Below are 72,089 nucleotides of genomic sequence, written 5' to 3'. Positions count from 1 at the left end.
CAATATTGTCTCAACTCTTATAGGCAAGCATGACTTAAGTTTCTCTGGTATTTGTGAACCCCATTATTGTATTGTTGTATGCTTTACTATAACTATTGTCCTAATGTTGTTCTACAGTTCCATGTTCTCTAATATCAAATTTGCCTAAATCCAGAGCTTTAGGATAGGCTTCAACATATATAGTTTATTCTCACTATGTGCATTTGACTTGAATAATTACTGACTTTCTTAGGTTTTCCTAATTCGTTATGCCTATATTGGACCTGAATTTTGTGTTTTCTGTCTGTTATGAGTTGATTTTCATGCCCTGCTTTAGATTTTTGTACTGAGACCTTTTTATGAAAATTGATATATGCCCTGAATTTGTATGAATATAATTTACTTTAAGAGTTTCATGCTAAGTTCTTCATGTATGCATAGCTACCTGTTAGTTTCTCAAAACTAGACTATATCTGTTTAGGTTTTCATGCTGAACCTTTTATTTGTGGGAATTGCTACTTGTTACTAGAATTGGATCATTGATTTGTCTACCCTGAGTTTCATACTAGTCTTTCCTGTAAGGATTCTTATTTGAGTGTAGGATCAGCTTGACCATGTTTTCCTTTAAATCTTTATGTTGAGGTTTCTATGTATGAATTGCTATTGAGCTAGTTTCTAGCCATATTTTGCTTTAGGCTTTCAGGTTAAGTGCCTCTCTTGTGAGATTTTACTTGAAATAGCTCTTGACCATATTTTATCTTAGATGTTTCACGCTAAGTCTCCCATGTATGAACTACTACTCATTTGCCTCATCCGGATCAATTCTGGACCATGCTTGCCCTGAGCTATTATTGTTATGACCCTTATGATCAGTTCCTGATTATTCTAAGGTGTCTAGTGTCGCTTTGAGCTAACTTCATGAATCTGCAACCCATTTCGTATGTGTATTTCCTCTATGTTTATTGCTTTTTAATAATAACGGTTACACAAGGCAGTTGCTCCTATTGTTTGGGCCTGACTGTTGGGTCAGTTTTGGTATTGGGATCTAAAGAACACTGATAGTAGCCACCTAGAGTCTACGGTATGTCGTCCGTGTAAAGTTCCAAGCCTACTTGATTAGCCCAGAGGTGTTACTGGGTTATTTTTATTTTTAATTGAACCTGTAATTTTCTATTTAGGTCTGCAATAACTTGTAAGAACGAATGATGGAAAAATTAGTTAAAAGGGGGTTAGGTATTATTATTGCATGAACGGGTAGAAAACATGACTATAGGATCCAATTGACCTGGCTTGCTATCTGTTCGTCTTGGTCTTTTTCCTTGCATTACTTTCTAATAGACATCATGCCTATAGGACCCTCAACTTTGCATATTCGCTTAGAAATCATGATCTAGGACCCTAAGTAACAGTTACTTTTAATACTTCTGATATGATTTATATCTTGTATAGAAGACATACCTATAGTGTCAGTGTTAACTTGTTTGAATATTTACCCCTCCCCCCCCCCCAGGAATTATGTGTTAACGCTTAGCTATCATGCCTATAGGAATCTATGTTAAGTAATTGAAACTACTTGTGCCAATGCATCCTTCAACTATGTTCTCCACACTTATCCGCCTAGAGATCATGACTGTAGGGTCTGTAAATAAGAATTCACATCACTCAACTGTTGTTTTATCTAAAAACAGCCTAAACATGTTCATTTAGAAATCTTGCCTATAGGGCTTAATGAAGCCTGCTTGTTTGATTATCCACGTATGAATCCTAAGCCCGATTAATTGTAACTGGTCGTCCATGCATTCACATAGAAACCAATGCTTTAGGTTTGATTAATTCAAAACGTAGTAATCCATAATTGTCCGTCTTAATTGCACAACTAGAAGAGCATGTTCATAGGGCATTTCAACTATCCATTCTTCCACTGCTTATCACTGTTAGTCTTTAATTGTCTGAAGTTCATATGAGTCTATGTATGGAGGTAAATATGAGCCCCTTTGTGCTAATTGCATCTTTATATGAAGTCCTATTTGTTCAAACTACTTGGCACTTAGTATTTTAATTTTGAGTAGCCTAGGATGAGTCTAGAACCACCTATATAGTGGTTCAATACCTCCTGGACCATAGGCAAGGGATAGGTAGGCATAGGTAGGGTACGACCTAGATTTGAATTAGTACGCTTTAGGTAAACAACATAAAGATAGTAATCTTTTAGCTGGAGATGATAGTCTGTGCTCGCTGGATAATATGAGCAACCCTTGTACTTATAAGGGTTGCAAAGTATTATTTATGTTGCACGGGATGATCCTTTAGGCTAAAAATATTTTAGGACCCCCACCCCCCATTATGTCCAATTATACGTTGTATATTTAGTTTATGGAAAAATCTGGATTTAACTAAGTTGTATACCTTGTAGCCAAAAGAGTTGTATCAATTAGTTTATTAATGAATGAAATATGTCTTACCAAATTATTTCATTTGCATGATTTATGTATTATTTTCTTTCGGTTAATTACTTCATTCTATTCCACCTAGAATAACTAATGTCTTACCTAGACCTTTTGTCCCCTAGTTCAATAATGGATCAACTTGCATGCTCACTTAGAACAATTGTTTGTAACTTGATAAATCCCACATAGTCTATAATTCAATTGGGAACCACAGTTATGGACCTTAGAGAGTGCCTAACACCTTCTCTCCGAGGTAATTTGATCACTTACCCAATCTCTGGTAACATAGACTAGGTAAAACAGAGTTATTTTCTGCCCTAACGCATCTTAAAAAACCTTTAGGTGGCGACTCTTCTCCTTTAATGTCTATTTAAGAGATTTGTCACATGTCGAAATCCTCTTTCGCGAGAAACCAGCACGCAACACCTAGCGCGAAACACTGGATGAACTCCCAAAAACTGGGTGGCAAAGCAAGTCTATAGGCCACCTCACCCACTCTCTCAAGAATATCAAATGGATCAATATAGCTAGGGCTCAACCTGCCCTTCTTCCCAAATCTCATCATGCCATGTATAGGCAAAACTCGAAGAAGAACCTTCTCACCCTCCACGAAAGCCATATCACGAACCTTCATCAACATAACTCTTTTGCCTGGACTACGTTGTACAAAATTTCTCCTCAATCAATTTCACCTTCTCTAAAGCATAATGAACCAAATCTGTGCCCAACAACCTAGCCTCACTTGGCTCAAACCAACCAGTCGCCGAACAACATCGCCGCCCATATACTGCCTCATAAGGAGCCATCTGGATGCTCGACTAATAGTTGTTATTGTATGTAATCTTCGCTAATTAAAGAAACTAATCCTATTAACTTCTGAAATCTATGACACAAGCTCTCAACATATCCTCCAAAATATGAATGGTCAGCTCGGACTGCCCATCCATTTAAGGGTGAAATACGGGGCTCAGCTCAACTTTTGTGACCAACTCACACTAAACCGCTCCCCAGAAATGTGAAGTAAACTGAGTACCGCGATCCAAGATGATAGAAATAGACACCATTCAAGCAGACGATCTCCCTGATGTATATCTTAGCCAACTGCTCCGAAGTATAGGAAGTCATGACTTGAATGAAATGCACAGACTTGGTCAGTCTGTCTACAATCAGCCAAATAGCATCAAATTTCCTCAATGTTCGTGGCAAACCTACCACAAAGTCCATAGTGATGCGCTCCCACTTCCACTCCGGTATCTAAATATTCTGAAGCAAATCACCAGGTCTCTGATGCTCATACTTGACCTGTTGATAATTCAAACACCGAGCAACATATCCAACGATGTCTTTCTTCATCCTCCGCCACCAATAATGTTGCTTCAAATCATGGTACATCTTCGTAGTATTCGGATGAATAGATTATAGCAAACTATGAGCCTCCTCAAGAATCAACTCTCTCAACACATCCCTATTAGGAACGCAAATCTAGTCCAAAAGCCGCAATACACCATCATCACCAATATTCACTTCCGTAGCACCACCTTGCTGCACAATGTCCTTAAGGACAAGCAAATGAGGATCGTCATACTGGCAAGCCTTAATGCTGTCAAACAAGGATAACTGAGATACAACACAAGCAAAGACTCTACTAAGCTCCGAAATATCCAATCTCACAAATATGTTGGCCAAAACCTGAACATCCATAGCCAAAAGCCTCTCCTTAGCTAGAATAAATGCTAGACTCCCCATACTCTTTGCCTTTCTACTCAAGGCATCTGCTACCACATTGGCCTTCCCCGGATGATAAAGAATAGTGATATCATAATTTCAATAGCTCCAACAATCTCTACTGCCTCCAATTCAAATCCTTCTATTAAAAAGATGTTTGAGACTCCGATAATCCGTATACACCTCACAAGACACGCCATATAAGTAATGCCTCCAAATCTTGAGCGCGTGTACAATAGCTGCTTACTTCGAATCATGCACTGGATAGTTCTTCTTATGGGACTTTAACTAGCGCAATGCATAGACAATCACCCTACCGTCCGACATCAACACACACACACACACACACACAATTCCAACCCGAAAAGCATCACAATATATCTTATATGACCCTCATCCCGAAGGTAAAACCAACATTAAAGTTGTAGTCAAAGCAGTCTTGAGCTTCTGAAAGCTCTCCTCACACTCATCCGACCACCTGAATGGGGCACCCTTCTGAGTCAACTTAGTCATTGAGGCTGAAATAGATGAAAATCCCCCTACGAAGCAACAGTAATAACCAGCCAAACCCAAAAACTCCTGATCTCTATAGCGGTAGAAGGTATGGGCCAACTCTGACCTGCCTCAATCTTCTTCGATTCCACCTTGATCCCATCACTAGATACCATATGACCCAAGAATGTTGCTGAGTCCAACCAAAATTTACACTTGGAGAACTTAGCATATAGCTTCTTCTACTTCACAGTCTGAAGCACAGTTCTCAAATGCTGCTCGTTTTCCTCCGTACTACAGGAATACACCAGTATATCATCATAGAACACAATGACAAAATAATCCAAAAACTCAAAATGCCCATAATGAGTCCGGAAAGTAGTCTTAGGGATTTCTGAAGCCCTAATTTTCAACTGGTGATACCCCGACCTCAAGTTAATCTATGAGAACACCCTGGTACCCTAAAGCTAATCAAACAAATCATTAATGCCCGGCAGTGGATACTTTTTCTTGATGGTCATCTTGTTGAACTGTCGATAGTCAATACATATTCTAATAGACCCATCCTTTTTCTTAACAAACAACATTGGTGCACCCCAAGGTGACATACTAGGCCGGATGAACCCTTTATGCAGCAACTCTTGCAATTGTTCCTTCAATTCCTTCAACTCCGTTGGAGCCATATGATATGGAGGAATAGAGATAGGTTGTGTGCTCGATGCAAAATCACTGCCGAAATCAATATCCTTATCAGGTGGCATGCCTGGTAGGTATGCAGGAAACAAATCCAGAAACTCCCTCACAACTGGAACTGCCTCACAGTAGGATTGTGAGCACTAACATCCCTGACAAAAGATATATACGCCAAACATCCCTCCATTGAGCCTTCAAGAATGAAATCACTCTGCTAGGAGTGCAACCAAGAGAGCCCTTCCACTCTAACCTCGGCATCGCCAACGTCATGGTCTTAGCATGACAATCAAGAATAATATGTTACGGAGATAACCAATCCATACCCAAGATCACATCAAAATCCATCATGTCTAACAATAGGAAGTCCATCCTTATCTCAAAACTAAAAAATAGTGACCACACATGACCGATAAACTGGATCCACTATAATATAATTACCAACAGGTGTAAACACATGCACAAGAGCATCAAGAGAATTATGAGGCATATCCATATAAGAATGCGAAGTATGATGACATATATGAACAAGTAGACAGGATCAAACAATATTGAAGCATCCTTGTGGCACAGAAACAATATCTGTCATAACAGCATCAGAAGCAACGGCCTTTGTCCTCCCTAAGAACACATAGCATCTGACATGACTTCCACTAGACTGAGCCCTCCCTCTAGGAAGACCACGTCCTATATGGCCTCCACCCCAAGCTGCCTGAGTGGGTGGTTTCGCAATCGGTGTGGGAATCATAGTCTGACCTCCTTGCTGCACTAGACCTCTACAAAGATGGGGCAGTATTTTTTGACATGCCCCAACTCTCCACACTCATAACAACCTCTAATTTAAAATAATTGTGGGGCCTGAGTCTGACCTCGTGAACCAGAATAGCCACTAGAAAAAGCTGATGACGATGAACCCTAAGTAGATCGAGAGCGATAAGAACTCTGCGCTGTAAGTGCAATAAATGAAGACTGCACAGAAGTTCCTCGACTTGGTGGTGGTGAATGATAAACTGGCCTACTAGAATGGCCTCTCCCAAACCATCCTCGGCCCCCAGATGAAGTATCACTAAAGCTACCTGAATGTCAGGAACTTTTATCCCTACCCTGCATCATCTCTCTAGTCTCGATGCGGAAGCGCACTACACGACGTGTTACCTCAACAACCTGATGAAAAGAAGTTTCGGTCTCAGTCTCTCTAGCCATAGAAAGACGAATACTAGGGTGAAGACCCTCAATGAACCTACTAACTCTCTCATCCTCAGTGGGAATCAAAATATTATCATGATGGGACAACTCAGTAAACCTCATCTCATAATCAGTAACTGATATCTTGCCCTATAGAACGTACTCAAATTGCCTCCTCAACTCCCCTCTCCTAGTGCATGGCATAAACTGCTCCAATAAGACCCTGGAGAACTGGGCCCAGGTAAGAGGAGGTGATCCTGCCGGTCGGCCAACTCATAAACCTGCCATCACCTCTTGTCCAGACCCTGAATCTAGAAGGCGGTGAAAATAACTCCATTGGACTCGACTTAGTCCCAAATTGCATAAAATCTCATGACAACGATCCAAGAATCCCCAAGCATCCTTTGATGGTGTACCACTGAAGTGAGGAGGATGCAACTTTGTGAACTTATCCAGTCTCTTCAGCTCACCAGCCGACATTGCGGGCCTATCCTCAGGCTAGGCAGCAATAGTAGGTTGAACTCCCATGACCAGTAATACGGAGTTTGATAACTATGGGCCACTTTCTTTGGGGTACGAATAGCTGGAGTCTGTGCTCCGCCCCTACCTAGGAGTAGCAGGTACAGTAAGAAATACCATGCTGAGCCAAACTCTTGAACAGACCAACCATGCAGATCAAAGCATCCTAAACAACAGGCGAAACAAATAAAGCCTGGGAAACCTGAGTTGGTGTCTCCGGCTCGACATAATCATGAACTTGCTACCTCAACGGGAGCTAATGGTGGCTCCAAAGTCGCAGCACGAGCAGGGGATCTAGCTGCGGCACGTGCTCCATCCCTACCTCTACCTCGACTCCAACCTCTCACGGCCATGGCCTAGGTTACCGGCGCCGGCTCAGATGCACCAGACGATCGTGTCCTCACATCTGTGAGAGAATAGAAAAGCAACAATTCAGACCTAGGGATAAGCAAATCTGCATGACAGAGAATGAAAGAAAGAGATATTTTTCCTAACAGCCTTGTAGCCTCTTGAAGATAAGTACAGATGTCTCTGTACCGATCCACAAGACTCTACTAGGCTTGCTCATGACTCGTGAGACATAAGCAATCTAGTGCTCTGATACCCAGTTGTCATGACCCAAAAATTACACCGGTGTCGTGATGGCGCCTAACAGCACTTTCTCGGCAATCCAACAATCAATAAGAGAAAACAAACATAAATAACAATATAAATAGTCTCAACAACGATTTAACATAAATAGCGAAATCAAAAGCAATAGTAAAACTAAAATACATCCCACGACCTGGTGTCATCGAGTACATGAGAGCTACATAATTTAAATACAGAGTTTGATCTCAAAATACAGTGTTGTGTGAAAGATAGAACAACAATAACATAAAATAAGAGAAAAGGGACTTCAAGGCCTGCGAACAGAAACAACAGCTACCTCAAAATCTCCAAGAATCGGTACTGGTGCCACTCTCTAGCAATCGCCTCTCACGGTGGCACCTGGATATGCACATAAAGTGCAAAGTGTAGTATGAGTACAACCGACCCTATATACTCAACAAGTAACAAGCCTAACCTCGGGTTGAAAGCAGTGATGAGCTCGACAAGCTCCAATATTCAGTTCCAATAGCCAATAACAACAATAACAGTATAATAATGGCAAAATGAAAGATTGCTCAAATAATATCAAGTTCAACCTTTTCACAATAAGAGAAGAAATAAGCATGCTTAAAGAATATTAGTTAAGGCATAAAATCTTCCACATATATCATCTAAACATGGTTTTATCAATTTAACTATGATTCTAAGTTCTACAAACATCAATAGAAACATCAAGTACCAATTAGCATGAGGAAAGGAACACAACTATGTACATGCATGACAAATATACATGCCAGAATCATCAATATCGCAGTTAAGTCATCAAGTATGCCCAATCTCAGCATGTATAGTGCCTCGCACAAATGCTCTTCAACCATCACACATAATAACACTCAGCAGTGTACAGGTGCCTGACACAAGTACCTCACTAAGCACATATATGACTCGTGTCCCTGGACCAACAGGTTAATACTTGACTTCGAAGGGGCGGGTCCTAGCCCAAGCGCTAATCAAATCTTAGCCAATGATCTATATCACTTAGCCCAATATGCGGCCAAGCACATACGTCACCATATAATCAATACCACTTGGCCCAATGTGGGGCTTGGCGTATGCGTCACCTCACTATTAGAATCAAATCGGCTCTATGGCCTAAGATCACTCATCAACCGCTCAAGTCTCAAATGCCCACATCTCACAGTACTCAACTCGGCCCGTGTCACACATATAAGGACATCATTAGCATATATGAAACATATAAAGAATGCACAGAGACAAAGATATAATATGCGGATGTAACATCATGACTGAAAATATGACAACAATTTAGGCAAACAACTCAATATAGCAAGAATATCCCTATCATGTCTCAAACCAATAAGCACATAACTTAGAAATGAATTCTAACATGGATAATAATTCATGTAGTCATACACATGGAGAAAATACGGAAATAATGGGGCACAATAGCAAAACAAAGCACATAATAGCCAAAGGTCTACCCGGATCATGAATAACCCCTGTGTACGCATATACGCTTGTCACCTAGCACGTGTCACCCCCAACATGTATCAAATAACATTGCCAATGAAAACTTACCCTCAAACCAAGTTTAAACAAGTTACTTACCTCCAAGCGCGTGAATCAATACTCCAAAAATGCCTTCCCACGTGAATCGACCTCCAAACAACCCGAATCTAGTAAAAACAACTCAATAACATCAAACACGGCTAAAGAAATTGATTCCAAACAATAAATCTCCAAACTTTATTAAATTCTACAAAGTCAATCGAAAAGTCAACCCGGGCTCGCTTCTCGAAACCTGGTGAAAGTCATAAATCCCGACTATCCATTGAAATACGAATTCAAATATACAAGTTTCATCCGAATTTGACTCTGAATCGGGGTTCAAATCTCCATTTTTCACTCTCCAAAACCATAGTCAAAATCTCCAAATTTCTCACTCAAATCCCATAATCTATATGTAATTTTCCATAGGGAAACAATATATAATGTTAAAATCTAATAGAATCACTTATCCTCTTCCAAAATCGCCCATCTTCAAGTATAGGGCTCAAAATATGAAATAATGGGTCTAAGTCCTGAAATTACATCACTTATAAGTCTACCGAGTGATACCTTTTGCGAACGCAACCACTGCCTCGCGTTTGTGAAGCACAAAAATCACATTGCCCAGATAACTTTGCGCGAATGCGGCACCAAGCGCACGAATGCGATGCACAAGTTCCACAGGCCTACGCGAACACGGTTAATCCCACGCGAACGCGAAGTCTTAGTTCTAGCCTCCCCCTAGCCTGCCATCTTCCTACGCGAACGCAAAGCCCAGGTCGCGAACGCGAAGGACAAGCTGCCTCATCCATCGCGAACCGATCCCAGTGTCAAGAACTCAAAGAAGAAAATCCTTCCCAGCTCAAATGCACTCCGCAACCGCGACCCAACCTCTATGATTGCGAAGAAGAACCTCACACTAACAAAAACCTACAACTTTAAAAATGCTTCGGGTGGTCTGAATCTCACCTGAATCACCCGGGACCCCGTCCAGTCACACAAACAAGTATATAAACCATATAAGAACTCGCTCATAAGCTCAAAATATTAAAATAACACCCATAACCAAGAATCGAATGCCAAAACATATAATGCATTCTTTTAACTTCAAAAACTTCAATTGTTCACAACGAAACGTCTGATTCAAGTCTAATCAATCCGGAATGAACCCAAACTTTACACAAAAGTTCCAAATGACTAAAAAGACCTATTCCAAATTTCGAAACTATAATCAGAATCGGATAGCCTCAAATTCAATCCGCGGTAAAAATTATGAATGTTTCAAACCTTTAAATCGGCAAATTGAGACAAATTAACTTAGGAACCTCCAAATCCAAATCCAGAATATGTCTAAGTCCAAAATCACCATACAAGCCTATTGGAACCATCAAAATACAAATTCAAGGATGTTTACATAGAAGTCAAACCTTGGTCAACTCTTTTAACTTAAGCTTCTAACCAAGGAACTAAGCATTCCAATTCGCTCCAAAACCGTCCCGAAATCAAACCAACCATCCCCGCAAGTCGTAAAATAACAAACAAGCATACGAGAGGCATCAAATAGGGGAACGGGGCTCAAATACACAAAACGACCAGTCGGGTCGTTACAAACTCTAATACCAACTTGTCACGATTCAAATCCCACCAAGTACTAATGGCACCAAACCGAACCCGTTAGGTAAGTCAACCAACATATAACACAGCTTGAGCTAAAAATCATCAAATAGATAATATAATAAGAATGCAAAAATTAATATAACTATTCCCAAAAACTAGTAGTACAAGTCATGAGCCTCTAAGATTTAGAAGTACAATGTTGGTATGAAAAAAATGCATCATCTATTTGGAATTTACATAAACAGGGATATACGTCTTAAACTACCTTGAACAAAATGGTATCTTGCAACTGAAACACTAGTACATCTTCAATGCTATCCACGAACTCTACAACAACATCAACATCCAATATCTGCATGCAAGGTGCAGAAGTGTAGTATGAGTACAACCGACCTCATATACTCAGTAAGTATCAAGACTAATCTCAACGAAGTAATGGCAAAGTTTAGTCAAAAGATACCAACGAGGAATAACCAAGAAATAGCCAAGGAATATCGGATATTAATAATAAGGTGCTCAATCAAAAAGAAGGTAATAAGCATGCTTTTCTAAATAACCAGGTCAAAAACATATACGAATGCATCAAATCCGCATACAAAGGAGATATGCACCAAGAAACATTTATTCGAATACTTTTACATAAGTATAGAGTGTCTACACATGATAAAGTCACAACTTATATCAATTCTCAAATAGCATTTTTATGAATGCTCTTACATGAGTCTAAAATGTCTATGCATGATGAAGACTCAATATTTATATGAATCTGACACTCTCTAAGTGTCCATTAATCCACTAACAAGTGTCATGCATATGTAAAATGAACGAATGTGCATATGTCAATGATATGCATGTATGTTTTTACATAATGTAAGAACATGTTGTTTCTACATCATGTACATTGGTTGTCTTGTTGGCTTTAGTTGTCTTATTATTATGTTGTTGTCACTAGGTCTTGTTACTGCTTCTTTTTACATGACTTTTTCATTAATGCATTTCTTTTCAATTATATTATGACTTCTTTTTCTGAGTCGAGGCTCTCTCGGAAATACCCTCTCTACCTTCACAAAGTAGGAGTAAGGTCTGTGTACACATTACCCTCCTCAAACCCCTCTTGTGGGATTACACTGGGGTTGTTGTTATTGTTTCTACATAAATCTAGAATGTCAATGCATGCTCAAGACTCAACCATAACTAATGTTCAGCACATCCCATGTGCTCTAACATGATATGTGTATCACTTGTGCTCACAAGACCCAATGTAACATGGGTGATCACTTGATTTCGGAGAGACTGATCTATATTCAAGTGCCAACATGGAAATCTATAATGCTATAATATATTAACACCACAGTAACAGTATGGCATAGACCATCGTGCTAATACAATATCAATGTCAAAATACCGTATGGCAGAAACCTCATGCTATAATAATATCAATATCACAATAATCGCATGGCAGAAACCTTGTGCCATAATTATCTCAACTGCAAGAAAAACTTATGTACCATAATCTTCGTCCATATAAGAGAACCATATGCAGGGATATATACATATGAATAAGAGATAATCATATATGATGCACATGGACAGAAAAATAATTATGCAAGAATGTATGCATGTATACAAGAGGTGATCTCTATGCATGATGTATGCATAAGTATAGCATATAACTACAACTCTAACATGTAATTCATCATAGAAATAGTCTCCATGTCCAAGTAAAGCATCAAAAGCCTAAACATGATCTCTATCAATAAGAAAGCTCAAGTAGTCATTCAAACAACTACCACATATCACAAGTAGAACATGTATCAAATAAGGTATAACGAAATCCAAAAATTGTGAGCATGATATAACCTTGGCGCCTGCATATACACTCATCACCTAGCATATATGTCACCTCCAAACACATAACATGTAGCATATAATTCTATTTTATAAAATATTCCCTCAAGTCGAGGCTAAGCAAGATATTTACTTTCTTCAAGCTAGTCTTCAACACCAAATTATGTCTTTTCCTTTGTTCTTGACCTCCAATTACCCAAACCCTAGCCAAATATCATTCACAAAAGTCAAACAATGCTAAAGGAAGCAATCTCAATCAATAAAAATTTGATCTTTGAAGAAATCCCAGAAAGTCAACAAAAGTCAACCGCACCTACATGGTCAAAATTCGCTGCTAAGACCAACTTTGACCTAAAACCTATTACGCGATGCCTTCCTTAGATGTCTTGGAAGGGCAACGTAAGGCTAAACAATCGACGTCTGTGTGGTTACTATCCGCTAACTGGGGTCCCCTATGTACGCTAGACAAGACTGTCAGTGTCATGCGGGAAAACCGATATCAAGAGCAATTGAGAGAAGAGAAAAGAGAATGAGAATGAAAGAAAATTTGATTGCATTAATGAAAGCTATTACATAAAGGCAACACGGTGCCGAGGGGGAAAGACACCAATACAGAGAATTATTTGCTTGCTTGAAAGTTTGACTACTTGATCCCCCCGAATAATGCTTAAAAAAATAAACCAAAGTTACAGGACAAGACATAAATAAGCTAGAAAATCATAATGGAAATACATAAAGTAAAACTACTCTACATTTACATCAAAATGAACCTAAATTCCTAAGGTAAAAGCATGTCCATTAGCGGCACTTGGAAGGGCCACAATCTTGTATTTAGCATTAGGGACTGCGCGCACCGTGTTGGACGCATGGAATGGGAAAATTGTGCTGACAATGGGCACGCGCTGGGGCACGGCTTGCCGAGAGCACTGTTGGCATCTTCTTGCGGCTGGGCATTGGCGAGGGCTATTGGTGGGGCAACATAGGCACAGGCATACTTGTCACATGGCGCGGCCAAGAACACGGGACCGTCCATGGAGCTAGGCATTGGGATGCTTGCCAGGACGTCATGGGGCGCATCCAAGGGGTTATGGGGCATGGCTAGAAAGTCACACCTAAAATTTTCCCCCACCTGATTTGGCGACATCCTCGGTGCCTTACTTGCAAGATAATCATCGATTAGACTCTTGTAGGCTTTGAGGTTTGTTCCCCTCTCCTAAATATTCTCCTCTGTATCACAACTGTGCCATTTCACCAAGAACTCTTGGTGATCTTTCCTTGAAACATGAATAACTCGATCATCGAGAATAGCTTATTCATACCTTTTCTCGGTTGAATAACTCGATCATCGAGAGGGGTCTTTTTGGAAGACCTGTAAGCCTTGTCCTTCTTGAAAGAATGAGTAGAAGGAGCAACAATATTTGTGTAACCGAAGTCTTGACAGAAACTTCCTAATTCCTTTCTAGAAGAGTGCTGCTCTTTTTTGAGCTGATTTTTGAGCTTAATGTCTGTGTAGAGTTCAAGCCCTACAACGTTGATAATGCTAACAATGTCACCATAGGTCATCTGATGGTAAGGAATTTTACCTTCACAACGATCTTGGATTTTAGTCCGGACTTTGCTAGCGAATAAAGAAGGAAGACCACTGATGAAACGTTCTTTCCAAAAATCTAGATGACAGTCAGGTCTTATCATAACCTTGCTGATAAATTGGTTTTTATACCAGATAAAGTCATCTAAAGATGGACAGGATAGATTATTCAGAATTTGTAAACTCCTGTCTTGGAAGAGTTTTGGCTCTCCGATGAAGTGTTTCGCTATGTGGTAGAGAAGGGTAGCACAGGCATCTTCTCTAGTTATTTGTGAGGTGGTTTCCATGGGGGTAACAGTTCCACCTATAACCATAGCAGAGGAGGTAGTTCCTTCAGTTTTGACTATGGTTTCAACAGCCATAGCAGAATAGATAGCTTGTCTAACATCATCAGTAAAATAATTATCCCACCAATGTTTCAACATGCCAGTGAATCCAGCTACAATCATAGAGGCGGCTTCTTTATCAGAAGATCCTCTTATCTTGTAAGCTATAATGCAAACTCCCATTTCATAGAGTTTATGGTATATTTGGTGCTCTGCTAGAGCATCAATGTTCCATTCGATAATGCTTCTTCCTTCGTGAGAAGTAGAGGCTAGAAAGTGATTTTCCTCGTATTGGATATCTGGAAACGAGGGACGCTTATGATAATTTTTGTAATTATGAAAGCATTCATTTGTAAGTTTTTGGAGGAGATCTTCCTTTTCCTGGATGGTGGATATTTTACCATCTTTGGGTATCTCCTTAGAAATATTAAGATCGGCCAACTGTTTGTTGATCTTGTCAAGAACATTACCACTGACTTCAAAGGTATCTTTGAGTTTTGGATATTTGTCCTTAGAAAACTCAGTGATTTTGAAGCCTGGGTTTGATTCAATGTTCTGACTAGAACTAGGTTATGAAAAGGTTGGCTTTCCACTGAATAAAGACTTTTCTTTGGAGTCTTCTATTTGTCTAGAGATGACATGAAGGAGTTGATTCGAGTAATTGTTTTGTTCAATAACTCGATCAAGATCAGAACAAGCAACTATATTAGTTGGTTTCTCGCTTTTGATTTTGAAAGGGGAAGCAGAGATAACCACGTTGGAAACTGGGATTTTTATTCCTTCTAGAGGAGGAGTGACAGATTCAACAACCTTGTTGTTGGCTGTATACCATTTGTTAATAAGGACTTGCAGGCAGTCCTTCTGATGTTCGTATTTGCCAGATATTTCAAACTACTTAAAGAAATCGATTTCGCATCTCATTCTTTTCATGTCTGATATCCAGCAATTTCTGAAGTCTTTTCTCTGTTCAAGAGAATAAGTGGCAACATACCATTTTCTTTTAGGTATGTTATCAGGATGAGACCATTGTTGGTCGATTTTTCTCTGATCTAGGATATATGGATCACCAGATCTAATTGTCTTGATATATTCAGGGACTTCTTCCTGAGGAGGATACATATCGCTAGGGGTTGGACTAGCGGGACGATTTTGGTAATAAACTTTCGGGACTGTATGGGAGAAGTCTACTCCCGTAACTTTCCCTTTGTTATTACCAGTAATTGGAATGGAAGTTGCGACGTTTTCAGTTACGTCTTCTTCCGGGGGTTTAAAAGAAGAAGGTACGGAAGGAACAGTAGTCCTTCTTCTAAAGGAACTAGTTCTGCTCGAGAGATTAGAACTTATTCCTGAGAATTTGAGATCAATTGATCCATCAGGAAATTGAATTACCTGTTCAATTTTAGATCTTTCAAGATTCGAAGTAGAAGGTTGGGTTATGGCATCAAAGTGCCATTCATCACTTGTGAGTATATCATTCCAATTAAGGAGTCTGGGAACAAATACCGTGTTATGATCAGTATTTGCTTCCATCAACATACTGACTCCTTTGACACTTTCTACTCGAGCTCTGGGTGCAAGATTAGTGTCCATGAGTCTGTAATAGACTCTGTGAATGATAGCTACTTCACGAGTGTTTATCTTGCTATTCATATTCTTGGTTTTGACGTTTAAGGTCAAAGTATCCATGACATTAGGGTCATTGATATCTACCGAGAAGTTAGGATAGCAGTTAAAGTATACCGGGCCATTGGCTAGGTTACTTTGGAGGACTCCTAAGAGAGAGTCGTCGAAGTTTAAGAGACGAGCATCTCTTAGTATAACACAGATTGGTACATCTAAACCTTTTCTAAAGAGAGGTTTAACAGCAATCTGAACTAGACCAATATGCAAGTAATTGAATTGACGTTTATATCTATTCAGATCTTGCTCAGAAAGTAGTTTAATAACTTCTAAAGAATTATTAATAGCAATGGTGGACTCACAGGTCTTAATATTATGCTTCTTAATGAAACTGAAATTTTCTAATTCATAAATCTTTTTAAAAGGTTCATTGGGGATATTCCAATTTTGTAAATCAGTTTCTAATTTAGCAAACTTAGTTGCTGCAGAAGATAAATTAACACTATTCAAAACATGCTGGTTTGAATTCATATGAAAATACTGTCTTAGGGGCTTACAGGGCTAAAATAACTATTCAATACGTATAAGTAAACAGTAAATATGCATATCAGAATACAGTACCTTAATCTCTTAAATCTAATGGCTTCTCAGTAAGGTCTTCTTGGTTTTACCTCCTTTTCTCTAAAGTCATCTTAGCGACGGGATCACCTAGCAAGGTCTAAACTCCTACCTCGGCAACAGCGACCTATCTCTTTCAGGCTAGCCAACGTCTGAACCGGATATTAATCGGCTACTTCATACTTATAGAGAAAATAATTACCTCATACAAGACTTTGAAGCAATTTAGAACCAGAGATAAAAGAACTGTATGTAAGATATTCATAGATATAGTTTAAAAATATCATAATGAAAATAATTTTGCCATGTCCTAGACAGTATATGTACTTAGTTGCTCATACTAAGTACGCATACTGCCAACATGGCACTGATACCAAGTGGAGACGGAACGAAGTGCAGTAAAAATTCTAAAATACAGTATAAGAAAAGCCCTTTAAAACTTACAAGTTTTATTGATTGAACATTAAAACATTGCAGCGGAAAATATAGAATAGTACAGAGGGGAGAGGCATCAGAAAATGAAAACATGGAACATCGGATTCACTCCCGACAAGCTATGTGGCAAAGCAAGTTTGTAGGCCACCTCACCAACTCTCTCCAACACCTCGAAAGGACCAATATACCGAGGAATCAACTTGCCCTTCTACCCAAATCTCATCACGCCCTTCATAGGCAAAACTTGAAGAAGAACCTTCTCACCCTCCATGAATGCTACATCCCGAACCTTTCTATCAGCATAACTCTTCTGCCTGGACTGCATTGTACGAAGCCGCTCCTGAATTAATTTCACCTTCTCCAAAGAATCAGCAACCAAATATGTGCCCAACAACCTAGCCTTACCCATCTCAGACTAACCAAATGGAAAACGACATTGCCTCCCATATAAGGCCTCATACGGAACCATCTGGATGGTCGATTGATAGTTGTTGTTGTATGCAAACTCCGCTAAGGGGAGAAACTAATCCCACTGGCCTCCGAAATCTATGACACAGGCTCTCAACATATCCTACAAAATCTGAATGGTCCGCTCGGACTGCCTGTCCGTCTAAGGGTGACATACAATACTCAACTCGACTTGAGTGCCCAACTCACGTTGAATCGCTCTCCAAGAATACAAAGTAAACTAAGTGCCTCGATCAAAGATAATAGACACAGGCACACCATACAAGCAAACAATCTCCATGATATAGATCTTAGCTAACTGCTTCGAAGTGTAGGAAGTCATGATTGTAACAAAATGCGCAGATTTGGTCAGTCTGACCACAATGACCCAAACAGGGTCAACTCTCCTCAATGTCCGTGGAAAACCTACTACAAAGTCCATAGTGATGCGCTCCCATTTTCACTCTGATATCAATCTTCTGAAGCAAACCACCAGGTCTTTGGTGCTCATACTTGACCTGTTGACAATTCAAATACCGATCAACATACCCAACAATATCCTTCTTCATACTCCACCACTAATAATGCTTCTTCAAATTACGGTATATCTTCGTAGAACCCGGATGAATAGAATATCGTCAGCTATAAGCCTCCTCGAGAATCAACTCTCTCAACCCATCTATATTAGGAACACAAATTCGGCCCTGAAGTCGCAATACACCGTCATCACCAATAGTCACTTCCTTGCTGCCATCTTACTGCACCATGTCCATAAGGAAGGACAAATGGTGATCATCATACAAATGAACGATCCTTGATGCACTCAAATAAGGACGACTGAGATACAACGCCAGCAAGGACTCTGCTAGGCTTCAAAATATAAAATCGTTCGAAATATAAAATCGTATGAATCTGTTGGCCAAAGCCTGAACATCCGTAGCCAAAGGCCTCTCCCCATCTGGAATAAATGATAAACTCCCCATACCCTCTGTGTTTCTACTCAAGGCGTCAGCCACCACATTAGCCTTCCCCGGATGATAGAGAATAGTGATATCATAGTCCTTCAGTAACTCCAACCACCTCCACTGCCTCAAGTTCAAATCCTTTTACTTGAATAGATGTTGAAGACTCTGATGATCCGTATACATCTCACAAGACACACTATATAAGTAATGCCTCCAAATCTTGAGCATGTGTACAATTGCTATTAACTCCAAGTCATGTACTGGACAGTTCTTCTCGTGGGGCTTCAAATGGAGTGACGCATAGGCAATAACCCTACCGTCCTACATCAACACACACCTAATGCCAACCCACGAAACATCACAATAAACCGTATATGATCCCGATCCTAAAGGCAAAACCAACACTGGAGTTGTAGTCAAAACAGTCTTGAGCTTCTGAAAGCTCTTGTCACAATCATCCGACCATATGAAAGTGCCTTTCTAAGTCAACTTCGTCAATAGGGCTGCAATAGATGAAAATCCCTCTACAAAGCAATGGTAAAAACCATCCAAACCCAAGAAGCTCCTAATCTTTGTAGCGGTAGAAGGTCTGGGCCAACTTTGAACTGCCTCAATCTTCTTCGAGTCCACCTTGATCCTATCACTAGATACCACATGACCCAAGAATGCCATCGAGTCCAAACAAATCTTGCACTTGGAGAACTTAGCATACAACTTCTTCTCCCTCAAAGTCTGAAGCACAATCCTCAAATGTTGCTCGTGCTCCTCAGTGCTACAGGAATACACAAAAATATCATCAATGAACGCAATAAAAAAAGAATCCAAATAAGGCTAAAACACATTGTTCATCAAATGCATGAAGGTTGTGGCGGCATTAGTCAACCAAATGACATCACCAAAAACTCATAATGCCCATAACGAATCTGGAAAGCAATCTTAGGGATGTCCAAAGTCCTAATCTTCAATTGGTGATACCTCAATCACAAGTCAATTTTGAGAACACCCTGGCACCATAAAGCTAATCAATTAAATCATCAATGCGCGACAGTGGATTGTTATTCTTGATGGTGACCTAGTTTAGCTGCCTATAGTCAATGTATATTCTCACATAATCATCCTTCTTCTTAACAAACAACACCGGCGGACCCCAAAGTGAAACACTATCCCTAATAAACCCCTTTATCCAACAACTCTTGCAATTGTTCCTTCAATTCTTTCAACTCCGATGGAGCCATATGATACGGAGGAATAGAGATAGGTTATTTGCTCGGTGCCAAATTAATGCTGAAATAATATCCCTATCGGCATGCTCGGTAGGCTGGAAACATATTCGAAAACTCCCTCACTACTGGAACTGGCTCACCAGTAGGTGTATCAGCACTAACATCTCTCACAAAGGCTAAATATGCCAAACATCCCTTCTCAACTATCCGTTAAGCCTTTAAAAATGAGATCACTCTACTATGAGTACAACCAAGAGAACTCGTCCACTCCAACCTCAACAACCCTAACATCGCCAACGTCACGGTCTTAGCGTGACAATCCAAAATAATATAGTATAGAGTTAACGAATCCATACCCAAGATCATGTCAAAATCCATCACGTCTAACAATAGAAAGTCCACCCTCATCTCAAAACCACAAATAGTGACTACACATGACCAGTAAACTCGATCCACCATAATAGAATCACCAACATGTGTAGACACATGCACGGGAACATCAAGAGAACCACGGGGAATATCCACACACGAAGCAAAGTATGATGACACATATGAATAAGTAGAACCAGGATCAAACAATACCGAAGCATCCTTGTGGCACACAAAATAATACATGTAATCACTGCATCAAAATCAACAGCCTCGGTCCTCCTTAGGAAAGCATAGCAACTGGCTCGACCTCCACTAGACTGAGCTCCCCCACTAGGACGACCACGTCCTGGATGACCTCCACCCCGAGCTGGTTGAGGGGGTGGTATAGCAATCGGCACAGGAATCATTGTCTAGCCTCCCTACTATATTGTACCTCTACAAAGACGGGGGTAGTATTTCCTAACATGCCCCAACTCTCAACACTCATAGCAACCTCTGACCGAAAATGATTGGGGGGCCTGAGTCAGAGCCCGTGAATCAGAATACCTACTAGAAGAACCTGGTACGATGAACCCTGAATAGATGGAGCGTGGTGAGAACTCTGCGTTGGAAGTGCACTGAATGAAGACTCTACATATGCTCCGCTACTAGGTGGCTGTGAATGATAAGTTGTCCTACTAGAATGGCCTCTCCCAAATCGACCTCGATCTCCAGATGAGGCACCGCTGAAACTCCCTGAGCGTCGATACCTCTTGTCCCTACCATGCATCATCTCTCTAGTCTCAATGAGAATGCACTCAATACGATGCGCTATCTCCACAACCTTGTGAAATAAAATCCCGGTCTCTACCTTTCTAGCCATAGCAATGTGAATACCATGATGAAGTCCATTAACGAATCTCATCCTCCTTGTAAGAGGATGAAATGCTCCAAAAAGACCCTGGACAACTAAGACTAGGTAAGAGGAGGTGATCCTGCTGGCCGATCCAACTCATAAACCTGCCACCACCTTTTGGTCGAACCCTACACCTGGAATGCGGTGAAATCAACTCAATTGGACTCAACTAGTCCAAATTGCAGAGAATCTTATGCCAACAGCTTTGTAGCCTCTCAAATATAAGTACAGATGTCTCTGTACCGATCCGTAAGAATCTACTAGCTTGCTCATGACTCTTGAGACCTAACCATCTGATACCAACTTGTCACAACTCCAAATTCCAACGAACCCATGACATCACCTAACACTGCTTGCTAGGCAAGCCAACATTCAATGTATATAAGTAAACTTAATAACAGTAAGAAATAGTATCAAAAGTGGAATAAGATATATAACTCTATCCAAATAGCGATACCACTGAAATACCATCTAAGAACATGGTGTCAACTAATACAAGAGCTCTATAGAATAAGTAAGTACAATGGTCTGAATAATGATACAATACTGTCTGAGGTAAATAAACAGTAATAACAAAACTAAGGAAAAAGGACTCGAAGGCCTGCAAGCGAAACAACATGGCTACCTTTGAAATCTCCAACAGGTACTGATACGGCTCCCTAGAAATCAACTCTATCAGCATCACCTAGATCTGCACATAAAATGCAAAGTGTATTATGAGTACAACTGACCCCATATACTCTCTAAGTAGCAAGCCTAAACTCGAATTAAAGATAGCGATGAGATTGATAAAGTCCACTACTCACTTTCAATCAGCCAACAATAACAATAACAGCATAATGATAATAGCAAAAGGAAAAGCAGCTTAAGAATAGCAATTTCAACTTGATCACATTAACAGGAAAATAGCCATTCTTTCCAAACGAATCAGTTAAAGCATTAATTTAAAGATATAAAGTATCAAATAGTATGAGGAAGATACGACTCTATGCCTGCATGAAATGTATCTATGCCAAAATCAATGAATTCACAGTTAAATCATCAAGTAAGCACAATCTCAGCACTGTACGAGTGCCTGGCATAAAGCCCTTCACTAAGCACATACCAAGTGCTTGCACTCACATAGCCCAAAATAACATGGGTTATCACCTAACTCCGAAGGGGCGGATCCTAGCCCAAGCGCTGATCGGATCAAAAGTCAACGATCATCATAACTCAGCCCAAATGTCATGGCGCACCTATCACCTCAATATCAATACGGCTTTATAGCCCTAATTCAGTCATTAAATCTGCGCACAAATTATACCAACATGCCACAAATCCACTCAAACCCGTATCACACAAGTAAACACACCAACAACATGTGAGATAACAGGTAATAAGTATACAAAGATGATGATATAACACGCGGATATAATATCTTGACTGAAAAATATGACTACAATTAAGGCAAACAACAAAATATAGAAAAAATAGCCCTATCATGTCTCAAATAAATAAACACATAACCTAGACATGATTTCTAGCATGAATAATATCTCAAGTAGTCATACAAGTAGATAAAACACAGTAACACGAAGGCATATTAACAAACACGACACGTAATAGCCTAAAGTCTACCCGGATCATGAATAACCAAGGTGTACACATATATGCTGGTCACCACGTACGTTCATCAACACATAGCAAACATCGTAGTCTACGGGAAAAAATACCCTCAATCCAAGCTTAGGAAAGATACTTACCTCAAAGCGCAAGAACCAATACTCCAAGAAGCCCTTGCCTCTCGAATCGGCGGGACAGGTCAAATCTAGCAAATAATAACTCAATAATGCCAAACAAGGCTATAGGAATAGATTCCAAGTAATAGAGCTCCAATCTTTATCAAATTGTAAAACGTCAACCGGGACCCATTTTAGGGAACCCGACAAAAGTCAGAAATCTTGACTACACATTCGAGTAAAAGTCCAAATATACAAGTGTCATCCAAATCCGCCTCCGAATCTAGGTTCAAATCTTCATTTTTTACTCTCTAAATTCATAGTCAAAATCCCCAAATTTTTCTTTCAAATCCCATAATCTATGTGTAATAATCCATGAGGAAACACGATATAATATTAAAATCAAGTAGAAATCACTTACCCTCTTGCCTTGTGTTAAAACTCCCTTCAAAAATCATCTCTCTCCAAGTCTAGGGCTCAAATATGAAATAATGGTTCTAAGTCCTAAAATTAGAACTATTAAAAGCCTGCCCGGTGATACCCTTCGGGAACGCATCACAAACAACCATTAACACAAAAATACCCATTGAGATGGCAGTCAACTACCCGCGAAAGCGATTCATCAGTGACTTAAGGCTACGCGAACGCGTCCCATACTTCACGAACACGAAGGGTAACCCCAGCTGGCTCCCAGGCAGTCTCTCCTCTTACGCGAACGCGAGCCCTTCGCCCGCGAATGCGAAGACAAATGGCCCCAACATTTTTGGGAACGCGAAGAACAAAAACATTGCTGCCCAAAATAAGCTTCAGCAATCGCGAGACCTACTCTGCAATCGCAAAGCACACCAGACACTAGCAATTATCAACAATCTCAATCAAGCTTCGGTAGTCCGAAACTCACCCGAGCTACCCGGGAACCTGACAATCATATTAATAAGTCTGTAAACACTACCCGGACTTATCCAAATCCTCCAAAATATGCAAGATCACCACATCTATGAATCGATGTTTAAACCATCAATTGATCTTCTCTTAAGTTCATACGCTTCTAAACTTTCAACCTAACGTCTGATTTCTATCAAACCAATTCAGAATGCCAACCAAATTTTACACGTAAGTCCCAAATGAAATGAACTTATCCCAAGTCCCGGAACAACAATTCGAACCCGATAGCTGAAACATCAAAAGAAGATTACACATAAATGTTAGATAATATTACCGTCTTTTTTATTTAGGTCAAAATGATTATCTAACAACCGAAGCCCCTTGTACTTGGCGTGTCAGGAGGGAAGATTATATATGAAGACATAGTACTCTACTAGTACCGAGAATTGCATGAATTTTAAGAAAATTATCAAAACTTCAAAAAACATTGCCTGAATTTTAAAGAAACTAAAGTTCAAGAAAATAGCATGAAGTGATAAAAAAAATTAACATTGATCTTAACTCAACCCCAAAAATTAGCTCAGGAGATGAGGATTGCATAAGATCATATACGAAGATCCATTTTTTTTTTCATTTGACGTGGGACTCACATGAAGTTCCAAAATTATGTATGTGTATTCACTTGCTTAGAAGAAAAAGAAGCATATGTTTGATTACTCTTTAAGGTGAAATATTTTGTAAATAGCCACTATAAACCCCTTCTACTAGGTTTAGCCAGTATTTAAAAAACTTTTACCATTTAGCCATTCCTTTAAAACGAAAAATTATTTAGAAAAATATATCTCCAATACTAAAACACAAACACAACTCCAGTAGTCGGTGTTGGATTTCAAAACTTTGACAGGAGGAACCCCAGTATATTATATTGGAGTTCAAAAATTACTCTACAGATGAAAACCCAATACCATATGCTGGAGTTTGACACTTTTAAAGGTGAAACTCCTGTTAGATTAGTTAGTGTTGATGGGAGTAATTGAGAAGAGGTTGTTTTGTCCCTCATTAAAAAATGAAAGAAAGGAAGAAGTGTTTAAAAGCACTTCTTTGTCTTATATAATTTGAATATTTTAAAGGATATTTTGGAGGGAAATTGAAAATTTGACTGTATTATTAATAGTCAAGATTGGGCACTTAGGCACTTGGGCTTTGGGCCTATTAAATAGTCCGAAATTAATAATTTTAGTCATCTATTATTTTGTTAATTAATTTAAAATATTTTTTAAATTAAATTTAGATAACGTTTTTTAACAGCTTTCTTTTTAAATTCAAAAAGGTAACTATTGGTTTTAAAAATGTACCTGTTATGAAAAGATGAGACTGTTAATTCCAACAGACTCTTAGAGGTATTATAAATACTCATATCATCGAAATCATCCGAAACTTTCCATCTCTTTCTCTTCTACTTATTTTCTACAACTCATAAATATTGTGTTCTTGTAGGAAATTTGAGTTAATTCCTTAAGGACAATGATTACACTATCGAAACCAGATTATTTCATCATATTATTTTTTTCTAACAACTCCAACACATATTGCTGGAGTTATGTGGAGTTGTTCTTACATTTTCATTATCTTTCACTTTCACTTTTAGTTTTCATAAAAAAATAGTTTTCCCTACTCCATTGCTGTTATTCTTATTTTTGACTCCATTAAAAAAATCTTCGCTATATTAGTCTTCCCCTCCTTCCTCTTTCTTTTGCATCTTCTTCTTCTGCTGTTTCATCCTTCAACATTTTTTTCCTTTTCCTTTCTCCCTCTCTTTTTTCTTTCTAATTAATTATAAGTATACAACTAAAATTTTTAAAAATAATAAAATATATAGTATAGAAAAATAGAGATTTATTATTTATTTGTAATTAGAATTGAGTGAATAATGTTCTGTTGAGCTTATATTATCTATCTTTAATGATTTGGCCGGAAAAATTTAGGGGTGGGCATAAAATTCGAAAAATCGAATTTCGAACCGGACCGAATTAATTCGGTATTTCAGTATAATTCGGTATTAAATTTTTGGTATAACGGTACGGTCCTCGATATTCAGATTTTGATATTTCGGTATACCAAAATACCGAAATACCAAAATTTTAAAGTATTTCATGTGCTTCCTAATTCCTATCCTAGTCCTACACTGTCCTAGCCCAACCCAAAATTTTAAGTTTGTATTTCTAGCCCAATAAGACTAAGCCCAAGTCCCTTATTCTCTTATAGCCTGTTTGACCAAGCTTCTCACCATGCCAAAAATGCTTTTTTCTTTCAAAAAGTGTTTTTTCCCCCTCAATTTGAGGTGTTTGGCCAACCTTTTTTTGAGAAAAAAAGTGCTTTTGGTTAGAAGCAGAAGCAGTTTTGAAGAAGCAGAAAAAAGTATCTTCTCTCCAGAAGCAGAAGCAGTTTTGACTTTTCTTCCTTCCAAAATTACCCTTTGCAAAATATTATATATACCAAAATAACCTTACTTAGTTTAAACTATTAAGTAATATAAAATAAATTTTGGGATGAACTTTCATATTTATTGAATGATTTTTGATATATTTAAATTATCTTGAAAGAATAAAGTACTTTTTAATTTTATTTTTATATTTTACTTAAATAAAATAAAAAACTTAATTATTATCTTTAATAATAAATATTTATAATTATTTATCTATTTATATAATATTAACTATTAAACAAATCTCTTCATGTCCTTATTTGTAATTTGACACTTAAAAGCACTTTTTGAAAAGCTTGGCCAAACACAAATTATTGTTCAAAAGTGCTTTTCAAATTGATTAGCCAAACACAAACTGCTTTTCTCCAAAAGTACTTTTTTGAAAAGCACTTTAAAAAAAAATATTTCTCAAAATAAGCTGATTTTTCCAGCTTGGCCAAACAGGCTATTAGTCTATTTTCCTTGTTTCTAATGATAGGAATTAGAATTAGGTTTCTCTCGAGTCTCAAGAAAGAAGTGAAGAACAGATCGGCTATGAGTGCAATAGAGATGGCGTCACAGCGACTTCACGACCTCGGCGCTGACGACTCTCAAGTGTGATGCATCTGTGTTTTTGTTGCATATGTGTAAAGTGTAAACTTGAATTAGAAATTCTGCTGGTGGGTTAGAAATTCTGCTGCTGGGTTGCTGTTCGTTACTACTGATAGCTAATGTTTCCAGTTTCTTAGTTCCTTATTTTGCACATAATCAGGTGCATCTGGCTATATGGCAATTTGTTGATTTATTCAACTTGGACGTGGTCCAAATGAATTTTATAACCTTTTTGCTCGAGGCATACGATGGCCTTCGTCTTAGCTTGATGTGATAAGTTCTTTACTTCTTTTACCTTTCAAGTACCTCGCTGCTCAGAGTTTTCAATATCATTTTGCAGTCCATTTTTGGTTTTAGTGGTGCTATGCCTCTGGATTTGATTCATTTCGGAAAGATTTTCCTTTTAGCTTTAGGAATGCACTGTAATTTTGTTTCTGCTTACTTAGGCTCTTAGCACTTAGTAGTACGTGACACATGAATATGTATCAAACCGAAATCGTACCGAACCAAAATAAGAAATATCGAACCGTACCGAATTACTTTGGTACGATATTCGATATACACAATTGATAAACCGAATATCGAAATACCGAACCGAAGTTGTTAAATACCGAACTGAAGTATCGAATGCCACCCCCAGAGAAAATTAAAAAATACCATTATTGGTTTTTATTTTTGCTTGAATAAAAACTTATTAAAATAGCCAAGGTGGATCTTCATTTTTGGAAGTTTAAGTTGACCTAACCACTAAAAATTGTTGAAATTGATATTAGAAGGTTGTATATTAAATTAGTAGTCATTTGGAGTTGATTTAGATCAACGTTAGAAGCAAAACATGATGGTAAAAGTTTTGCACAACAATTATGACAATAGTTAGAATTTATGGTCAATTATGACGATTTATGCGTATGACAAAGTTCATGGAGAAGTTCTCTGGAGATGCCTGGAGGTAAAAGGTGTGTCGGTTCCCTACATTATGGCGATTAAGGACATGTATGATGGGGCTAAGACTCAGGTTAGGACAGTAGGAGGCGACTCTGAGCATTTTTCGGTTGTAATGGGGTTACACCAAGGTTCTGCGCTTAGTACGTTCTTATTCGCCCTAGTGATCGACGTGTTAACACACCATATTCAAGGGGAGGTGCCATGGTGCATGCTATTCACCAATGACATAGTTCTGATTGATGAGTCGCGAGCCGGTGTTAACGAGAGGCTAGAGGTTTGGAGACAGTCTCTTGAGTCTAAGGGTTTCAAGCTGAACAGGACGAAGACGGAATACATGGAGTATAAATTCAGCGCTGAGCCAGGGGAAGTGGGCGTGGATGTGAGGCTTGAATCAGAAGTTATCCTGAGTAGAGGCAGCTTCAAGTACCTTGGTTCGGTTATCCGGGGGGAGGGGAGATCGACGAAGATATCACACACCGTATTGGGGTAGGATGGATGAAGTGGAGGTTAGCATCTGGAGTCTTGTGTGACAAGAGAGTGCCACCAATACTCAAAGGTAAGTTCTATAAAGCGATAGTTAGACCGGCCATGTTGTATGGGGCTGAGTGTTGGCCCATTAAGAACTCACATATCTAGAAGATGAAAGTAGCAGAAATGAGGATGTTGAGGTGGATGTGCGGGCACACTAGGATAGATAAGATTAGGAATGATGTTATTCGGGAGAAGGTGCACGTGGCTCCTATTGATGACAAAATGCGGGAAGCGAGACTTAGATGGTTCGGACATGTTCAAAGGAGAAGCCCAGATGTTCCGGTACGGAGTTGTGAGCGGCTGGTTGTGGAGGGCACGAGAAGAGGTAGAGGGCGGCCTAAGAAGTATTGGGGAGATGTGATCAGACAAGATATGGCGAGGCTCCAGATTTCTGAGGACATGACACTTGATAGAAAGATGTGGAGGTCGAGTATTAGAGTTGTAGGTTAGGATGTAGTTGAGTCTTGACTTACTTCGTACCATTGTGGGACTAGTCAGGTAGGGTTTTTGTCTAAGATAGCTAGTGACAATGTTGTGTTTTACTACTTCGCTTTTCAGTGCATGTCCTATTTACTAGCTATCGCTTTTGCTTTGCATCTTTCTTCTGCATTTCATGGTGTTCCTATTTTCTTATGATTGTTGTGGTGATACTAATACTGTCTCTTTTTGTCCTTTTGTCTTTTTGTTTTCTTGAGCCGAGGGTCTTTCGGAAACAACCTCTCTACTCTTTTGGGGTAGGGGTAAGGTCTGCGTACACACTACCTTCCCCAGACCCCATTAATAAGATTTTACTGGGTTGTTATTGTTGTTGTATGACGATTTATGCGGATGGTCAGAATTTGTGGTCAGATATATATTTGCAAATCAGTTATGTGGCCAATTATGACAATTGGTGAGAAATTCTAATCCTCGTCTATCTTTCAATATATTATACTATTTTTTCGAATTTTGAACAGTGTTTTCGTTCAAATTTATCTTTACATGAAAAATGGCTAAATTTCGATTAAATTTTTCGACAAATCGTGAGTATGCCTTAAAATAAAATTATGACAGATTATTTTCCCAATTTATAATTTGTTTTAATAAGATTAAAATCTCAACGGTGGCACCATATTTGTGCAAATCACCGCTATTGAGGTGCTATCCAGTGGGCCGCTAAACCCAAAAAGCTAGTCCTTGCAAAAGCTCGACGCGCTTCTCCTAATCTCCTCTTCCTTGCAGAGGTCAGAGAAAATGGCGCTTCAAATACTGAAGCTACCCATCATATCACGCTGTTACTGTGCTTGCAGCTCCAGCAATAGCTTCTTTTTCTCCTGCAAATTACCATTCAGAACTCCAGAGCTCTCTGGTACATTTAAAATTGAACTCATTTCTTCACTTGTTTTACATCACAACACAAGTCTCTGTTAAAATTGGTTTTGAAAAGATGGCATTTTCCCACTCTTCATGTCCAGCTGCTACGCGGGGCTTAAGTTCTATATCCGTTTTTTGTATTGAGCTTATATTTTTACTTTTTCTTGGTGGATTTATACGACATAAGATTCTGATGATAAAATTCTGTGTTATTGATCAGCGAGATGGATCGTGTTCAAAGCCCGCGATCATCATTCTGTAAGAACGTTTGCTTCCCTGACCACGTACAAGGGTCAACCAAAGAAAAAGTAATATTTCTCTCTTGTTTCTGGTTTCGTGTTAATTTACTCGTCTTCAATCTTTGACCAAAATGTGCTTTCTTTTGAACATTATTCCAAGAGTTGGCAGCTTTTTAAAAAAAGTACAAAAAACAGGTGCTTATATACCAGCTAAACATAAGTGATGTCTTAAAGATAAATCACATGAGATAATATGTTTTATTAAACTCAAAGTTAAAATTGAGTTTCGCCAGAAGCATATCTGTTTTTGCCAATTTTTTGTGTAGATTCCCTAACAGGTTTGGCAGCGAATTATTCAATTGTAGAATTCTTAGGTGCTTAACAAAGCATTATTGTACTTTAGTCGCCTTTATAGTATGTATTTTCTTATTGCACATTTTCTAAATTTGCTTCGATGTGTTCACGTGTACGAATGCATTCTCATGATAGATAGAGTACTATGTACTTAACTCACATTTGACGAATGAGATTTGCGTAGTAAATATATGCACTAATACGTATTTAAGCATAACTGATCAAGGAAGATTCTTGTATCCATATAACTCTAACCATATAAATACAGTAATAAGTTACGGACTATTGAAATTATGTTTAAAAGAATGCACATTTTGGTCAAAGATGCAATTAACAACGTTGTGTTGGTGTTTTTCCTAATGGCGTCCGTCAATTTTGAGCTTTTAGCATTCTCATTTCACATATGCGATTTGCATATTTTTGGTATTATCCTAAAAATAGCACACCACTGAATTATTGAGCCAAAAGTAAATATTTTGGTCAAAATTCGTTCTTCTATTCCTTATAGATGGGGCACGAAATCTAAGCATATTGCAATAGTACATACCGAGGTCACAAACTAATGAATACTATAACATGCTATGAATCAACTGCAATATTAAAACCCATATTAGCAAAAATCAAAACACTAGATGTGAACTAAGTATGCTTTACCAACATATATGGTTCTTGGGTCTATCAACTACTAAGTGATGGCATCAATCAACAGAGTTTTTCTTTTCTTTTTGGGCTCTGGAAAAGGGTTGTCCTTACTTCTGCTCGGGACTGGTACTCTTTTAGCTAATTCCTCAAACAAAGGTCTAAGCTCTTTGTGTGTGTCATTATTAATTTTTGTAAGGTTCGTGTATGTTATTTTATTGATACCTTTTGGTCTTTTTCCTACCATCATATTTTGCTGAGTGTTCGTATGGTTTCATTAGGAAAAGGAGACTGGATGAACTGTGTCTTGAGAGATTTCAGCAGTACAGCCGGACATTTATACAGTCATGGATTCTACAAGGTAGTTGTTATTCATCAAGCCTATCTGACACTAAACTTTGATATTATAAATAGAACATCTGGATTGCTCAGTGACCTTGAGCTTTTGGTAATAAAACCTGATTTTTGCACAGCTCATTGTAGAGTAAAGAGACTTGTTCTCTGTTCTATAAATTGGTTAGAACTGTTTAGAGTTAGACTTTTATTCTATGTAGTACAGTTACAAGGTATAATAGCACTGCTTGAGTAGAGTCTGTTTAAGAATAGTCTAGCTATCATTAGATAGAGCATCATCACACTAGTAGAGTTGACAGTAGAGACTGAAACTTTCCAGACGCAATGTTTCAGAAAATCTAATTCTTTAACACATCTCTCGTCAATGCTAAAATATTGTTTTCAGATGTCAATAGTTGTACGTGTATGTTATTGGTCTTCCTGAAGAGAATGTCTCTATTTCTTTTTCAGACTCTTTAGTGTCTCTCAATCTTTTGTTTTATGAGGCATCTCAACCCGAGACAATGTAAAGCTCCCATTCAGGCTCATTAATCTGTAATCATAGACTTAATCCAAATCATCTTATAGTGTTTTCTTCGAGTTCCTTCTCTTCTTGTCGGCTTTACAACTTACTGTACTTTTTTGCTTCCACTTTGCTGTCAAGTTGATATATCCTAACTAGAGGTTGATTTGCTTTTGTCTCTGTGCCTCCATCTCTGTAACTCCTGACAATCTTCTAGCTTAGGCAAAGTGCTTGTGGACGGAAAAGTCGTTAACAAAGCAGGGAGTCAAATCTCTGATAAAGCTGTTGTGGAGATCATGGCTGAAGTTCCCAAATATGTGTGCAGGTGAATCTTCCTTCTCTGAGCTTATATTTTTTTGTTTTTGACATCATACTTTGCTGAGATCTCTGCAGCTAATTGACTTGATTGTTGATGTTTACTCAGGGGAGGACATAAACTGGAGGCTGCTATTGAAAATCTGGGGATTGATGTTGCAGGGAAAGTAGCTCTTGATTCAGGCTTGTCTACTGGAGGATTTACTGATTGTTTACTTCAGTATGGTGCTTCATTTGTCTATGGAGTTGATGTAGGATATGGACAGGTAACATCCACCAGAAATAAAAGCTGTTGCTCTGTAAGCTTTTATTTTTAAGATTTTCTTTTACTGGTATTTACTCCATCAATCACAAAGTAAGGTCCCAGGTCCTCAAATTTGAGATGTCTAGAGACTAAAATCCTAGAGCATTGAACTAGAAATCAATAGAATGTAACATCATTTAAATATCTTTCAGTATGCTCTGAATTTAAGTTCAACAGCTCACTAAATCCTGAGTAATGAGATTTTCCTTCTTGTTTTGGCAGCTAGAGACATGTTTCACCACTTTGAGTTTTATTAGTTGCCAAGCGGCCCTGGATCTATTCCAAATCGGCTGACCATTTGGTTATTTAAATTTTAAATTTTAAAGGCTTGCTGATTTCTTCATTCTCAAAAGGCTTGCTGATTTCTTAACAGGTGGCAGATAAAATTCGCCGAGATGAGCGTGTAAGTGTCATTGAGCGTACAAACCTGAGATACCTTTCCGAACTCCCACAAAAAGTCGATTTAGTAACTTTGGACCTCTCCTTTATTTCTATACTTCTGGTAAGCTTTTTCATCCGGAAATGCTTCCAATGTAATTTCTTTGATGCAGCTTCCTACATTAACGGTTTATCATATAAATTTAGGTTGTTCCATATCTATAGACGGTAGATCAGCAATGTTTCATATATAGATGCTCTTGGTTAATACCTAGTAATACTCAAATGTTCATTTCCCCTATCCAGGTTATGCCTGCAGTTGTCAATTTGATGAAGGAAGAAGCTACTTTAGTTACTCTGATTAAACCTCAATTTGAGGCTCGGAGATCCCAAGTAAGCATTTCTCATAGTTCCTGCATTCCTGTCTGCATTTCTAAAGCGTTAGTGTGCCTTGAGAAGAAGTGACCTATTGCAGACCTAACAACAACAACAACAAAAAACCCACCCACAAGTGGAGTCTGAGAGGGTAGTGTGTATGCAGACCTGACCCCTACCTTTTGAAGGTAGAAAGGCTGTTTCCGATACCCATTGCAGACCTAATATAAAATAAATAGAAGTGTCACTTCTTACCAACATTCTATAACTCAAGGCTCTTACTTGGCTTGCTTAGAAATGGAAATTGATCAAGTCTTAAGGCTTGTTTGTACACATAAATTCATAGTGGGAGCTTAGTGCACCGGGCTGCCCTTTATATAAGTCTGCAACAAATGTACTAAAATAGGCAATTTTTGAGTGGACTAGATTTGGTAGAGTACTTTGTTGACTTGATAAGTGTACCAAATTCACTGAAAGTTGATCAGAATTGAAAATTTTCATTTTCTCTTAAATTGAGCTTGCTTACTCCAAGCAAATGCAATGAGATGAGCTTCTTGAGGTGGTGTTCTCGTTTTTGTTTGGCTGTGAATCATTCTACATATGAAAATATAGGGGTATAGTATCAGCTTTTTAATACCCTTTTCAGGCCAAGTGTTGGCTCAATCGGATCAACCTAAACTCAATCATTTTTTTAAAATCTGAACTCTAGTATTATATTGCTTTCGAGATGCCTGGAATTTACTATGCTATTAAGGATGATCTGTATGTCGATTTTGTGGTTGATATTGCATGTTACGGATTCTACATGTGGAAATATAGGGTACAATTATCGGCTTAGTCAATATACCTGTCAAGCCTACCGTTGATTCAATTAGATTCATAGTCATAAATATTCCACTGATAGCTCAATCATTTGCACGTATCTAAAGTCTTGTACTGGCATTGCACTCAAGAGGGGTTGGCCTTTATTGTGTTCTTAAGAGTTAGCTGTGTGTTAGTTTTTTTGAGAATGGTAACAAATTATATAATCGTAGCACAAAGGCTGTGCTAAGGCCATATATACATATATCAAAAAGAGAAAAAACCACGGCTATCTTCTATCTCCTACTACAGTGATCCTATGATATTTATCATTGAATCTACATCCTGTACAAAAGCTTCCTTACACCAAAACAATAACAACAACCCAGTATAATCCCACAAGTGGGGTCTGGGGAGGGTAAAGTGTACGCAGACCTTACCCCTAATCCAGAGGGGTAGAGAGGCTGTTTCCGAAAGACCCTCGGCTCGAGAAAAAGAAAAATAAACATTAGACAATAGGTCAGTGACAACAATAGAAGATAAAAAATATTAACAGCATCGTAAGAAATAGAAAAATAGATGTAAAAGCAATAACTATAAACAACAATACTACCATAGAAAATAGTGAGGAAACTACATAAACCACTAACAACCCACAGCGAAACAACAACAGGCCAGCCCTGCCCCTGGAACAACCCTAACCTACAACCCTAATGCTCGATTTTCACCCCTTCCTATCCAGAGCCATGTCCTCGGAGATCTGAAGTCGCGCCATGTCTTGCATGATCACCTCACCCCAATACTTCTTAGGTCGTCCTCTACCACTCCTCGTACCTGCCAATGCTAACGTCTCACGCCTCCTAACCGGGACATCTATGCTTCTCCTCCGCACGTGCCCGAACCATCTAAGCCTCGCTTCCCTCATCTTGTCGTCCATGGGAGCCACGCCCACCTTCTCCCGAATATCTACATTCCTAATCTTATCCAGCCTAGTGTGCCCGCACATCCATCTCAATATCCTCATTTCTGCCACTTTCATCTTCTGGGTATGGGAATTCTTGGCTGCCCAATACTCAGCCCCATACAACATGGCCGGTCTAACCACCGCTCAATAGAACTTGCCTTTGAGTTTCGGTGGCACTTTCTTGTCACACGGGACTCCAGATGCTAACCTCCATTTCATCCACCCCACTCCTATACGGTGCGTGACATCCTCGTCTACACCAAAAGTGAAACAAAAATAGGCAGTTCATCTTGATCTTGTGTAAGGAGTTGCTGTGTCCTTCAAAACATCTACTGTTTCTTTCCATCCAAATGGTCCACCATATACACCCAGGGATAGTCTTCCACCACTTTTTTTGTTTGATCAGGTCTCCAGAGAAATTCCAGCAAGCAAGTAGCTCCCCTGTACTCCTGGGCATGGCCCATGACAGTCCTTTCATACTCAAAAATAGGTGCCATAGAGCTCTAACAAACTGACAGTGTAAGAATAAATAGCTACTACTTTCAGCCTCATTTCCACATAGATAGCAACTTGAACACAATGGCATGCCTCTTCTCATTAGATTGTCTTGTGTTAGACAAGCATCCCTGGCTGCTAACCATACAAAGCAGGCTACTTTAGTTGGTATTTTGGCTTGTCATATTGTTTTCCAACTCCATAACTGAGTTTGCTGACCTTGTTGGTTGAGCAGTTTGTATGCTGAGTTCACTGCAAAAGAGCCACTACTATGCCTTGTCCATTTAACCCTATCCTCCTCCACTGTAGTCCCCTTGAACTGATCAAGAACATTCAAAAATTCAGTGAATCTAGGCAATTCCCAGTCATTTAGTTCTCTTCTAAAGTTGAAAGTCCATCCATGTTGGTCCCAACTGTCTTCCACTGTGACTTCAAGATTCAAACTCAAAACTTTCATGTCACTGAAAAGGTCTTTCAAAGGTCCATGTCCTAGCCAGTTATCATTCCAAAAGGATGTTTTCCTCCCATTCCCTACTACAACAGCAATATTCTCAGCAAAAAGAGGCCAATAAGCCCTGATGGACCTCCAGACACTAACCCCATATGTTGTTGTCACTGCTCTAGTGATCCATTGTCCCTCTAGTCCATATTTTTCAGTGATGGCCTGTCGCCATAGATTTTGATCTTCCCTGCCAAACCTCCAAAGCCATTTCAAGAGTAGGCTTTTATTGTGTAGTCTCAAGTTTCATATGCCTAAGCCCCCAGATTTCTTGCTTTCTGTCAAAACCTTCTAGTTAACCAAGTGATAACCTCCCTTCTCTTTATTTCCTTGCCAGATGAACTTCCTTCTGATAACATTAATCCTTTTCTCTATTTTTGCAGGAGTAGGAAAAAGGGACATCATGTATGTGGGAAGTGCATCTAAGACACTATTAACCAATGTTACTCTGCCCCAGGGATATGTACTTGCTTTTCCACTTAGCCAATCTTTTCTCACATCTTTCTAACACCCCACTCCAAATGTCTAAGGACTTGTTTTTAGAACCCAGTGGTATACCTAAGTAGGTTGTGGGAAGAGTTCCAACTGTGCATCCGAGAACACCTGTCAGCCTTTGTATATCAGTCACTGGAAAAAGAAGACTTTTCCTCCAATTGACATGTAGACCAGAGACTGCCTCAAAAATTGTTAGAATTATCCTGAGATGTCTTAGCTCTTCTTCTTTTGCATCACAAAATACCAAAGTATCATCTGCATATAGTAGATGAGTTATCTCCATTCCACTTACACTACTAGCCACCTTAAAACCAGTCATCCACCTATTGTTATTTGCTACCTTTATCATGTTATTTAGACCTTCCATTGCTATTAGGAACAAAAAGGGAGAAAGATGGTCACCCTGTCTCAAACCTCTATGTGAAGGGAAGAAACCTTCAGGGAAACCATTGATGAGAACAGAGAACCTGATTGAGCTTATGCAGAAGAGCATCCATTTAATCCACTTTCTTCCAAAACCCATAGATTTCAGCATTTTAAGAAGAAAAACCCAGCTCACATGATCATATGCTTTCTCAATATCAAGTTTACAAAGAATTCCCGGTGTCTTCATCTTTAGCCTTGAATCAAAAACATTCATTAGCCACCAGTGCTACATCCATTATCTGTCTCCCCTTTATGAAAGCCATCTGATGCCTATCTACCAGCTTGGAGATCACTTTTTTCAATCTCTCTGTCAAAACCTTAGAAATAATTTTGTACACAGACCCAATTAAGCTAATAGGCCTAAAATCTCTTAACTCTCGAGCTCCAGTCTTCTTTGGTATAAGGACTATATATGATGCATTAAAGCTCTTCCCAAAAAACTCCTGTGTATGAAAATTTCTCAAAGTTTGCATAACGTCTTCCTTTACAATGTCCAGCAACAATGAAAAAATCTCACAGTATATCCGTCTGGCCCAGGTGCCTTGTCTGAAGCACATAATTTTACCCCTGCCCAAACTTCTTCCTCTTCAAATGATCTTTGTAACCACTGCTTCTCAATCTCACTTATACAAGGACAATCAGCCTAAACAAACTCTGGTCTCCATTCCTCTGTTTCAGTGTAAAGTTTTTGGTAGAAGGATGGAATTTCCCCTTTTATAGTCTCTGGATTCTCCACCGTCACACCATTAACTTCTAGCTTGTCAATTGTGTTATTTCTCCTGTGTGCATTTGCCATTCTATGAAAATTTTTTGTGTTCCTATCCCCTTGCTTGAGCCAAAGAACTCTAAATCTCTGTCTCCAAGCTATCTCCTCATTTTTTGCTATATCTTCCAGTTCCATGAACATGTTGGCGTTCTGCAAAAGCTCATCTTCAGATAGACTTCTAGTTTCCTGTACAACATCCATTTCTGCCATGGAACTTAGAAGTTGAGTTTTCCTTACTTCAAAGTTACCACGGTTTGTACCATTCCACTCTTTTAGTTTTCCTTTCAGCATCCTCAATTTGCAGGCCAAAATATAATCAGGTCTACCTTGTACATCAAAAGAAAGCCACCACGTTTTCACCATGTCACTAAAACTTGCCACCCCGAGCCACCAATTCTCGAACTTGAAATAAGACATGATTCTCCCAATCTCCACATTCTAACAGTAAGGGAGCATGGTCATAAGAGACTCTAGGTAACAGTGTTTGGGTAATATTCCTGAATTCATCATTCCATTTCGTAGAGAATAGAAACCTGTCTATCCTTGAAAAAGCTTGTTGATTTTCACCCTTTGCTAAGAGGAGGATCCACCAATTCCATGTCATCAATTAAATCAGAAAAATCTGTCATGGATCTTGTCATTCTCCTACAATTTCTCCTCTCATTTACAAATCTAGTTGTGTTAAAATCCCCGCATATTACCCAGGGACCATCAAAAAGTCCCCTAGTATCTGCAATTTCCATCCACATAAGCTGTCTTTCCACCATGTTGCAAGGTGCATATACCTCTGTGAGGTGCCCATGAGAACTCTTCTGTCACCGAGCTGAATCTACAAGTGATTGTGGATATTCCAGTGGTGATCACCTCTCCTCTCCATGCTCTATTATCCCATACAATAAGAATTCCCCCGCTTCTCCCATTTGATTGCAAGCAACCAAACTCTACCCTTCTATTGTTCTATATTTGCTTGACTAATGATTCAATATTTCCCCCTAACTTAGTTTCTTGAAAGCAATAAATGTCTGCTTTCAACCTTTGTATCAACATGTTCACTAACCTTCTCTTTTCCCTTTTATTCAATCCCCAAACATTCAACGAGATAATTTTTATCTTCATGGTTTGCTTATGGAAATTGACCTCCCCTTTGCCCTATTCCCCTCATCTTTATACGTCACATTGAAAACCAGTTTTTCCACTTTCTTTGCCCCCTTTTGTTTTGGAGTACCACAGTTGGCAGTAGGAGTTTCTGTCATCTCCTCGTTCCTTCTGGCATCTAGTTTCATGAAAAGAGATAGAGCCTCCCCTTCACAGCCTTTGAACACTGCTCCATATGTCTTGCTTAGTCTCAATATATTACTATGTACCCATAAAGTTGCCTCAATTTCAGCTTCTTGGAATTGAACTTGAATTGGATCTACATCTTCTATCTCCCATGCATCTGCACCTCTATATGCAATTATCTGTTGTTGATTCAGATTATCAAGTATCAGAACTCCCCCTCAATTTCCCCCTCTTGCATGTCATGATCTGCGTGAGTTCCATCATCTTCCAATTGAGATAATAACGGTTGAGCAGCTGTTGATTTTTTTGTTTGCTCTCTCAGATACACCTCCGTATGTTTACACGCTTCTATCTCAAGGAGTAGAAGGTTGGGTCGCTCCATTTGTTGGGGTAAATTAGAATCCCTATTTAGTTCCTCACTTATAACATCGGGCCCAAAATTTTGAGAGGCCAAAGTTTTGGGTCTTGCTAGATTGGCCCCCCAGATACCATAATAGAACTTGGGCTTTTTTCATCAGCCAGTTTTTGTAGAATCTGGACCATTTATTTTTTGTGAAGTCTTGGGCTTCTCCTGGGCTCGACCCACTTTAGTATTTACTCTAATCTCATTAGAGCAATTCCCCCACTCAATGGCACGTGGGATACAACTGTAAATTTTTGAATTAAAGGGCCCTGTTACTGAACCCACGTGCCTAGACCCCTCTTTCATGAAAACAGGGCCTGTATCTATATCATCACAGAGCTTAGGGCGTACTTTCACTACTGCCTCTTCTTGGAAAACTTTCACGGTCGTCGGAATTTCACTCCACAATGGCAAGGAAAAAAGCATTCCTCCTTCTTCTACTTCTACGACTCTAGGGATCTTTTCAGCCGGTCCCTTAACTTTGATTCGAGCCTACCTCATGTGATTTCGCAACTGCGTCTCTTCCTCCGTCTCAATCCAGCCACCACATTTTTCTCTGATAGCTTTCATGATTTTTGATGACCATATATGTAATGGGAGTCCGAGAATCCTCACCCAGATGCAGTCGAATTTTGTTTCAGAAGGATAGCAAGCTGTTATCGGGACCACCAGCTCAGCAATAAAGTAACGTTCTTCCATCTCCAGGTTTCCTCCATAGTCTGCTCCACCATCCTTCTGATTGGGAATTCGAAGAGAAATTGTAGTCCATTCAGTTCATAGACTTCAATGGCATTACTCCACTTGTTGTTTACCCATCTTCGAACCTCTGTGCGTGAGGGAATTAAATCTAGTTCTTTCGAGAACTTGCCGATGATGCACCTGTTCAAAAGACTTTTATCTGTTGGCATTGAAGCAACAATTTTGTTAGGGCTGCCTTCTGGTTGAATAACTCTGATGTTGGCATTTGATTCTGACCATTTGTTTGAGCATAGAGTATGAGCAAAATCATTATGTAATTTTGGAATCTCTGTTGCTCTTGTAAAGCGAAAGTTTTCGGCCGCAACATATCAATTAAGGGGTCCGTTTCTCTCTCAGCGCATGTTAACATAACATGCGTCGTCCATGGCGAAGAGAGCTCGGAATCCCTCTCAGAAGGCACTCATGACTAAGGAATCAGCTGCTTTATTAGGGAATCAACAAAGGAAGAAGGATGATCAATCGAAGATGACTGTAAATTCACAATTGAAGACAGGAGCGATGAAAATTAGGGGAACTACGCAGAGGACAACAGAACTGAATTCCGATGAGCATTCAGCCATAGATGCGAGCGGAAGTCAAATTCAGTCACCAAGGAAGACAAATGATACAATAATTTCGATGATTCAGCAGGATTGCATGGGATCTGTACAAAATGTGAAAAGTACTAGCAAACTCTCGTGGGCAGATGAAGTGGAGGAGACGCTAGATGCAAAGGTTCAGGGATCTATTTGGGATAACTTTGACATCAACAAGGTAACTAATGCTGGATTCAAGCTTTATTATATTGCACCTGAAATGCATGAGGAAATACCTGTGTGTGAAATTGAGACAGAAGACATTACTACTGAGCTAGATTACCGGAAGAATGCTGTAGTATGCTATTTTTTGGGGGCGCATCCTCCATTCTCTGTTCTGAATGGCTGTCCAGAGGATGTGGGGTAAATATGGGATTAACAAGGTGTCAATGTTAAAAAATGGTATTGTTCTTGTTAGGTTTGATAATAGGGAGGGGAAAAATGAGGTGATACAGGGGGGATCTACCATTTTGACAACAAGCCATTTATAGTCAAAGGGTGGAATCCCGACATGAAGTTTACCAGAGAGGAATTATACACAGTGCCAATCTGGGTTAAGCTTCCAGGGTTAGATTTCAAATATTGGAGTCATAAAGGGCTTAGTAAAACTGGTAGTCTAATTGGCAGGCCACTAATAGTGGATAAGTATACAAAACAGAAAAGAGGTTTGAGTTTTGCTAGATTACTCATAGAAGTGAAAATGGATACAAAGCTACCTGATAAAGTAGTTTTAAAGAATGAGAAAAGGGTATTAATGGAGCAAAGAGTACAATATGATTGGAAGCCCACACTGTGCAAATGTTGTAAGAAGTATAGACATGATGAACAATCTTGTAGGGCAAAAAATATGGCTCAACAAACTATTCCTAAGAAGCAAAATGAAGATGGAACAAAAGATAAGGAATAGCCTGAAATTCCTAATGCAAACACAAGTAATGGTACTGTGGAAAGAGGTACTAAGGTGACTGAAGGTGTACAAATTGGTAGGCCAAACAATGAAGGATGGGCGACTCCTATGAATAGTATCAGAACTGCAAAGTCCAAGCAAACAGAGAATAGGGTGGTTAATCTGAATACCTTCCAACCACTAGAAAAAGTAGGGACAAGTAATCAAGTGTGGCAATCTGTTCCAGGGGAAAAGAGTCCAGTGGAGAAAGGGGGTGGTATGATCAACCCTCCCTTAAGCAATGGATAACATCATGTGTTGGAATGTTAGGGTATGAATGCCCCTAACAAACAAAAGGAGATAAAGCTCCTTTATAACAGAGAAAATATTAGTATGGTAGGACTTTTGGAAACAAAAATAAAAGACAACAAGATAGATCAGCTAGCAAGTAGTATGTTTGGAGGGTGGGGTTTTATAACTAATTTAGACCTCCACTATAATGGGAGAGTGTGGTTGACGTGGAGACCTGACTGGTACCAAGTGAGTCCTGTTAGTAAAACTGATTAGGCAATTACATGCCAAGTGAAACATGTTAGTTTGCAAGCAACATTTCTCCAGACTGTTGTGTATGCATTCAACACAAGGGAGGAGAGAAGAAGCTTGTGGACCTATTTAGAAACTATTAGCCAGGGTGTCAGCATGCCTTGGTTGGTTATGAGAGACTAATTTTGTGCTGAGAGTTAAAGACAGAGTTGGAGGTAATCCCATAAGTATGGAAGAGATAATGGACTTCCATAACTGTGTGCAGGCTTGTGGGCTTCTTGAACTACCATGTACTGGTAATAGATACACTTGGAGTGATAGGCATGGGGATAACAGAATATTATCTAAGATAGACTGTGTGTTTATAAATGATGAATGGCTTAACTCTATGCCTGATTTTAAGGGCCAACACCTTCCTGAAGCCACTGCCCGGTGAAGCTGTCAACTACAAATACAACAAGAAGAACTAAAGCAGCCTTTAAGTATTGTAATGTCTGGTCTACTCACCCAGAATTCCTTCATATAGTGAGGCAAGGTTGGGAACAACAGGTAGATGGTTGTAGTATGTTCAGGGTTGTAAGGAAGCTAATAAATGCTGAAGCAGAAGCTGAAACACCTGAACAGGCAACACTTTAGAAACATTACAGATATTGCAGAGGAAGACAGAGTAGAACTTGTTCAAGCTCAGGCAGCACTGCACCTTAATCCTCTTGATGTACATCTGCAACAGGTGGAGAAAGAGAAATTTCTAAAGTTCAGGCAGTCCTTTTATTTGGCTAAGATGTATATGCAACAAAGAAGTAAGGCAAACCGGATCAAAATGGGAGATGAGAACACCAGATATTTCTTCACAGTAATAAAGCAGAGGAAACTGCAACAAGGTATTGTGCAGTTATCAGACAAACAAGGTAGAATGCAGATTGATCAACAAACCATTGCATCTATATTTGTGGACTAGTTATTGGGGTAGAAAGACCAACATAGAGTGAGAGCATTTCACAGTTTCATAAAGAATGGACATGTACTAAACATAGATCAACAATTAAGTCTTCTAAAACCATATACAGCTAAAGAGGTTAAGGATGCTATGTTTAGTATAAAGGTGAATAAAAGTCCTGGTCCTGATAGCTATGGAAGTGGATTCTTCAAGGATGCTTGGTCCATTGTGGGGGATGAAGTTACAGATGTCATTCTTGAATTTCTGGGGAATGGGAGATTGCTGAAGCAGATTAACTCTACTATTATAGCTCTAATTCCTAAAGTAGAGGATCCTCAGTTTGCTAATCAATACAGACCTATTTCATGCTGTAATGTGATATATAAATGTATATCTAAAGTCATTTGTCAGAGGCTAAGGAAGGTCATTAGAGTTTTGGTTGCTGAAAACCAAGCAGCATTTGTGGAGGGGAGGTCCTTAATTCACAATGTCTTGATTTGCCATGATCTACTAAGGCATTATAATAGAAAAACTACACATAGATGCTTGATAAAGATTGACCTCAAGAAGGCTTATGATATGGTTAGCTGGGATTTCCTGGAAGAGGTTCTGGAAGGGTATGGTTTCCTCAACACTTTGTCCACCTAGTAATGAGTTGTGTCACTTCTACTAGCTTCATTGTTAGAGTAAATGGAGAGGGGCACGACTACTTTACAGGTAAGAGAGGGCTTAGACAAGGTGATCCTATGCCTCCTCTATTGTTTGTGCTTGTCATGGAGTATTTGACCAGAGTCCTTAGGACGATGAGTGATTTGCCAGACTTTCAATTCCATCCAATATGCAAAAGCACCAAGTTCACACATTTAATTTTTGCTGATGAGCAAAGGAAAGTATCTCTGATACTTGGGATAACGTGTGTAAGGCTAAGGAGTTTGGAGGATTGAACATTAAAGGATGTAAACTATGGAATATTGCATCAATTGGCAAGCTGCTATGGCAAATGGTCACTAAGAAGGATGTGTTGTGGGTTAAATGGGTACATGGGGTTTATATAAAGAACTGTAGAGACATCTGGGAACATAAACCACCTCAAGAGTGTAGCTGGTAGTGGAAGAAATTGAATTCATTGAAAGAAATGATGGCACAATGGTATAAGAGAGACACATATAAGCTAACTCCAAATGGCACCTATTCAGTAACATGTAGTTATAATGCAAGGATGAGAGAAGCTTATATGTAATGTTGACTTGGTTGGAGTGCTGTAATGTTGCCTAGACAAAGAATAATCTTATGGCTTGCTTATCAGGATAAATTGCTAACAAAGGAAAGGTTACTGAGACTAAATATACTCACTGATGGGAACATGAATTGCTGCTTATGTGAGCTTGGAGTTCCTGAAACTCAGCTGCACCTTTTTGCTGAATGTGAATGGGTCACTGAAGTAAGAGAAAAACTGGCTACATGGACTAGTATCTCTCTCCCACAGAAGCCTGCTAGAAGCACCCTGCAATGGATCAGAAACAGACAATGGAGGCAATTCAGAAAAGAAGTTGGTGCTGCTGTTTATGGAGCCATGATTTACTATACATGGCAAGCTAGGAATTGGAGGATATTCAGGAAATTAAATGTAAATAGTGAGTTTATAGTTTTACAGATTCAAAAAGAACTTAGAGAGAGAATTAGCAATTGTACAGGTTCTAGGAGAGCTAGGAACTGTAAAGTTTTGATTACTAGGCTCTGTAATTAGATTACATAGATGGCGGATTTGTCTTTCTGAGATCTTAGTTTTCTGAGCACCCTTCCTAGAAGGTGTCTTGGAAACTAGATGCTCTTAGTTGTAAAGTTTTTTGTTTGTTATGGTAATATTCACAGTTTATTACCAAAAAAAAAGCGAAAGTTTCTGTGAATGAACCTTTCTATTTTAGAGGCTATCTCTCCCCACCCTGCATTTAATTCAACTTCAGGTAGAATAATAACTGCTCTGCTTTCCCCACGTACAGAAACAATACTAATAAATCTCCCTCCGCTGCCGTAGTCGCCGGAAAGAAGAAGTATGAGTCGGAGAAAGTTTTAAACAAAGATCACAGTGGGTGAAAACTAAGCTTGAGGGACAGATGAAAGGATTCCGATGAGATGGAACACCGGAGAAAAGTAGTTCTACAATCCTAAGAAGTAGGAAAGAGAAAAACCTTGGGTAGTGTGCCTGAGAGCATATTGAGGAGTTCAAATCTCCTCAATTGTGTGTTAATTTTGTGATTGATTTTGCAAGAAGATTATGCATTTTGATGTAGGCTTCTTTATGCATGTTAGGTTGGAGGAGGTGGAATTGTAAGAGATCCCTTAGTCCATCAAGAGGTATGCATTTGCCGAACTTTTTCATCTGCTTACTTTTGATGCTTTATTTCTGACTTAATCATGTTTTAATGCTAATGATAATACTAGTATCTTGGCTACTTTAAGGAGGGATGAGGGGCTATATGGAAAGCAACTGATTGTTGTTCCAACTTTTATAATCAGTCAATAAATATGAAAAGCCAAGAAATACTTTTGGTTAGTGGGAGAACAGAAATATTGTTTAGCAAGAAATGACATTTGAATTTGTGCTTTAAAAGAGGAGCACTTTATGGACAACAATTTAGACTAATAGCTACATTTAACTGTTCGAAAATTCTAAGATTGCATTGCTTATATTGTTACTTGAATGTTAAATCTGTTAAGATATCTCATTTTCTTGTTTCCTGATGTCTTATCTTAACTTGCTACATTGTCAAACAAATACTTGTATAAAACAAAAATCTACTTCGTCACATATAGTATGCCCTTTTCTCTATATATTACATAGCAATTTCATGTTATGGTAAACCGTTTCCCGTGAAGTTTCCGTACTTATTCTATGTATTTTCCTTCGTTTACCACAAGAAAATTAAACCTTGTATAAATTCACACTTGGGAAAAGCAGTAGATAAGCTCAGCATCAGTCCAGCATCCTAAAAATTGACACCTTTTGCATTTTTGTTGAACTGAGCTTGGCAGCTTATGGACAAAATGCATAACAATTGCCACTTCTATGGCTGGGATGGGCCACTCGACAAGGCTGAATAAGTAGGTCAATTGGAGGGAAGTAGCCCGTTAGACTCCTTTACTCAATTTCATTCAGGGCTATAATCATTTTTGTTTTTCTATATGAGATAATTACTGGTAGTGAAGTTATAGTAAGGTAAAATAAATTAAAGTATACTGCAACTTAAAGTAAATATAGTATCTTGCATAATTCTCTTCTTTCCTTCCTTGACTCCCATAAATCTTTCGTGGATGCATAGAATACTTTAGGGTGGGAAATAGGTCTCCATACAATTTAAATTTTCCTTTGGACCAAGTTAAGTTTTTCTCTTACTCTGATGGATGCCAACTGACAAAGGGTGAAAAAAATTGAGAACTTAGATTTGGATAAAGAGAATGGAAAGTTCCGTCAACACGGATAGGATGGGAAAGCCAGTGAAAAGCTAAATAACCAGCAAAGAGAAGAGTTGTATTGTATACAGCATTCCATTTTGATTGTACATCTTAGCTGTTATGGGTTATGGAACAGAACAATGTCAAGGATATGTTGCTTTTGTTTTTGCTGTCTGCTTGTTTGTGCTCAGGATGTGCCATATGGCTGACCTTTTGGAGAAGTCAATTTTGGTTTGAGTTATCAGTTCTCAATCTTTTTAGTAGATTTGCCATTGTTTAATGGGGTTAAGAGTATTTTGACATAAAAGGAGGTATTTGGAATCTTGGCCGTGTGAAGTAAGGTTTAGTTGATATTTGCACTACAACCTCGCTAGAGGAAATTCTGGAGATGCTGAAATCCCACTTGATTATATTGTTCCTTCCTCGAGATCCCTGCATCTCCTTTTCCCGATATCAAATCATTTTTGGTGTTTGGTACACCATAACTTTTAGTATGAAAAATAACAGAAAACAAGAAGTTAATGCTCCTAGTTAACAAGAAGTTAATGGGAGAAGTGGAATATTAATTATGTGGGATCGAAGGGCATGGAGGGGGGAACTAGTAAATACTGGTCTATATAGCATTTCCCGTAGACTTAACTCCCTATATAATAATTTTGGCTGGGTTCTCACAGGGGTGTATGGGCCACATAGTAGAAGAGAAAGAAAGGAGTTGTGGTGGGAGCTTGCAGCTACTAGAGGGGTATGTGAAGGGGTGGTTTGTGGGGATTTCAATACTACCAGATTTGCATATGAAAGAAGGGTAAATGAAATTTCTACTAGGGCTATGGGGGATTTTTCTGATATCATAGGGGAACTGGAGCTTGTTGACCCTCCACTACTGGAGGGAATGTACACTTGGACAAAAGGGAAAAATCATGATTGTTCTTCAAGAATTGATAAATTTTTATTCTCGGTCGAATGGGATGAGGAGTTTAGTAACATCAAGCAATCCTTACTTCCAAGGATTAACTCTGACCATTGTCCCATTTTACTGACATGTGGGGACTGGGAATTCTCAAAGTCTTACTTTAAATTTGAGAATTGGTGGATGGAGGTAGATGGCTTCAAAGAAAAGGTGGAAGGATGGTGGAATTCATTTCAAATACAAGGTAGACCAGACTATGTTTTGGCCTGCAAACTCAAATATTTGAAGACAAAGCTGAAACAATGGAATGCTAATAACTATGGGAGCCTAAAGATAAAGAAAATTGACATACTTGATCAGATTTCAGCAATGGATATTTTACAGGAGCAAAGACCACTTACTGAAGATGAACTTCTTCAAAAGGCAAACTTACATATGGAGTTTGAGGAGAAAGCAAAATATGAAGAGATCTTATGGAGACGGAAATCTAGAAGACTTTGGCTAAAAGAAGGAGATAAAAACACAAAATTTTTCCGGAAAATGGCCAATTCTCGCAGAAGGTTCAATCGCATAGATAATCTGGAGGTTGAAGGAGAAGCTATTACTGATCCAGAAGGTATTAAAAACCAGAACCTATATGCTGAAACAGAAACATGGAGGCCAAACTATAATTTAATGGTTGGGCCTTGCATTTCAGAGGAAGAAAGGGAGTGGCTGCAAAGGGATTTTGACAAACATGAGGTATTGGAAAGTCTTAAACTATGTGCACCTGATAAGGCCCCAGGGCCGGATGGATACACTATGGGGTTCTTTCATAAGTGTTGGGAGATAGTCAGGGAGGATCTCATGAAAATCATTAAGAATTTTCATAATAATGAATACTTTGAAAAAAGTTTCAATGCCTCATACATAGCACTAATTCATTCCTAAGAAGAATGGAGCAAAGGAGCTGCGATATTTTAGACCAATTAGCCTAATTGGAAGTGTGTATAAGATCATCGTCAAGCTGTTGACAGAAAGATTGAAGAGAGTATTGAATAAGCTGGTTGATGGTCATCAAATGACATTTATAAGAGGGAGACAAATCATGGACGTTACATTGATAGCTAATGAGTGTGTGGACTCTAGATTTAAAGGGCAGTATCCAGGTATCCTTTGCAAGCTAGATATTGAGAATTATGATCATGTTAATTGGAACTTTCTTCTAAAAATGCTAAAGGATATAGGTTTTGGTGCAAAATGGATTAAGTGTATCACTTTTTGTATTAAAACTGTGAAATTTTCCATTCTCTCCCCAGAAGGATTTTTTGCATCAGAGAGAGGTCTTAGACAAGATCCCTTGTCACCTTTCCTATTTCTAATAGCCATGGAAGGGCTGAGTTAGATGCTGCAAATTTTCAAAAGGAATGGGTGGATCAAGGGTTTCTCTGCATCAAATAGGGAGGATAATAGCTTGGAGATCACACATTTGTTGTATGTTGATGATTCACTGGTGTTTTGCGAAGCTAAGGTTGAGCAACTAAGACATCTAAGGCTCATTTTGGTTGTCTTTGAAGCAATCTCAGGGTTGCACATGAACTGGAGGAAAAGTTTGTTGTTCCCGATCAAGGAAGTTCAAAACATTCAGGTATTAGCTATAATTTTGGATTGCCAGGTGGGATCTCTGTCAACCACTTACTTGGGTTTGGCATTGGGTTCTAAGAATAAATTCCAGGAAATATGGAATGCTGTGGTAGAAAAATGTGAAAAGAGACTTGCAACTTGGAAGAGCCAATATTTATCTCTGGGAGGTAGAGTGGTTTTGGTGAATTCTGTTTTGGATGCACTTCCAACATATGTCATGTCCTTATTTCCTATTCCAGTTAAGGTGAGAAAAAGAATAGACATAGCAAGGAGGAATTTTATCTGGTAGGGCAATAAAGACAAGAGAGTCATTCACTTAGTTAACTGGGACTCACTCATTGCCAGCAAAAGAGAAGGGGATCTAGGTATCAGAAACTTAAAGGCACGCAATTAGAGTCTGCTCATGAAGTGGTTGTGGAGGTATCAACTAGAGACTAATGCTCTATGGAGGAAGGTCATATATGAGAAGTATGGCCAGTTGGATCAGTGGTGCACAAGACCAGTTAATACTCCTTATGGAGTGGGAGTTTGGAAAACTATCAGGAAGTTTTGGAATTCTATGTTGTGCAACACTAGCATAAAGTTTGGAAATGGAAGGAAGACATTGTTTTGGAATGATAATTGGCTAGGACATGGTCCGCTAAAAGAACTATTCCCTTAATTTTACTGCATTGCTACAGTGCCTGATCTTAGAATGGAAGCAGCTTGGGGACAACATGGTTGGAACATCAATTTTAGAAGAGGTCTGAATGATTGGGAGCTTGGGAGAATTGCTGAGTTTTTTACAACTTTGGAAGCTTTCCAAGGTCTTAAAGAACATGAAGATTCTCTTATTTGAAACAATGGTAAAAATGGGATGTATACTGTCAAAACAGCTTATCTTTTGTTGTCAAACACTGGTCGTTACATAGAAGGTTGGCCATGGAAGAGTATCTGGAAAGTTAAAGCTCCTTATAAGGTGATTTGTTTCACATGGCTGGTAGCAAGAGAATCATGCTTAACTCAAGAGAACCTGTAAAGGAAGGGATTCCAACTTTGCTCTAGATGTGTTTTATGTGGCAGAGAATTGGAAATGAACAACCACTTATTCCTTCACTGCCCTATTACTACTCAACTGTGGCAATTGTTCCTTAACATTGTTGGGCTAAGATGGTCTATGCCAGCTACTACTGTTGAGTTACTAAAATCTTGGAACAATACTGGAGACTCAGTGAGTCAAAAGACATGGTGGAGACTGATACCTGCATGCATATGGTGGACAGTATGGAAGGAGAGAAACTCAAGAGTTTTTGAGGATACAAATCCGTTCAGGATGTCAAAATGGACTGTATTCTTCTATTTCATTTTTGGTGTAAAGAAAGTCTTGTAGAGGATACAGAATCTCTGGTAGACATGTTAGGCTTTTTGTAATTAGGTAGATCAAGATTGATCTACTATTCCCTGTACATATGGTTATGCACTGCCTTAGTGCACTTTTATTAATACAAATGTTACCATTCTCAAAAAAACAAAAATGCTCCTAGTCACATATCTTGCTTATAACAGAAATTCCTTGTTCTTACTGTTACTGTTGTCACGATATGTTTACATTACTGCTGTGCAGGTGATTGAGAAGATCATAAATGGGGTACAAAACCATGGGTTTCAATGCAAAGGCTGGATTGAATCACCTCTGAAAGGAGCTGAAGGCAATATAGAGTTTCTGGCTTGCTTCAGTCGACAAGCAGTCATTAGTAAAGAAGTCGAGAAACAATGAGCCTACATAACATTTGGATCAAACATGTATTATACTGGCATGCTGGATGTCTTCCCGAAAGCATTAAAGAGCACAGCTTCTAAAGGGCTTGGAGATCAAGTCAATTACATGGAAGCATGATTCTTAAGTAGGAATTCCAGATGAAGGGCCTTCTGACTCTTTGGTCCTTTCTTGACTGTCCATAACAATAAACATTCAAGTTTTGGCGAAGGCTGGCATGATAACACTTGCAGCAAGAGAATGGGGGTTGAACTTTTTAGTTCATGTCGTGTAGATTGTGGTTTACGAATCTGAATTTGGATTCCATCTGTAACATGTAGTCTGTAGTGATAGTAGTATTCTTCTCCAGTTACCTGTTTATACCAAAGTCAGCTGGCAATGGAATGTAATACACGTCCATACTGCAGTTCGAAAGACAAAATTATGGGTTACTGAAATACCTTTGCAAGTGCTAGAGAACTAGTCCTTTTCAAAATATTGGAATGCTGATTTAAATGGAGTTACATGGACAGTGATAATTTATATAGCCGATCCATCTTGCTTGGGTTTGAGGCGTAAATAATATATTGTAGTAGTACTGAAATACCATTGCGAAAGTTGTATGGCTGTTCCGGCAGTGCTCACTAGCACAAAGGTAAATTTTAAGCCCCGTAACTTATAACAGGGCGAGGATAATACAGGTACCAGGTTTCCTTGCATGATCCTCTTCCATTTTGGGGATTGCTTAACAGTTAAACAAGAGATTCGTGTGGTTTGTCTAAAATGAAAGCTTTAATATTTGAAATGTACAGGATCGCAAACTTAACATGAAATCACTTTGAAAAGTCTGAAATTCTAATCCGTTCTTGCTGTAAACATCCAAAAATTAGCCAAGATTTTGCGTGGACTACAGCTAGCAAATACCAGATCGAGACAATGTAAATTGTTGGAAGATTCTGACAAGTTTCTCAAAAGTCAAAACTACTCATTTATTTTTAGAAAGCACCTTTATTAAAATTACTTTTCAGAAAGTAATTTTAGCAAGTAACAGTTTGACCAATTTATTTAAGAAGTGCTTTTCAGCATTTGATAATAAAGTAAAGGTGCGCTCTTTCTAAAAACTTAAGCTTTCATTTGAGTTGGCAACTTAAATTAACATAGTATTAGAGCTTCCGATTTCAGCATCACTCTGTTACTCACGTAAGAATTAACATGTTAGCGGGCGTGTTTAAGATATAATTACGTAAGCAAATTTTCAATGCAATGATCCCACACTTAAACATGACTTATTGTACTGTAGTCTGATGTTTTGCATCTGAATGCAATCTTTAACAGAGGTACATCTTACAGATAATTCATTTTTGCTGCTGTGTTCAGAAGAACATTTACGTTGAGAAAAAAAATCCTAAAACTATATTACATCAGAAACATTTTCAGACTTGTTGGTTGAACAGTTATACAGCTAGACACATTTACAAACAATTTTAAGGGGATTTTAAGACCAAAGATCGGACACACAACTGAAAACCATGAGATCATATATTTCTCAACTGCAACTCCACCTTGAGACACCGCTGAAGGTTCATTACTGAAAAGTAGCTTCATCCAGTCACCAGTTCCACATGGATGTAATGTGTACCACGGCCGATTCAGGTAGGGGTGCTCCTACAGATAATTCAGCATTTGAAGTTAAGATGGATCTAAACATGGTGCACATTCATTAACACAAATTTTTTCCCACTGAAATAAACTCATGCTAATCGGTAAACGGAAATATACTGAGAAAAGTAAACTGCACTACCAGGAGACAAACAAAGCATAAGATGTATCTTAGCTTTAACAGGGTAATCTTGGACGACATTTAATTGTCGTTACTCTTTTACTTTTTACGGGTGAAGGGGGTAATGGAAGAAATAAAGCAAAAAGAAGCAGAGATACTAATTGAGGGGATATGTCAAGGATCATCCGAGCAGATTCGATATCTACTAAAAAGGATTGCCCGATATCATTTGAAGAGAATTTTGCAGGAACCCTGACATTCAGATAGTCTCAACCAGAAAATAAGGATTCCACCGAGAATACTTAAAAACAACTAGAAATTGGTGGCAGCTTTGATTATCAGCTGCAACTTAATGCCACAAAACATTCTTATATACTACTAATAATGTATTATTGTCGACCAGGGAATAGTAAATCATACATATGTTGCAGTTCTTCCTAGAAAGTTAAAATGCAGCAATCCATTTCAATATTCCTCTCCTTCATGCTGAAAACCACCTTATTTTTGTGGTCACGCATGACAGCAAGAGGCTAAAATGCAACGGCAAGTGAGATGGATATTGTTACTAGTCTGGTAGATTGACATAGATGGATTATGTGGCGATACACAATGGTGTTAGGCGGTGATAGGTACGTGAGTTTGGGAGAAAGAGGAAATAAATCAATAGTGTTTCACAAAAGTAAACCTGGTTGAGATAATTCTTCTTTTTTCCGATAGAAGGTGAAGCCACATAAACATACCAAGTGCTAATAGAAATCGCAAGCCAAGAGAATGTATTCAGGTTTTCAGAAAATATCTGAAGCACGGAGGAAATAAGTGAAGAAGCAATATACCTCCTGAGTCATAAAAGTCCATTTTGATATTGCTAATTCTTGTGCAGTATAAGCTGGAAGGTCTCTTTCCAGGTCTTCTTTTGCCAAGGGTTCTCCATCTATGGATGTAGCACGATCAGAACAATATTTATGCCGGTGTATAAATTATCATGTAGCTGAGACAGAATAGCAGATCAGAAACCAAATACAGACTAGCTTGTTGTTCAATTGAAGTGATTAATGAAACAAATAAACTGATGAGAACAAAGTATGATATACAGCAAACAAGTAGTAGAGGCAGAATTTGAAACTACGCAGAGCATTGGATTGACCCCAGACTGGGATTCGTCATCATCTTTTCCACACGTATCAAGCTCATCATGATTTGTCTAACCAAAATTTTCTGCTTTACTTCAGAATTAAAATTATACAAACTAGTGTCTCAGTGGCAGAGTTATGAAGCTGCTATCTTGTTTTTAATTACCAGTGTTGCTGTAGCAGTCAAGTCTTAAAGCATGGTTATAATACAACAAGACAGATGCTCCAATAAACTATGTTGCACGAATTCTCCAAAAATACCGCTGCATCCGTGCAGGTGCTCCGAAAATAGCAAGAGAACTAATTTATTCAGTTTCTTTCCGGCATAAAATGGATACAGACAAACATACCACTGCAGTATGCACGGAAATATAGCACCGGAACCCTGAAAGAGGAACTGTAGACGACATGGAAGTCATAATGATGTCTTTCCTGGCTGTGCTTTTGAACCTTTAAAGGAGAAACATCATGTAAATGTTCAACAATTTATAATTCAAAGAAAAATAAAGAGAACTGGAACAGGAAATAGACATTTACTGTATCACAGCTAAAGTATGTGGCATGAAACTATAGAAGACAATGAATCATACAAACAAAACAACACCCCCACCCCCACCCCCAAAGTAATATTGAAGGCAACAGATACTTAGCGAGTGTGGCTTGAGTACTTAAAAGAGGGGAATTGTTGATAAGAGCACTAACATCTATTTAAAGTAGCGGCCAAATCCAATTGAAATCTTTATAAAGATGCTAAGGATAAAAATACATGATCTCATGAATCTTAATTGCCTGATTGCAAGAAATTAATGCATGAACCAAGAGATTAGACAATTAGCACATATCACCAAAGACTCAAATGGTAATCCAACAGAAAGCACAAAACTTCTGGAAGTTTTGTTTGCAACAGTTCAGCAGTTTATACTTTATACCCAGTAAAAGTCCCTGTTAAACGTTCAAGACATGTGAATAAAACACAATAATTTGAAACTCAAACACTCCATCAAATAAAATGTTGTCCACTAGGTAAACAAAATTACTCCAATAAATAAAATGTGTAACATACCAATATGGCAGTATCACTAAATACATCTTCGTTAGAGCAAGTCAAATCTTCTATTCCAGCAAGACCACATTCATTGCGATCATCCTATAACCAAAAAAGAAAAAGAGAAAATGAAAAAGAAAATATAAACTAAATGAGCAAAGTCTTAGACCAATCACTAATGTGACCTCTTATGCTAGATTTTCTCTACAATATGGCTCCACTGAAGTTCCAAGGACAGACCTCAGCAGATCCGGGGAGAATCATATTCTCCAATGATAAATATCCTTCTACCTGCCCAAATTGCAGAATACAAGTAGTAATAATATATAGAACAAGCCGAAAGCATATATATAAAGCAAATGCACAAAGACCAACCTTGCTAGCAGCAAGCAGTGGTCCCTTTGGACAGTTGATCCATGACCAGTGAGGAAACCCTAGATCTAAATTGTTCCATTGCTCAGCAAAATTAACAGCAGCAACGTAAAAATCAGTAGATGTAATGGTGCCATCCCAAGTGGAGATGTTAATTAGGGCCTTATCTGATGGCATTTCTACCCAAATGGACAAAAATACATATAATTAAAGACTCAAGCAGCAGTAAAAAGATATAATGAAGCATCAAACAAGAAAAACAATTTATGTAATCATTGATTAATACATTTTAACTCAAATTTAACATAGCGATTTACTGGAATAACAACGGATACATGTATTGACCTCTGCAAATATACAGAAAGATTGCTGGAAATTAGAGGATACCTCTTTGACGGAAATGATAGAATCTTCAGATAAAATCTATCGGCTGTGAAAATTCGAAAATTTCAGAATCAGCTTCTTGGGGGTTTGACTTTTGAGTTCAGTTAGAGATTTTCAAGAATAGGCGCCAAAGACGAAGATATATGGTCCATATGAAGTACCAGTAATTATCAATCGGAAGCTCATATGGAGTTTCCACAACTTTTTAAACTTCAACTTTAACTCCAAATCAAATAATTTTATTTTTAATGATATTCATTTGATTCGACGTGAAAATTAAGAGCGTTTGGATGAGTAATTGTTTATAAACCAAAATCACCAAAAGTCATAAGTTGATCAAGCCCCTCTAATGGTTTTTTAATTTATGTTTATGATATTTTTTGTTTGACCAAAATCTTTATTATTTTATCTTTGTAATCTATGAAATACCATTTCCAAAACCAAACTTTTTCACCATTGGTACTGCTCTATGTAAAAATCTATATTATAAGCAGTTTTAAAGGTCATTTCAGTGATTTTCGTAAAAACAATATTGATCTTATCAATACTTTCACACCTATTAATTGTTAGCAATTTTAAAACCTAATACGTAATTGTTTATTAATACCACTAGTTAGTTTGGCCGCACTTCGAGCGGTCGTAGAAAAAATTAATGACTCGATAAATCTTTCTATAAATTTAGTCCAAGTAGAGATAAATTTTTAATCTGTATGCATACAAAAATTAATTCAATAGATTGATTTACGAATATAAATATTTTTCCAAATAAGCTGCAATATTGTCATCCATATAATATTTATAAGATATTTAAGAAAACGTAAAGTGGATAGAAAACTTAAGACTATTGCCCGTCAAGATCTAGTTTCAAAAATTGATCGTCATACTTTTGAGTTCTCGATAGTACTTGCAAGTTCGTAATTTGTCCCATAGAAATGTTTAAGAGAGAACCTTTATGTTTTTTTTCTTTATTAGGGTAATAAGTTGCTCCCTCCCAAAAGAAAAAGTGTCATTGTGTATACTTACCGGATTCAGGATGTAAAAATCCTTGATATTTTTAAATTCAATGATCACCACATATTGAGGAAAAAAGAAAGAAGAAAACGAAAGAAGAAAGTCTTCCTCCCTAATTATTCATGCCTTGTTGTTTTTAATAAGATTTTTAATTATTTTAAAAATCAATGTATAGAGAGAAAAATGAAAGGAAAAGTAAATTGACTATCATATTTTATCCAAAAGTAAAAATTCATATGCTTAATCAACATAAAACTGTAAATATTTAAAGTAGTTTATACAATTCAATGATCACCACATATTGACTTTTAAATTTTTACTTTTGATGGGAAAAAAGAAAGAAAAAATGAATAAAAGAAAGCCTTAAAACCAAGAAAAAAAATGAAAAAAATGAAAGCCTTAAAACCAAGAAAAAAAATGAAAAAAATGAAAGCCTTAAAACCGACTACTTCGCTATGTGAAAGAGGATGAGCATGAAATTATGCTTATACCTGTTTTAAAATGTAACCTAATTCTAGACTCTAACTTTGATTGGTTCTCCATTTTTAAAATATTGTTCAGTTGATCGTTTACACAAATTTTACCGCAACATCCTAATTTTATCGGGAAAAAATATACATGTATATTCAACGAAGTCCCGAAACATAAGTGTTATTATGTGTATATACACACACATATTTTTAAACTTTTCAATGAAAAAATTCAGAGTTCAAATTTGACTACCAAATTTTATCCAAAAGTAAAAGGTTCATGTGCTTAATCAACATAAAACTGTAAATAAAGTAGTTTATATAATTCAATGATCACCAAATATTGACTTTTAAAAGTAAAAAACGAAAGAAGAAAACCTTCCTCCCCAATTATTATCCACGCCTTGTTTTCTTTTTCTCCATGATTATACAATTATAAGATTTTTAATTATTTGTGAAAATAAATATATATAGAGGAAAATGAAAGAAAAAGTAAATTGACTATCATATTTTTTTTCAAAAGTAAAAAGTTTATATCCTTAGTCAACATAAAACTGTAAATGAAATAGTTTTTACAATTCAAGGATCACCACATATTAATTTTTAAATTTTTACTTTTGATGGAAAAAAAGAAAGAAGAAAACGAAAGAAGAAAGCCTTCCTCTCCAATAATTCACGCTTTGTTGTTTTTTCCTCTCTATGGATATACAATTATAAGATTTTTAATTATTTTAAAAATTAATATATATACAGAAAAAATGAAAGAAAAACAAAGATATCAAGATTTATTTAAATAGTGAGAGACACAAAACCAATGAAAAGAAATGGAAGAAAACGAAAATGACATACTTGGATGGGTTCTGAAGATTTCCGATCTTCTGTTTTGCAAATTCTTGAGTTGCTATTAATTAGTTTGGCCTTTGAGTCCTAAAATTGATTGGAAAAGTTTTTTGCACGAGTAGTCCATGTAACACAAAATGCTCGAGTTATATAACTGACGGGTAATCAAATACATGGATCATAATAATATATTAAAGCTTCTGTAAAATGGAAAGATCAATGGAAATAGTAATGGGTAAACACAGTGATGACCATAGTCATGGAGTATTTTTCTGTAAAATGAGAATAACGGATAAAATTTAAGGTAAGAAAAGAAAAAATGCTAAAAAGAAGGAGGTAAACGTAATTGTGGGTTTGGTTGGTTTTAGTTGATTGAAACTTTAGGTTTAGTGGGGTGGTGATGTTTCAATGAAAGGGTGTGAGTTTTGTTAGTTAATTACGGAGGAAACTATTAAAATGATAAAGTTACTATTGAGGGAAAAAACCCCAAAGAAGAAGGAAAAAGATAAATGAAATCCTAGCAATTGGAAGGTGTAACGCCACCGTCTTAAGTCCCTGAATTATATATATATAGCCGAAAATCACTTTAAACTGCTGAAACTAATCTCTCTCTCTCTATATATATATATATATAGAGAGAGAGAGATTAGTTTCAGCAGTTTAAAGTGATTTTCGGCTATATATATATATATATATAGATTAGTTTCAGCAGTTTAAAGTGATTTTCGGCGAGAGAATAATTGTAACAGTTTACCCCTAAAGACATTTGGTTAGATGATAGAGTAAATGATACTTTCACCTTTGCTTAGAAACTGGATGGTTCTCAAATAAGTAATACCCTTCTTTAAAGTTCATAGGTTAATTATGTTTAATTTCTTCTTCGGTTAATTATGTTGCTAAAGTCTATCTATTATCTACCTACTTTGACTCTCAAAGTTATGTCCTCTTTCTTTTGCATTGTGTTATGTCACTCAAACCAATTGAGGGAAATCACAGTACAAGTACCTCAATTTCCTGATTACATTGGTTTGTTCTAATTATCTAATGTATGGCGCCTCTCCGACAAGAATATGTATGTACAAATATGAAAATTGCTCTGGAATTTGGATAGTGTTGAGAAATAACTAAATCCATTAGCATGTTTAGCTTGTTGATACATGCAATGCCCAAAGCTGAACTGTAGAAGCAATTCTGCATTCCCATGGTAATAGAGGAAAAATCAGAGCCATTAATTGCTTTCGTTAAATCAGCGTGTATCTGTCATGCTCTCTTCAGGAAAATATTGCTATCAAGCTGCAGTTGAGACATGGCAAAGACTATGCCATTCACATGATCGACGAGATATGAGGCATCAAAGAAGCAACATGCAACTGCTGTCAACTTTGAGGCTTTGAAGGAGTAGGTGATGATGGGGGCTTCAAATCTGGGTACTGCAGGATATAAAGATAACAGTGTCAATAAACCACTTGAGAGAATTCACAAGCCTAAAGTTATTGCCAGCAAAAGCAATTTGATGGTTGTGTGCAAAGAGGAGAAAGAAGTTTCCCGAAACCAATCTTAATATTAGTACATGACCTAAACTGACTGAGATCACCACACCGAGAGTAAATGAGACATAAGAAATAATGGTTCTACTTTGGTGAGTTTGGCACTGTCAACTGCTGGCTACCGTGGGATGCAGGGGGCGTCAGGTAATAATATTTTGAGAAAGATTTATACACAGTTGGGACAGGTGTGGCATACTCCCCGTTAAGACCAAGAACCTAAAGCATAAAAGAGTACATTACAGTCGCCAACTTGGATGCTGAAGCAGCAAGTGGCATTTGAGAATTGTCCCAAGCACCTTTCCACTACTCTTGAGGTTAAAGATAGTCTTTTAATAGCTTTGCAATCTCAGACACTTGCTCATGGATGCGTAATCAATGCGGGAGAGAGAGAGAGAGAGAGAGAGAGAGAGAGAGAGAGAGAGAGAGAGAGAGAGAGAGCATACATTTGGATACGGGGATGATGATCTAGGACCACATTTTGTCGCTGAGGTTGAGTCAACGGACTTCTTAATGGAACCATTGCTTATCTGCTCAACTTGGGTCACACCTATAGCAGATGGAGATTGACTATTAATTTCATTTGCTTGAATCACTCCATCATTGCTGTCTTGCTGTTGCATTCCTTTAACCTTCTTCTTGGCATAGATATGAACAGATGGGGGGAGAAGTGTTTCTTGGATCTCCTACAAGAAAAAATAAACGTAACTGAAAAAGATGAAACAATTCTGTGCAGAGTTTCTGATAACTAAAGCATCAAGCTTCTAATTTCATTCCGAAGACCAGCAACATAAAGTTAAAGTGCCTAAGGCCACATCTATTTGGTCGCCAACTAGGCAAGGTAAGATGCAGGTTATCAGGACCCCAAAACTCTTGGAATCTCTCATCATTTATGTGTGACAGAATTCTATGCAAAGAATATAAAGACAGCTACTTGCAAACATACATACAGCAAAAAGATACAGTTGAACATGAATGAAGAGATTAAATCAGCCTAACTCAAACTACTTGGAAGAAAGGAAGAATACCTGCCATCCTTTCTTGCCTCTTATCCCACCTCGGATAGCATAAGCCTCTTTAAGACCATTTTTTACCAATAGCTCAGCCACTTTAATTGAGTTTCCATCAAAACTACCTTCCACATCAAAGAAGGATATCCATCAAACTCTTTGAACCACTCAAATAGTCGAGTATTACTACGTCACTATCTGCTATTACAGCTAGCTACTTTTAAAAGCATCCAGCGTTGTCAGAGCAGAGGCCATAAAGACAACGTTCACTAGGCGAGAGACATATTCAACGCATACATGTTTATTAAGCGGGAAACTTAACTAGAATCTCCTCTTCTTTGCAGCTGCTATCTGATCGTAAAACGCAGTTATAACGCTAATTAGTAAAGACATTAAATTGGGTTGACATCTTAGTCGCATAAACCCTCATTATCCCCAAGGAGATATCAATGATAGAAGGTGAGGTAACGTGGAAAAGTTTTAGGTGGAAAGGGCATTTAACCTGCCACTACTTGGACAACTAGGAAGTGTCCAAATCGCAGCTCCACAACCTCTCCTGCATCTACATGTGACAACTGTGTTGACAGCCTCCTGGCCTCCAGAGGGGGCTAGGTGCAAACATCCTTTTCACCCAAGTATTACAGTCGAATTGCTACAGCCATGAAGAGCAGACATAAGGAGAGACATGGAAGCTAATCCATATCTATTAACTTCCTCGACTAACCATAAAGGTGATGGTAACTTGACATTATAGAATATCTTACTTTAAGATAGCAATTGACATTTTTAATTTTTTTTTTAATGATGGTGTCTGGCCCAACTTGTGCGCACTCGACTATTCCACTAGGTACCTACTACAATAGCAAATGCACCTTTTATACACAAAAGAAAATTATTTGATCTGAAGAGGATAAGGGTCACAAGAGAACTTTGCAAGATCATCTGGAAAATATAAGGGTGGACTCAAAGCCACTTCTCTGTCACATGTCTCCTTTTTAAAAAAAATAAATTATAAGGCCCTGTCTCTCTATATGTCTATACTCTACAATTAATGCAAAAACAAACAAAAAGCGCGGATTTACAGACCCTATGGTGCACACGCTCACACATATCACACGCAAGAGAAAGACACGCGCGCGCGCACACCTATGTATTATGGAATGGCAGAAGTTTGATCCCAAAGAAGCAATCTAATAACTATAAGCAAGTAGAAAAATACTGTTAAGCATTTTTATCTGTATTCCCACAAAAGCTTGCCACATCTTACTATGCCAAAGCAGCTAATGTCTATTCACATTGGAAAAAACATCAACCACAAAAAAATGGCTAAAGAAAAGGTCAATCAATTCTGCTACTGCTGAAATTATATCATCAGTCAAATGCTTCACTTGAAACTCGTCATCATCAGATGAAGAAGAGAAGTAGAGAGTTAGAAATGGAGGACTCAAAGTTGGAAACAGCGAGCTTAGTTTGGCCCCTTTACATTGCATGTACAAATGGTTAGAGAGTACAACAGATGATGCCAAACATGCAACATACGATGCCAAACGCATAAACTCAACTCCCCCTACTTTGTCAATCGCAGTCGTCTCGTCTATCCTATTCTTGAAAGTGTGTAGACAGAAGGCCCTTTTTTCGGATTGTCTTTGTTTTCAGGCCTCCACGGCCGTCCGGGGTTTTCCATTCTCGGAAAGCTTATTTGGCCTGATCGAGGAACCTATGAACAATTGTCGCCTGCATAACCTACCTCCTAGACCAAGGGAAGAAGATATCAAATCACTTTTGAGAGCCCTTTTATTAAACCAGTTCTTTACTCTTTTTGAATGAATTATAGTCAGTAAAGTAACCTGTATAATAATTACCCCTGCATACTGCTTGCTATATGTGAAATGTTGCAAGTTCGAGAAGACCATCTTGAGCTGATCATACTATGACTCATATAGGAAACACACCAAAGATATTAATCTATCATATTAAACCAAAAACAACAACAACAACAACAACAACAACAACAACAACAACAACAACTAAGTCTCAGGCCCAAACAAGTTGGGGTCAGCTATGTGAATCCTCCTTGACTATGTTACTCCATATAAACTCATCTCAGGCCAATATTATACAAAATAAAAATTAAAAAATAAGAAGTACTAGAAGTTCGCTATATTTTCTACTACGTATAAATCTCTGAAAGGCTAAATAACTCCTAGAATAGGAACGAACATAAACTAAAAGTGCTCACATGACTAAGAGCCCGTTTGGCCAATTCATTTAATAAGTACTTTTTGCAGCATTTGGTAAACAAATTGTGTTTGATCTATCTTTCTAAAAAGTGCTTTTGAGTGTCAAATTACCAAAAAGGATAGTACCAAGGTCTTATAATTATTTTAAAGAGAAAAATGAACTTAAATATTTATCGTAATAGACTTTTATTATTTTTTATTTTATTTAATTAAAATATACAACATAAAGTAAACATACATATTAAAGATTTAAATCAATACAACATATATAGTTATATCAAAGCATATAATATTATCCAGTATAACTTATTGTTTACACGATAATTTGAATAATCAAAATACATCATTCAGTATGAATTATAATCTATTCCACAAATTACTATATATTGATAATCCACCATGAAATAATAAGCATAGTCACTCACACATGATAACATTTCCCAACAATTTCATCTCTAATTCCATCACACAACGCTAACATAATAGTAGATGATAGGTTACATATGTATCCCTGTTATGTTTTGATGATCTAACAAACTTAACGATAAGAACCAGATAAGGAACTTGTTACACATCCTCAAGTACTTAAAGAACAATAAGTCTCAGTTCGGGGACGTGGTTCAACTCTTCAGAGTCAAAGGAACAATAGAGGGAACAGATGGCCACCAGTTCCCGTGGTGACTGTACAAGTCAACTCCCCACAACTGTAAAGTTGTTGCCTGCACACGCAACAATGCAAAAACAGTGCAGCAACCAACTTTATGGGGAATGCCCTTTACCTAACTTGCTTGCATCATTCAAGTGATGTCACAAATGAGTTATTAACATCAAGCAAAGGTAAAACAAATCACTTGCACAGTCAAGAACTCATCAAGCATTCTCTTAAGTCTGTGTCAATCTTGCAAGTGATTCTCAAGGGCATCAAGATCAAGGGCATCAAGAACAAAGAACAACATAATGAAAGACCAGTTTCCTGTATTGAGTCATTACATGTCCTTAGTTGTGTTGCACCATTGTTAAAGCACTTTACTTGTAATTCCTACTGAGCTTAATTAGAAGCATTGTGTAGGAAATCTTTGTACAATCATAAGCCTTGTGTTTTTGTCTTGGCTAGAGTTAGTCGAGTTGTAAGTCTTTGTAATAGAGTTATTACAAAGTGGCTTGTAATAGAGTTGTTACAAGTTAGCGAGGGATTAAGAGGTTAATTCCTAGGTTACAATAGGTTGTAATCTAAAGTTTGCTCTGTAGTGAAGTTGAAATCCTACAAGGGTAGGTCGTGGTTTTTAATCCCGTGAGCTGGGAGTTTTTCATGTAAAATCTCATTGTGTCATTTACTTATTGCTGTGTGCATGCGTTCTGTGGGAACTTATAGAGAACCCGGCTCTCTACATAGCTTGGTGGACCCTTAGTTTCTATCAGTAGAAGATTTGCCTTGCATTTCTAAAGGAATACCAGAAGGCCCATCTCCTTACTCAATCTCCGCAGTAATGTCTTCATCAGTATTAGTTGAATTCCTTATCGGTAGAAGAATGTCGTCGGATGAAATTACATATAGCCATGGTAGTTGTAACAAGATGATTCTGAGTATCAAACTTGAAAGATGGTTTTGAGCGTAAAATAGAAATAATTTTAAATATATAAGAAAATATTCTTTTCGTAAAACAAATAGTTAAGTACGTTTAAATTCAAATTCAAAAAGATTAACTAATTATTAACAACACATAATGCATAATTTAATTTTATTAAAATTTAAATTCAAAAAGAAACTAATTATTGCCTAACATAACTAACTTTGTCCTAGATTGCCAAGTGGCCTATTGTGAGGCTGTCACTTGGCTTAATGTGGAAGATTTTTTTCTTGTTTTAATAATATATAGAAGATTATGCGATGCAATTGTAAATTTATTACCTATTTGTAGGTAATTTTCACAAATTAGATTTGATAACTGTTTTAAAGATTCAGGAATTAATAGACTGGGAATTAATAGACTATAACAGAAGAAATTATAAATGATTATTTGTAGGAAGAGAATTGATAATCCAAAAAAGGATGTAGATAATTTGCTTTAGTTTGAAAACAAAAAGAAGATATTTTGGAAAGTTACAAGACATTACGCAAAGAAAAAATCAAAAACAAAAAAAGTCAAAAAAGAATTTGGAAAGTTACAATATGATTCATGTATATGATATCTCTAATTTTAAAAGAATGGCAGAAACTAGAAATAAAATAGAAAAGAAAAAGCTTAAATCAGTAAGGGATAATTTGAAATATAAATTTATGGCGAGGATAGTTTTGTCTTGAATAAATTAATTTTCTGCTTCTGTTTCTTGAAAGAAGCTAGAATTCTCTGTTTCTTCCCAAAAGCAGAAAAACTGCTTCTGCTCTGGCCAAAAGTACTTGTCCGTCTCGGCCAAACAGGCTCTAAAACATATTCTCAACTGTCAACTGAATATAATGAAGCACGAAGCATCAAAGGTCAAAATGCAAAATTCTCACATATATTGGTACAATTTGTACTAAGCATTTTATTAAACATAATGTTGACAACACTTACTTGTCTAAAACACAAACAGTAGTATTCTCTGGCTGCTTGAAATTCTCAAACACCCTCTTAACAAAGGCATCTTCATCTCCTTCACGGAATTCAACCTGCACCACACTCTTATTCAACATTCTCAAATTGGGCGAAGGCAAATAAGCCAAGCTCTTCTTATCCCGAACATCTAACAGCAGCGAACTGGGGTCATCTCGGAGCTTCCCAAAAGCATCAACGGCGGAGATGAACTTATACTTTTGGAAGTACTCTTCAGCTAATGGGATCACAACGAGCCAGATAAACGTAACCCCGGCAACAAAAAATGGATACTTAGTGAAAAATTCATCAATAGAGAGCAAGATTGCTTCTAAGTTGATTTTAAAGGGAATTTCTTCAGTGGGTACAGCAGTTTCAGCGGCAAGGGTTGTAAGAGGAAAAGCGAGACCCAGAGAAAGGAAAGAGAGATGAAATTTTGGAAAGATTTGTTGGGATTTTGTAGAATGATGAATTGGGGCTTCTGTTTGTAAAACGGGAGCGATTTTTCTGGTTTTAGGGGAATAGAGTTGGACTGAATTGCAGAGGAAAGTGGGAGAAGATTTGGGAAATGGAGATTTTGGAGAGGATTTGTTGGTTTTGGAGTGGTTTTGGAGAGGTAAGGAAGTTAAAATGCCTACTGAAAGAGACTCCATTAGAAGGAGCCGAGATAAAAGAACTGAGAAGGGAAAGATGTATTGGATTTGATATGGAAAAGGAGACGATAAGATGTGGCGCCATTTATAACGGCAAATTGCTATTTAGACATTTTTTTCCTATTATCTGTTCTTTTCCAGGAAGGAATATTCCTACTTTTCAGTAAATTGAATTAAATTTCCAATTGATTCGCATTTAAATACTTCAGAAGTTAATAAAGCGAATTAGAAGTTTCTTATATTTAGAGAGTGTAAAGGGGGGGGGGGGGGGTGATAATATTTGAAGAAAAATGTTGAAAAATATAATTAATAGAATTTTTCAACCTTGAGAAACTTTGCCATTGAGAAGTTGAAACTAGTTTTCCATGGATAGATATATACGTTTTTAGTTTAAAGGTCAGTTAAAAAGAGGAGTATTCATTTAGTAGAAAAGGTAATTACCACATAATTTTATAATCAAAATGACATGTCATAATGTGATTATTAGGAAACAATTTTTTTTTTTTTTTGGATAAAGAGTTGAATTACAAGTTACCTATCATCCAAAAGCAATTCAACTACTATACCAAGTGAAGGTAGCTACGGATAAGTTTTTAGAGAAATCCGAATCCAAGATCTTGTGATTTTCTTCTTTTTTGTACTTCAACTATGTGATTATAACTAATAGCATGTTTGGTCAAGTTGGAGAAATCAGCTTATTTTGAGAAGTATTTTTTTAAAAGTGTTTTTGAAAAAATTACTTTTGGAAAGAAGCAGTTTGTGTTTGGTTAATCACTATCAAAAGCACTTTTGAGCAATAATTTATCTCTAGCCAAATTTTTCAGAAAGTGCTTTTAAGTATCAAATTATAAATAAGGACATGAATAGATTTACTTAATAGTTAATATTATAAGTAAATAAATAATCTTAAAAATTTATTATTACAGGCAATAATTAAATCTTTTGATTTTACTTAAGTAAAATATGAAAATAAAATTTAAAAGTACGTAATTCTTGTTATAAAATAAAGACTATAAAGTAAAGACAAGTATAGAGAGAAACTGATATATTATTCAAACTTCAAACTTATGTACATAATGAACTGAAATCTCCTCTATTTATAGAAGAAAGCAAGTTGCTGTGTAAGTTGCTTCTGCAAGCTGCTGTGTAAGTTGCTACTGTACCAGATATAGATAATTTTCTACCGGGGTAAGTTTTATCCATAACAGAGTACCGAAAGGATAAGCTCATTATACCAGATATAGATAATCTTCTATCGGGGATAATATTTATCCATAACGGAGTACCGAAAAGATAAGCTCATTATACCAGATATAGATAATCTTCTACCGGGGGTAATGTTTATCCATAACGGAGTACCGAAAGGATAAGCTCATTATACCAGATATAGATAATCTTTTATCGGGGGTAATATTTATCCATAGCGGAGGACCGAAAGGATAAGCTCATTGTACCAGATATAGATAATCTTCTATCGGGTGTGATGTTTATCCATAACGGGGTACTGAAAGGATAAGATCATTGTACCAGATATAAATAATCTTCTACCGGGTGTGATGTTTATCCATAACGGGGTACTGAAAGGATAAACTTCTTCAGGAGACTTATTTCCAATAGAGTTTAAACATATTTACGGCGGAGTCTCATATAGATAAGCTTCTTCAAGAAGCTTATTTTCAACGGAGTACTAAATGAACATCCATAATATAATATATTTATAACACTCCCCCGTGAATGTTCATTAAAAGATAATGTTCCTCATTAAAACCTTACTAAGAAAAATACCGTGGAAAAAAAATCCTAGTGAAGGAAAAAGAGTACACATATTTAGTAATACGCATAACTAGTTGTCTCATTAAAAACCTTATAAGGAAAACCCTGTGAGAAAAACCTTAGTAAGGGAAAAATAGTATAACGCGTATTTTACTCCCCCTGATAAAAACTTTGTTTCAAATATTTGAGTCTCCGCATTCCAATCTTGTATACCATCTTCTCAAAAGTTGAAGTTGGCAAAGATTTAGTGAATAAATTTGCCGGATTGTCATTTGAACGGATTTGTTGTACATCAATGTCACCATTTTTCTGAAGATCATGTGTGTAGAATAATTTTGGTAAAATGTACTTCGTTCTATCTCCTTTTATAAAATCTCCCTTTAATTGGGCTATGCATGCAACATTGTCTTCGTATAAAATTGTGGATCTTTTATCACATTCCAAACTACATTTTTCTTGAATAAAATGAATCACTGATCTCAACCACACGCATTCCCTACTTGCTTCATGAATAGCTATTATCTCAGCATGATTTGAAGAAGTAGCAACAATATATTATTTTGTGGAGCGCTATGATATGACAGTACCTCCACATGTAAACACGTACTCGGTTTGAGATCGAGCTTTATGTGGATAAGATAAATAACATGCATCTGCATAACTAACAAGATTTGCACTACCTTTGTTAGAATAAAATAAACCCATATCAAGTGTTTCTTTTAAATATCGCAATATATGCTTAATCCCGTTCCAATGTCTCCGTATAGGAGAAGAGCTATATCTTGCTAGTAAATTAACAGAAAATGCTATGTCAGGCCTTGTAGAATTAGCAAGATACATAAGTGCACCAATTGTACTAAGATAAAGTATTTTGGGACCAAGGAGTTCCTCATCCTCTTCTGGAGATCGGAACAAATCCTTATTCACTTCAAGTGATCGAACAACCATTGGTATACTCAATGTGTGCGCTTTATCCATGTAAAAGCGTTTTAAGATCCTTTCTGTATAGGCAGATTGATGGATAAAGATCCCGTCTGCTAAATGTTCAATTTGCAGACCAAGACAAATTTTTGTCTTTCCAAGATCTTTCATCTCAAATTCTTTCTTAAGATATTCAATTGCCTTTTGGAGCTCTTCTGGAGTTCCAACAAGATTTGTGTCATCAACATAAACAGCAAGTATAACAAATTCTGATGCCATTTTTTTTTATAAAAATACATGGACAAATAACATCATTTATGTAACCCTCTTTCAGCAAATATTCATTGAGGCGATTATACCACATACACCCAGATTGCTTTAAACCATACAAAGATCTTTGTAATCTGATTGAATACATTTCTCGAGATTTTAGATTTGCTTCAGGCATTTTAAGTCCTTTAGGAATTTTCATATAAATTTCATTATCAAGTGAACCGTACAGATAAGTTGTAACTACATCCATTAGATGTATTTCAAGCTTTTCATGTAGTGCTAAACTGATGAGATATCGAAATGTTATGGCATCCATAACATGTGAATATGTTTCATCAAAATCAACTCCAGGTCGTTGTGAGAATCCTTGTGCGACAAGGCAGGCTTTGTATCTTTCAATTTCATTTTTGTCATTCCTTTTTCGCACAAAAAAATATTTATGACCAACTGGTTTTATACCAGTAGGTGTTTGAACTACCGGTCCAAAGACCTCTCTTTTAGCAAGTGCGTTCAATTCTGATTAAATTGCCTCTTGCCATTTTGGCCAATCAGATCTTTGTCGACATTCTTCGACAGATCGGGGTTCAAGATCCTCACTATCTTGCAGAATGTTAAGTGCAACATTATATGCAAAAATATAATCCACCACTATTTCAGATCGATTTAAATTAATCCTTTCACCAGTAGAACTTATTAAAAGCTTCTCACTCACTTGAGTCTCGGGTTCATTGATTTCTTCAGGAATCTCAGAACTAATCAGATCTTGGGTCTCTTCAGGGGATCCCTTCATAGTATCGTTTTGATCATTTGTTTTTTTTTTCCCGAGGATTTCGATCCTTAGAACCCAAAGGCTACCACTCTTTAGACGTACTTTAGGTTCACTAGCTCTCATGCTAGTAGATGGTCCTGTTGGGACATTAATTCGGATAGGCACATTCTCTGCAGGGATATGTGACTTAATTATCCTTTTCAAATCAGTAAACGCGTCTGGCATTTGATTTGCTATATTTTGTAAATGGATGATCTTCTGGACCTCCTGATTACATATAGGGGTACGTGGATCAAAATGGGATAATGATGAAACTTTCCACACAAATTTTCTTTTGATTTCCTTTTTCTCTCCCCCATAATTGTGGGAAATTTATTTCATCAGATCGACAATCTGCAAATCGAGCAGTAAATAAATCTCCCATCAATGGTTCAAGATAACGAATAATAGAGGGTGATTCAAACCCAATATATATTCCTAATCTTCTCTGCTGGTCCATCTTACTGCGCTGTGGTGGTGCTACTGGCACATATACAGCACATCCAAAAATTCGTAGATGGACAATATTTGGTTCATGACCAAAAACTAATTGTGACGGAGAATATTTATTATATTGTATCGGTATAAGACGGATAAGTGATGCTGCATGCATGATAGCATGGACCCAAACAGTAGTGGTCTTGCTATCAATTGCATGTGTTTAATAAATGACTCTGCAAGGCCATTTTGAGTATGAACATAAGCTACAGGATCAACTTTTGTCCCAACCGATAGACAATAATCATCAAAAGCTTGAGATGAGAATTCTCCAACATTATCAAGGCGAATAGCCTTTATAGGATAATCTGGGAATTGTGCCCTTAATCGAATTATTTGGGCTAATAGCTTTGCAAATGCCAGGTTACGAGATGATAGTAGGCACACATGAAATCATCTTGAAGATGCATCTATTAGGACCATAAAATATCTAAACAACCCATTTGGTAGGTGAATAGGTCCATATATATCCACATGTATACGTTCTAAAAATGCAGGGGATTCAATACCAACCTTCATTGGTGATGGTCTAGTGATTATTTTGCCTTGATAACAAGCATCACAAGAAAGTTCATTATTTGTAAGAATCTTCAGGTTCTTTAATGGATGCCCACTCGAATTTTCAGTAATTCGTCTCATCATTATTGATCCAGGATGGCCTAAACGGCCATGCCAAAGCACAAAAATATTTGAATCAGTAAACTTCTAGTTTACGATAGAGTGTGCTTCAACTGTACTAATCTTTGAATAGTATAAGACATAAGATAAAGTTGGTAACTTTTCTACAATGCACTTCTGTCCAGAAATATTCTTTGTAATACAAAGATATTCCATATTCACTTCATCTATCATCTCAACATGATACCCATTTCGGCGGATATCTACAAAACTCAACAAGTTTCTTCGGAGCTTGCAGGAGAATAATGCATTGTCTATTGTAAGTTTTATTCCCTTAGCCAGAAATATAGTGGCTCTTCCGGAGCCTTCAATTAAACTTATATTACTAGAAATTTTTGAAATATTTGCTTTTTCCTTATGCAAATAAGAAAAGTATTTTTGATCTTTGAAAATGGCATGAGTTGTTCCATTGTCAATTACACAAATATCTTCATGATTGGTCTTTGATCCAAACTTTATTTGAGGATTATCCATATTCTTCAAAATGATATAAACAAAATAAATATGATAGTAAACATCAGTATCAAAGTATAACTTTTATTTATATACAATAATTACATAACCATACTATCTATTACAAATAACAAAAATTAAAATATTTACATCTCTACAGATTCATCACCGATCACATGACTTCTTTCTCCTTCCGGGAGTGCAAAGTAATCAGCTATATCCAAATGCATGAAGTATAAATTATCTTCAGAAATAAAATTTGCTTCAACATTTTTCTCTATCTTCTTCAGGGAGGCTTGATACAACTCAACCAGGTGCTTTGGCGTACGACATGTACGTGACCAATGCCCTTTTCCTCGACATCTATAACATGCATTTTCTGGCTTTGCTGCTTGCACCGTTTTATGCTTTTGTTCCTTCCTTTTCCACTGCTGGTGGTGAGGAGGGTTCTTTGGTGCATTATTATTACCATGATTAGAGTTTCTTCCCCGACCACGGCCATGATCACGACTGGGGACACGTCCTCTTCCATGCTTAGCTTGGTGGAAGTTCGTCTCATTCACTTCAGGGAATGGACAAGAACCAGTAGGCCGACTTTCATAGTTTTTCATTAATAGCCCATTATGTTGCTTGGCTACAAGAAGATGTGATAAGTTCAGAATACTTTTTGAATCCCATCTCTCGATATTGCTGCTGCAGGAGCATATTCGAGGCATGAAAATTGTGAAAGTTTTCTCTAACATATCATGATCAATAATATTATCACCACATAATTTCAATTAGAAAATAATTCTGAACATAGCAGAATTATACTCACTGATAGATTTAAAATCTTGTAGCCTTAAATGAGTCCAATCATAATGTGCTTGTGGAAGAACGACCATCTTAAGGTGGTCATATCTATCTTTCAAATTATTCCACAGTATGACTGGATCTTTAATAGTGAGATATTACATTTTCAAG

The 72,089-nt window shown here is 37.6% G+C and overlaps 3 protein-coding genes across 9 annotated transcripts; 1 reads left to right on the top strand and 2 right to left on the bottom strand.

The window, feature by feature from the left end:
• Positions 1-29,407: 29,407 nt before the first annotated feature.
• Positions 29,408-51,190, top strand: LOC107777441 (uncharacterized). Of its 3 annotated transcripts, XM_016597457.2 has the most exons (10): positions 29,408-29,657; positions 29,883-29,970; positions 31,176-31,255; positions 31,973-32,075; positions 32,175-32,331; positions 32,743-32,871; positions 33,054-33,140; positions 45,263-45,307; positions 45,986-46,054; positions 50,539-50,670. In XM_016597457.2, the coding sequence occupies exons 1-9, from the start codon at positions 29,543-29,545 to the stop codon at positions 46,052-46,054; spliced, it is 873 nt and encodes a 290-aa protein (XP_016452943.1). In that variant the 5' UTR covers positions 29,408-29,542; the 3' UTR covers positions 50,539-50,670. The 3 variants fall into 3 exon arrangements, with proteins under 3 accessions (XP_016452943.1, XP_016452940.1, XP_016452941.1); XM_016597454.2 differs by lacking the exon at positions 45,986-46,054 and having other exon boundaries at positions 50,539-51,190; XM_016597455.2 differs by lacking the exons at positions 45,263-45,307; positions 45,986-46,054 and having other exon boundaries at positions 50,539-51,190.
• A 752-nt stretch (positions 51,191-51,942) lies between these two features.
• On the bottom strand, positions 51,943-58,029 carry LOC107777442 (ubiquitin-like-conjugating enzyme ATG10). Of its 5 annotated transcripts, none has more exons than XM_075237626.1 (7): positions 57,712-58,029; positions 55,385-55,427; positions 54,866-55,176; positions 54,644-54,727; positions 53,931-54,030; positions 53,284-53,381; positions 51,943-52,335 (listed from the first exon to the last, which is right to left on the bottom strand). In XM_075237626.1, the coding sequence occupies exons 3-7, from the start codon at positions 55,172-55,174 to the stop codon at positions 52,087-52,089; spliced, it is 840 nt and encodes a 279-aa protein (XP_075093727.1). In that variant the 5' UTR covers positions 55,175-55,176; positions 55,385-55,427; positions 57,712-58,029; the 3' UTR covers positions 51,943-52,086. The 5 variants fall into 5 exon arrangements, with proteins under 5 accessions (XP_075093727.1, XP_016452945.1, XP_016452944.1 ...); XM_016597459.2 differs by lacking the exon at positions 57,712-58,029 and having other exon boundaries at positions 54,866-54,916; positions 55,001-55,176; positions 55,385-55,693; XM_016597458.2 differs by lacking the exon at positions 57,712-58,029 and having other exon boundaries at positions 55,385-55,701.
• A 775-nt stretch (positions 58,030-58,804) lies between these two features.
• LOC107777443 (rhodanese-like domain-containing protein 4A, chloroplastic) lies at positions 58,805-65,795 on the bottom strand. The gene is made up of 4 exons (XM_016597461.2): positions 65,052-65,795; positions 60,275-60,377; positions 59,693-59,932; positions 58,805-59,132 (listed from the first exon to the last, which is right to left on the bottom strand). Exons 1-4 carry the CDS (start codon positions 65,720-65,722, stop codon positions 59,079-59,081), a joined length of 1,068 nt encoding a protein of 355 aa, XP_016452947.1. The 5' UTR covers positions 65,723-65,795; the 3' UTR covers positions 58,805-59,078.
• Between the last annotated feature and the right edge of the window lie 6,294 nt (positions 65,796-72,089).

Source organism: Nicotiana tabacum, chromosome 19 (assembly GCF_000715075.1).
Source record: "Nicotiana tabacum cultivar K326 chromosome 19, ASM71507v2, whole genome shotgun sequence".
NCBI classification, from domain to species: domain Eukaryota; kingdom Viridiplantae; phylum Streptophyta; class Magnoliopsida; order Solanales; family Solanaceae; genus Nicotiana; species Nicotiana tabacum.
This window is presented reverse-complemented; position numbering and strand designations above follow the sequence as displayed.

Bases quoted from the DNA above. Each gene is read 5' to 3' on its own strand.
- LOC107777441 (XM_016597454.2), top strand. From the start codon at position 29,543: ATGGCGCTTCAAATACTGAAGCTACCCATCATATCACGCTGTTACTGT. The intron at 29,658-29,882 runs GTACATTTAAAA...GTTATTGATCAG, and splicing joins CAGAACTCCAGAGCTCTCTG to CGAGATGGATCGTGTTCAAA. The intron at 32,332-32,742 runs GTAACATCCACC...ATTTCTTAACAG, and splicing joins TTGATGTAGGATATGGACAG to GTGGCAGATAAAATTCGCCG.
- LOC107777442 (XM_075237626.1), bottom strand. From the start codon at position 55,174: ATGCCATCAGATAAGGCCCTAATTAACATCTCCACTTGGGATGGCACC. The intron at 54,031-54,643 runs GTATGTTACACA...TCTCCTTTAAAG, and splicing joins TTAGTGATACTGCCATATTG to GTTCAAAAGCACAGCCAGGA. The intron at 53,382-53,930 runs GTATGTTTGTCT...CTACATCCATAG, and splicing joins TTTCCGTGCATACTGCAGTG to ATGGAGAACCCTTGGCAAAA.
- LOC107777443 (XM_016597461.2), bottom strand. From the start codon at position 65,722: ATGGAGTCTCTTTCAGTAGGCATTTTAACTTCCTTACCTCTCCAAAAC. The intron at 60,378-65,051 runs GTAAGTGTTGTC...TGTGGAAGGTAG, and splicing joins ACTGTTTGTGTTTTAGACAA to TTTTGATGGAAACTCAATTA. The intron at 59,133-59,692 runs GTATGCTCTCTC...TATATCCTGCAG, and splicing joins CATCATCCCCGTATCCAAAT to TACCCAGATTTGAAGCCCCC.